The sequence below is a fragment of the Lepus europaeus genome, chromosome 23, assembly GCF_033115175.1.
Source record: "Lepus europaeus isolate LE1 chromosome 23, mLepTim1.pri, whole genome shotgun sequence".
In the NCBI taxonomy this organism is placed as follows: Eukaryota; Metazoa; Chordata; class Mammalia; order Lagomorpha; family Leporidae; genus Lepus; species Lepus europaeus.
Genome location: NC_084849.1, coordinates 29574745 through 29646833, shown reverse-complemented (window position 1 = coordinate 29646833; position 72089 = coordinate 29574745). Strand labels below are relative to the sequence as shown.

Below are 72089 nucleotides of genomic sequence, written 5' to 3'. Positions count from 1 at the left end.
AAAATATATAGCTTTTTTTAGAATATTCTTAGTTTGACTTAACAAAGTATTTGATGAATTAGCTAAAATGAGTGTTAAACTGGAAGATTTTAAAATTGAACTTCTGGAAAGTATAAGAAGATGAATTTATTTATTACTTCAAATATGTGAAGCTTTCCAAACAGGAAATAGATTTATTCAAAAATATATATTATGCATGTTATAGTAATATTTTGAAACACAAAACATAAAATATGAATTGTTATAAAATAGAATATGTTGATTGTATTCTATTATAAAAATATAATATATATGAAAAATATATAATATATATTTTTATATATTATATATTACTTATATATTATATATAATTATACATTATATATTATATATTGCATATATAACATATATATGTTATATTATACATATTATTTATAATTTTGGTTCATGTTTATAAATTTATTAATTTATATATTTATATATTATATACTATATACTATATATTAAATATAATATGTAATATATAATATAATATATATTATACATATTAATTATATATAATATAAGTGATATAATATGTAATATATAATATATTACATATTATATATTATATATAACAATATTATATATTATATTATATATATTGTATTGTATATGATATATAATATAATATATTAATATATTAATAATATATATATATTATTAGCGACTTAAGAAACTTAAAAAATAAGCAAATGCATGGAAAACAAATGACGTATTCCTGAATGGAGAGTGTGTCACAGAAGAAATACAAAAGACAGTAAAAAAATTCTTGCAAATGAATGAAGATGATAACACAACATATAAATCATGTGATACAGAAAAAGTAATGTTTAGGGAAAGGCTCATAGCAATTCATTCCTACACAAATAATTGGAAAAGCATCAAAGCAGTGATGTAACAATGCATCTAAAGAATCTTAAAAACAGCAAACCAAACCCAAAATTGATAAGAGGAAAGAAATAGTGAAATTTAGAGAGGAAATTGACAAAATTGAAAGAAAAATACGAAAGATCAATGATGTGAAGATTTGTTTGAAATAATAAGTGCAACTCTTACACCATTGACCCAAATAACCAAGACAAATAGAGGGCCCACATTCATATAATTAGATATTAAAGGGGAAATGTTACAACAGATGCCACATAAATAAAAAGAATCACCAGGAATTGCTACAAATCGCTATATGCCAACCAATTTAAAGTCTAGAAGAAATGGACAGATTTGGGGCACATGTAATCTATGAAAATTCAATCAGGAAGATATACAAAACCGCAGTAGATTAATAAAACAATTTCAGGTTGAGCCGGTCATAAAGACCATCATGAAAAAAAAGTCTAGGACTCGATTATTTTACTGCTGGATTCTACCAAACATTTAAAGAAGAAACAAATTACATTTCCACTCAAAGAATTGTAAGCAATGGAAAGGGTGAGAATCCCCCAAACTCCTTTTATGCAGACAATATCACCTCAATCTAGCTATACCTCAGAAAGATGGTTCACCTGGGCCAAGTGGGACTTATCCCTGGTATGCTTGGATGGTTCAATCATTCACAAATCAATAAATAAGATATATCACATTAACAAAATGAAGAACAAAAACCACATGGCTATCTCAGTAGATGCAAAATAAGCATTTCATAAAATACAAAATTCTTTTATGAAGAAAATTTTAAGCAATTTGGGTATAGAAGGAATGTTCCTCAATACAATCAAGGTGATTTACAACAAACCCACGACCAGCATTCTATTGAATGGAAAGCATAAACCCTAAAATATGGAACCAGACATGGATGACCACTCTCACCATTGCTATTTAACATAATCCTGGAACTTTTAGCCAGAGCCATTAGACAAGAAAAAAATATCAAAGGGATTCAAATTGGAAAGGAGGAAGTCAAATTATTCCCACTTGCAGAAGACATGATTCTATATATAGGGGATCCAAAAGACTCCACTGAGAGATTATTGGAATTCACAATAGAGTTTGGTAAAGTCACAAGATATAAAATCAACACACAAAAATCAAAGTCTTTGTATAAACACACAAAGCCATGGCTATGAAAGAACTTTTAAGATCAGCCCCATTCCCAATAGCTCCAAAATAATTAAATATATTGGAATGAATTTAGCCAATTATATCAAAGTTCTCTACATTGAAAATTATAAACATTAAAGAAAGTAATTTAAGAAGACAGTAAAAATTGGAAAAATCTTCCACATTCATGTGTTGGAGGAATCAACATTATGAGAATGTCCATAGTATTTTGGGTCTTAGTCCACCCGTGCAAGGATGGACTGGGTCCGAGGAAAGGCAAGTGCGCCGCTCGCCCGTTCCCCAGCCTCCTGGTCCCGGAGACAGTCAGACGCAGCGGGGAGCCAAGTCTAGTTGCAAGGACTCATTTACCTTTTGCATAATAGTACCTTTTATAACACAAAACTGCAGAGTCATTGGGGCAGGGCTAAGGACCAACCAATCACTTACACAGTCACCTTATGGGGGGATTTCTATAGGACTAGCCCTATGTCTATACACTTGTTACTAGTTTTGTTACCTCCCTTGATGTTGCGCAGCCAATTAGTTTTAGTGGTAAACAACTTTGGATTCCGCCCATCTTACTTCCTCTGGGGGCCATCTTACTTGGCTCCAGCTCGGGCGGGGACACCCGGGGGCAGCTGCGCATGCAGAGCCCCTGGGCCTGGCCTGGCCATGCCATGGCCGCGCTCATGCCCCACAGATTCCCCCTTTTTGTTTTTTGTTTTTGTTTTTGTTTTTGTTTTTTGAGGCATTGATGGTTTTTTTCCACCATAGCCTGTTCCTGTGGGTTGTGAGGAATTTTAGTAGAGTGTTGAATCATTTTACATCTTGGCAGCACTTTTAAACATCCCAATTGGTTATTATCTCTGTAAGATGAGAGATATATCTTTTGATATCTCCAGGGGCCCTTTTGAAGATACCAAAAGTTTAGAGAATTTAGAACTTTGATTTTTAAAAAGTTTGTTAAAGGTGCCAAGAGAACTGAGAGTATCTGGTTAGAATAGAATTTTTTAACATCCTAAAATGATAGCCCTTCATTAGACAGGGTGATCTTAACACTTTTAGAGCAGATATAATCATAATGATATTTAGCAATGCTTTTCATCAATTTGAACTTAACAGAGACAGTAGAGTACACAATAGGTTACCTTGACAGAACATGAATTTTATGTTTTTTGTTATTGAATAAACCAGAAATAAACACCTTGAACATAAGAGTTAGTACACAAAATCCTCACATAACTTAGAACTGTTTAACAGAGCTAAAAAGGACCTAACTTTAGAAGTGGCGGAGTAACCCATTAAGCAGACACTGTTAAAAAGAGACGTTGCAGTTTTTGCAAAAACAGATTAAGATTTACGATTGAGACCATTTCCAGATATTTGCCAACATTAGTACACATTTTTTACTTCAACTTTAGGTCAATGTAATTTTGTCATTAGCACGTAACTTAAAGAAAACTCTGTAAACAATTTTAAAGTTGTAAACCTTTTAAAACCTTTTATGACTTGCTCACACCTTCTGAAACTTTATACCTGTAGTTACTTTTACATAGTCTTGAATTGTCATGTATGGACAATCTATGAGAATACATGCTAACAATCTCAAAAAGTCTCTCTTATCGAATTTAAGATGTGAAAAGTACACAATACATAAGACACTGAGTTATTAATGAATACCACACCATTAACTCCTCCTGGACAGCAAACATGGACACTAGTACACTAGTACTTTGAAAAGATGTTCATCATTAAGAGAAACAGGTTTAAAGCATATTAAGGACATGTAAAGCTGAGCAAGTGAGCTACCAAGCAAACCGAAGGGCTTAGGCATTAACTTAATTCTCTGAACCAATCTGTATTGGCTTACTTTAGTTAACAACATAAAGGCTTGTATACACAGAATTTACTCATTTTCGTAAGGCCACTCTAGCTGGAAAGCAAGAACATGAATACAGCACAGGTCTGACATTATTCACAACATTTTAATACACTTTGCATAATTTGAATTGACTCAAACAGTTGTTACTTTAACAAATTTAGAGTCCCATTCTTTGAGAGTTCCAGGGATCCTACTGGAAGTCCCAAAGTTGTTAGACTCCATTTGAGAATTTAAACTGTTAGAGAGTCCAATCGCTCAGCCAAGAACTAGTACATATAACCAAAGCTGTGGGGTAGATCTGATCAGAGTTAGGTAATCACTCAAACATTAAAGACAGACAAATCCAATAAAACACGAAGCCTTTAAGACACGTGCAAACTCTTAGATAAGTTAACTACAGCAGCACAGAAAAGAGCTGGTCGTCAGTGTAGGAGCCCGTTGCTTAGGACAGGGAAACACATCTGAACAGAGCAGCAGAGAATGAGAGACTTCTGTAGTGCTGGAGGAAAAGTTTTATTAACTGCAAATAAAGACTCATTAGGTTGGAAAGGGTTAATGGATGAAGGTTTTTGTTCCTTTAGGTAAGGCCAGTGGTAGCCAAAGGCATTTTTTCTTTCCCCTCCTAGTGAGGACAGCATTGAATTGTAAATGGAGAGGAAAAAAGCAGCCCAAGAACTAGTCTCCCTAGAGTATCTGGCTGTGGCCTGCAAGGGTGCTACAGGCTACACTGACTGGAAGAGAGTGCAGAGAAAAGCCATGGTCCCCCATTTACAGGGAAGACTGCGCACACCGGGGCCTGGCAGGACTGGCTGTGGGGTTGGGTAGGCACGCTGTTTACAAGATGGCGGCGGGCGATTCAAGGGAGGGGAATAACCATAAAGGGGTGGCCACATGCGCGGAATTGGAGGCGCAGTGCATTGAGGCAGTGTTGGGCTTTTAGGGGTTGCCGCCACACCTGAAGGCTCCACCTTAGTTTTAACTGCCTCTGGGGATTTATGAGCCTCCCTCAGGCCAGTGCAGGCCTTCCAATGATCAGCATTTATTCCTTCCCAAACAAGCATTTTAACAAACTGATCCCAAAGGTCCCCAGCCAGCAACTTACGACAGAGACTGTGTTCGACCCTAGCTACAAAATCTGGCAATGACTCTCCCGGCTTTTGTTGCACCCCCGCGATGGAAGATTCGGTGGGCCCCTCATCCAGCTTGTACCAAGCATTAAGTCCTGGCTGCCTCACTTGTACGGAGCAGGTAGCGCAGCTTGCTGGATCCCTAGAGAATCCTTCCCCCATCCCAGCCAGCATAGCGTATGTAAATAGGGATAGCTGGCTGGGCTGCTCGGTTAGCTTCAGCTCTCACCCGGCACTTCTCCTTAAAGAAGGCGCACCACTTTATGAACTGGAAACTCGTGAGGACTGCCTTGGCCACATCCAACCAGCCCTCAGGGACGCATGGGTGATAAGCTATATCTTGTAGCAGGGTTTGGGCCCAGGGGGGAATTTGGCCCGTCTTCCACCACTGCCTTGTGAAGTTCCTTTAAGTCCTTTGCTTTCCTGGGATACCACTCCAGAGTTCTGTTGCCGCCTGGAGCTAAATTAACAGGGTAGGCCTGAGGCAGCAGATTCCCTGGCCCAGAGTTCACTTCCCTATGCTGCTTTATGTCCACTGGATAAGCTTCCGCAAAGGTTGCCTCATTTCTCCTCTCCCCTCCTGGGCAATTATAAGTGCCCAGATCACAAAGCTCCCTCCGTGGCTCTACATAGGGGGAGGCCGCCTCTGCCCTGGGGAGGTATGGGGGTGGTCCCGGCCCTTCTAGGGTGGATGGGCTAGGCGGGACGATTTTTACTTTTGTTTTTACCTCAACAGTTCTTGCCTCCACAGGCTCTCTGCATTCCTGATCAAACTTAGCCCATTTTCTCTCCCCGCCATCTTCCTCTGAGTCTTTAGGCTCTCCCAAGTCTTGCACTTCCTCTTTCTCCCTCCCACCCTCCGAAGCTAGGGTTATAGCGTCTGGGTGGAAGGATGCTTTAAGGGCGGTATCTAAGTGTCTCTCCCTCTTAAGGGTGAGTTTTTCCACCCATGACCAAGTGTTCCAAGAAAAGAGATTAGCCGTCTGAATCCAAAGGGCCAAGGTTATGACAGCTACCCAGACACTCTTTAACATATAGCGTAAGGCCTTTAAGGCCAGGTCCTTTTGGGACGAAACTGCATAAACCATACTAAGGTTTTCACTTACCCTGAGAGACTGCTTAGCCTCGGCCGAAAAGTAACTGTTCCTGCCCCACGTTGGGCGCCAGATGCTGGGTCTTAGTCCACCCGTACAAGGATGGACTGGGTCCGAGGAAAGGTAAGTGCGCAGCTCGCCCGTTCCCCAGCCTCCCGATCCCGGAAACAATCAGACACAGTGGGGAGCCAAGTCTAGTAGCAAGGATTCACTTACTTTTTGCATAATAGTACCTTTATAACACAAAACTGCAGAGTCATTGGGGCAGGGCTAAGGACCAACCAATCACTTACACAGTCACCTTATGGGGGGATTTCTATAGGACTAGCCCTATGTCTATACACTTGTTACTAGTTTTGTTACCTCCCCTGATGTTGAGCAGCCAATTAGTTTTAGTGGTAAACAACTTTAGATTCCGCCCATCTTACTTTCTCTGGGTGCCATCTTACTTGGCTCCACACGGCTCCGTTCCGCACAGCTCGGGCGGGGGCACCCGGGGACAGCTGCGTATGCGGAGCCCCCCGGGCCGGGCCGGGCCTGGCCTGGCCGCACCATGGCCGCGCTCATGCCCCAAAAACATACCCTAATCCACTGTTAGTAGGAATGGAAATTGGTCCAGACACAGTGGAAGACAGTGTGCAGATACCTCTGAAATCTTTATATTGACCTGCCATATGATCCAGCTATCTAACTACTGGGAAATCAAATGCAATCAGCATATGAAAGAGTCATCTGTACTTCCATGTTCATTGCAGCACAATTCACAATAGCTCAGATATGGAATCAACACAGGGGTTCAGTCCATAAACTGATGAAAGGATATAGAAATTAAGGTAAAAATATATAATTTATGCAGTACTACTCAGCTGAATAAAAATGAAATCCTGTCTTGTTCAGCAAGATAGATGCAACTGGAAACCATTATATTTAGTGAAATAATCCAGTCCCAGGAAGACAGATTCTTTTTTTTCCATTATGTTAGGTGACAAATACCATACCCAAAATATAATATATTGGAGTGAAATGGATATTTTGAGATTCAATGATTGTTTACAGTTCTTGTTTCTTGGGTGGTGGAACTGTGTTTATTTTCTTCATGCTATTTGTTGAGCTATTTCACTTAGTGTAGGGTTAGTTTTACAATCATTAAGTAAACTGAAAGTAGTTCTTTGTAAAAGTTTTGAGTGTTAATGGCAGATGGAAGATGAAGAAAAGTTGGAGTATGGGGAAGAGGGAGGGTAGGACAGAAAGTATTACTATGTTCCTAAATCTGTATATATGAAATACATTATACTTCTACAACTTAAATAAATCAAAAAATCAGCCACCTAGGAAAAATGATGCTAAAACTCATGTGGAAACACAAAGCACTCCACATAGATAAGCAATCTTATATAACAAAAACAATGCAACATAATACCAAACATAATACTGGCAGCTGTAATCAAAACAGCCTGGTACTAACAGAAAAATAGACATATAGAGCATTGCAACATATAGAAACCCCATAAATCATTCCATACATCTACAATCAACTGACCATTGAAAAATGAGCAAAAATCTGTAATGACATTATCTTCAACAAATAATGGGAAATTGGATTTCCCCATGGCCAAAGTATGAAACAAGATACTTACCTTACAACTTATGCAAAAATCAACTCAAATTGGATCACAAGTCTAAATTCACAACCTGGTTCCATCAAATTACTAGAGGAAAACATCAGAGAAACAGCAAAATCTTGGCATTTGCAACGATTTCTTGGAAAAGACCCCAGAAACATATGTAATCAAAGCAAAAATAGATAAATGGTATTACATCGAGCTTAAGAGCTTAAGGGAAACCCTCAACAAAGTAAAGAAGCCATTATTAGAATGGTAGAAAATATTTGAAAATTATTCAACTAATAAAAGATTCCCACCAGTATTTATAAATAACTCAATTAACTCAGTAGAAGGAAAAAAAAAAAAACAGTTAACAAATGGGAATTTTTCTGAGGATGAAATTCAAATGGCCAACAGACATGTGAAAACCTGTTCAGAATCACTAGCCATCAGGGAAATGGAAACAAAAACCAATATGAGATTTCACCTGACACTTGTTAGAATGCCTAAAAAGTATCTTTATGCAGTGTTGGTGAGAATGTAAACTAGTACAATCATGGAAGACTGAATAAAGATTCCTTAGAAATCTAAAAATATATCTACCATATGATGATATCCACATATGAAAGAATTATTTGTATAGCCATGCTTATTTCAGCACTATTCACAATAGCTAAGATATGAAATCAACCCTAATAACATAAACTGAAGACTGGATAAAATGTTGTTACACAGACACACACATACACACATAGGAATACTACTCTTTTTTTCTTTTAAAGTTTTAACCTCACATGAGGAATCTTTTTTTTTTTTTTTTTTTTTTTTTGGACAGGCAGAGTGGATAGTGAGAGAGAGAGACAGAGAGAAAGGTCTTCCTTTTTGCTGTTGGTTCACCCTCCAATGGCCGCCGCGGCCAGCACGCTGCGGCCAGCGTGCTGCACTGATCCGAAGGCAGCAGCCAGGTGCTTCTCCTGGTCTCCCATGTGGGTGCAGGGCCCAAGGACTTGGGCCATCCTCCACTGCCTTCCCGGGCCATAGCAGAGAGCTGGCCTGGAAGAGGGGCAACCGGGATAGAATCTGGCGCCCCAACCGGGACTAGAACCTGGTGTGCTGGTGCCTCAAGGCGGAGGATTAGCCTGTTAAGCCCCGGCGCCAGCCTTTTGGTTTGTGTTAAACCCCCTTTCTGATTTAAGCTTACCACTGTGCTGTCATAATCAATTATGATATCAAACATCAAAATATGCTATCATAATCAATTATATTGTCTTAATACAACATTGTACTATCATAATTACATAGCAATGCCATTTTGGTATCACAAGCCATCTGTTCTGTTCCATTACTCTACACATCTGTACTTGTGCTAGAACCAGGCTGTTTTGATTATAAGTACCATGTAATACGTCTTGAAATCAGGTATTGTGATACCTCCAGCTTTGTTTTTGTTGTATAATAAATATTGCCTTAGCTATTCAATGTCTCTTGTGTTTGCATATGAATGTTAGCATTGTTTTTTTTTTTTTCTAGTTCTGCAAAGAATGTGCGCGCCAGCCATGGCAGCCATTTGTGGGGTGAGCCAATGGAAGAAAGACCTTTAGAAAAAACAAATTTTAAAAAAAGAACTGTTATTTTGTAGGACAGAAAATAAAGTGATAAGGAAATATAACATAATCTGTTAAAGTACATTTCACATGGGAAATGAGGATAAATGAATGAAAATAAAACAAACATCTTGGAAATTATCATGCAAATCTCAAAGGAAAGATATTTCTATTTACAGATACTATTAGGAAGTTCAAACATTTATAGTCCTCTGAAATACCAGAAAATTCCCTTTTAAATTGAGTATGGTTGGTCAAGAAGGCTTTGAGAATATGGGAACATGAAATTGATGCAAAAGAACTTAGATAATTTCTATCTTGTTGATGTCACAAAAAAAGCCAGCAAAGATGGCCTAAATGTAGAAGTAGACCTGGCTTGTAATAGGATGTTGATGATATAAAGAGGTCATAATAATCAATGAAAAGAAAACAATAACTTAGACAAAGCACATTTTAGAAATGTATATGTTTTTATATAACTTATATTCTTGTTACTAGAAGTGCCAGTGATCAATAATGCAGCAGCAATAATACATGGCAATATATACAAGAGAATTGGGTGAGCCCACCTCTATTAAATGTGCACTTTACTTGAAAAACTAAAAAAAAAGGAATGAGAATTGATGAAAACATTATACCATTTATATTAAAGAAAAACCTTAAATGAAAGATATTGACACTTAGAGCTACACTGTAAATATATCAACAAACAATGGCTTATTACATTCCCATAAACCATCAAAAAATTAAAAATATATCACCTGGAAAATCAGAATAAAAATATGGTCTTGAAGTGCTGTTGATGAAACATAAAAATAAAAGAGGCCAAGAAAATTAACAAAGTTTTGAGTATGTTGATGACCTTTCAATGTTAAAAAGCCAACAGCACATTGATAGGTTTAGGCCTAAGATAGGCTTTCATTGGGTTACTTATCATATACACAGCTGAAAAGAATAAATTAATAGACAAAACAAAATATGCAAAAGAGATACTTGATAACAATAAAATGTGACAAGCACATATAAGGGATTTTTGTAAATAGTCCATTACATATAAATTAAACATAGAAATAAGAAAAAATAATGTATACAAATAAAACCAAATTATGCCAATAACCAGGAAAGCATAAAAGCCAAAGAAGTTTATAACTAGAGTTACACATCCAAAATTTGTGTAACTGACTTATGATCAGAACAGCATAGTTCAGAGTCCCGTAATAATGCAATTCCTTGGCTGGCGCAGTGGCTTAACAGGCAAATCCTCTGCCTTGCGGCACCGGCACACCAGGTTCTAGTCCCAGTTGGGGCGCTGGATTCTATCCCGGTTGCCCCTCTTCCAGGCCAGCTCTCTGCTATGGCCCGGGAAGGCAGTGGAGGATGGCCCAAGTCCTTGGGCCCTGCACCCACATGGGAGACCAGGAGAAGCACCTGGCTCCTGGCCTCGGATCAGCGTGATGTGCCAGCCGCAGCGGCCATTGGAGGGTGAACCAACAGCAAAAAGGAAGACCTTTCTCTCTGTCTCTCTCTCTCTCACTATCCACTCTGCCTGTCAAAATATAATAATAATAATCATGCAATTCCTTGTCATTACAGGAATGTAAATGAAACATCATATTGTAGCTTGCACTCTGCTTGTCTTTGAAGAACCAAAGTGACTCCATTTTAAAACAATTTTAAAAAGCGAGGGGGCAGAGCCAAGATGGTGGATAGTGAGGACGTGCACCGATAGTCTGGGAAAATATAGGATCATAAAAGTGGAATTACTGTAGCCTCAGGAAAAGACTCAAGAAAAAAACTGCACAGGAAATGCTTCTGGATCTAGTGGATGTGATACAGAGGACCTACAGGGAGCCCACCACGTGGAAGCCCAGCCGCGGGAGTCGAGCCGCAGAATCTCGCCTGCGTGGGAACAGGAGGTAAGATAAAAACCTCAGAAACCCAAGACATTGGTCGTGAAAGGCAGAGGCCTGAGGCCCCACTGGGCAAAGATCACGAATAAATCAGGGGAACCAGCATGGACACTAGCCTCTCTCTCCACTCACCTAACAAAGACAAGCAAAACAAAGAGCAGGCGCCATTTTATATATGTAAAGCACCACCAACGAGTACACAAACTCAGTAACTTTGGGACTATAGCAAAACTTGAGAACACACTGAGGGCTGCATAAACTCTTTGTGTGGTCCCAGGGGTAGATCAAACGAATACTCACAGAGGCCAGATTTCAACTACCCTCAATTCCACTCACCTGTACTGAATAACTGCCCAACTGAGTAAAAAAAAAAAGAGAGAGAGAGAGAGCAATCCAGCAAGGAGCAAGGGAGAGAACAATCTGGGTGAGTCACTTTTTGCACAGCCTTAAACCCGAAGAATCAAGCAGAACTCTCTGGCCACACCCATCACAGCCCCTAAGGATCCATCAAAGCAGACAGCCCACTTAGAGGCATAGTATAACGAGAAAAAAACACCACAGCCCAAAATTAAAAAACCCATAAATTATCTCCAACATGCCAAAAAACAAACATAGAAACAGAGGTAATAAGAGCAAGGGAGACACTATGATGCCCCCAAATGAAGAAGACACCCCAATCCAAGATTATGAAGATGAAGAGCTAGAGAAAATGCAAGCAGCGGATCTCAAAAAATTGGCAAGATCATTAATAAGCTCTCAAAAACAAATTCTTGAACTACAGAAATACTTAATGGACAGGATAGAAAATCTCTCTCGTGAAAATGAAATACTAAGGAGGAATCAAAATCAAATGAAACAACTAGTAGAACATGAAACTGATAGTGACAAAAAACCACAATGAAATGAAGAATTCAATGGATCAAATGACAAACACATTAGAGAGCCTTAAAAACAGCATTTCTGCTGAGATGTGGTACCAGACAGGGATGCCCACTCTCACCACTGCTCTTCAATATAGTTCTGGAAGTCTTAGCCAGAGCTCTTAGGCAAGAAAAAGAAATTAAAGGGATACAAATTGGGAAGGAAGAACTCAAACTATCCCTCTTTGCAGACGATATGATTCTTTATTTAGGGGACCCAAAGAACTCTACTAAGAGACTACTGGAACTCATCGAAGAGTTTGGCAAAGTAGCAGGATATAAAATCAATGCACAAAAATCAACAGCCTTTGTATACACAGGCAATGCCACGGCTGAGGAAGAACTTCTAAGATCAATCCCATTCACAATAGCTACAAAACAATCAAATACCTTGGAATAAACTTAACCAAGGATGTTAAAGATCTCTACGATGAAAACTACAAAACCTTAGAGACAGAAATGGAAGAGGATACCAAAAAATGGAGGAATCTTCCATGCTCATGGATTGGAAGAATCAATATCATCAAAATGTCCATTCTCCCAAAAGCAATTTATACATTCAATGCAATACCAATCAAGATACCAAAGACCTTCTTCTCAGATCTGGAAAAAATGATGCTGAAATTCATATGGAGACACAGAAGACCTCGAATAGCCAAAACAATCTTGTACAACAAAAACAAAGCCGGAGGCATCACAATACCAGATTTCAGGACATACTACAGGGCAGTTGTTATCAAAACAGCATGGTCCTGGTACAGAAACAGATGGATAGACCAATGGAACAGAATAGAAACACTAGAAATCAACCCAAACATCTACAGCCAACTTATATTTGATCAAGGATCCAAAACCAATCCCTGGAGTAAGGACAGTCTATTCAATAAATGGTGCTGGGAAAATTGGATTTCCACGTGTAGAAGCCTGAAGCAAGATCCCTACCTTTCACCTTACACAAAAATTCACTCAACATGGATTAAAGACTTAAATCTACGACCCGAAACCATCAAATTATTACAGAGCATTGGAGAAACCCTGCAAGATATAGGTACATGCAAAGACTTCTTGGAAAAGACCCCAGGAGCACAGGCAGTCAAAACCAAAATTAACATTTGGGATTGCATCAAATTGAGAAGTTTCTGTACTTCAAAAGAATCAGTCAGGAAAGTGAAGAGGCAACTGACAGAATGGGAAAAAATATTTGCAAACTATACAACAGATAAAGGGTTGATAACCAGAATCTACAAAGAAATCAAGAAACTCCACAACAACAAAACAAACAACCCACTTAAGAGATGGGCCAAGGACCTCAATAGATATTTTTCGAAAGAGGAAATCCAAATGGCCAACAGACACATGATAAAATGTTCAAGATCACTAGCAATCAGGGAAATGCAAATCAAAACCACAATGAGGTTTCACCTCACCCCGGTGAGAATGGCCCACATTCAGAAATCAACCAACAACAGATGCTGGAGAGGATGTGGGGGAAAAGGGACACTAACGCACTGTTGGTGGGAATGCAAACTGGTTAAGCCACTATGGAAGTCAGTCTGGAGATTCCTCAGAAACCTGAACATAATCCTACCATACAACCCAGCCATCCCACTCCTTGGAATTTACCCAAAGGAAATTAAATTGGCAAATAAAAAAGCCATCTGCACATTAATGTTTATTGCAGCTCAATTCACAATAGCTAAGACCTGGAACCAACCCAAATGCCCATCAACAGTAGACTGGATAAAGAAATTATGGGACATGCTGAGTGAAATAAGCCAGTCCCAGAGAGACAAATATCATTTGTTTTCCCTGATCGGTGACAACTAACTGAGCACCAAAGGGGAAACCTGTTGAAGTGAAATGGACACTATAAGAAACAATGACCTGATCAGCTCTTGTCCTGACTCTAGATGTACAATGTAATACTTTATCCTTTTTAGTATTTGTTGTTGTTGTTGTTGTTGTTGTTGTTGTTCTAGTACTAGTGGTTGAACTCTGTAATTAACACACAATTATTCTTAGGTGTTTAAATTTTAACTGAAAAGTGATCCATGTTAAATTTAAGAGTGGAAAAAGAGAGTGAGGAGATGTACAATTGGGGACATGCTCAATCAGACTTGCCCCAAATGAGGGAGTTAGAAATGTGCCAGGGGATTCCAATACAATCCCATCAAGGTGTCATGTACCTATGCCATCTCACCAGCCCAGGTGATCAATTTCAGTTCACAACTGATCACACTGATAGATCTGAGCATCAACGGGATCACACAAAGACTAATGTCTGCTAATACTAACTGATAAAACCAAAAATTTGAGAAGGATCTAACATGGGAAGCGAGAGACACAGCAGACTCATAGAATGACAGATGTCCTAAATAGCACTCTGGCTTCAGAATCAGCCCTTAAGGCAATTGGAGCTGGCTGAATAGCCTATGAGTATTTTAGGCATGGAAAGCCAAGACACGCTGGGGAAAAAAAAAAGATGAAGAAGAAGACCTAAATGAAGGATCTCAGTGAGTGTGATCCCAGTGGAAAGAACGGGGCCATCAAAGTAGGAGGTACCTTTCTCTGAAGGGAGGAGAGAACTTACACTTTGACTATGGCCTTGTCGGGATAGGATCAAAGTCGGCGAACCCTAAAGGCTTCCATAGCCCTGGCAACTCATGACTAGAGCCTAGGGAGATTACTGACACCATAAACAAGAGTGTCAAATTGTTAAATCAACATCAAGAGTCATTGTGTACTTACGTCCCATGTGGGATCTGTCCTTAATAGGTTGTCAAAGGTGAAGTAATGATATAGCTAGTACTGAAACAGTATTTTTACACTTTGTGATTATGTGTGGGTGCAAACTGATGAAATCTTTACTTAGTATATACTGAAGCGATCTTCTGTATATAAAGATAATTGAAAATGGAAAAAAAAAAACCTTGGTTTTAAATTGGAAATTACATAGAAAAATAATCTTTTTTAAAAAAAAATATCTTGCAGGATCTCTGTCATTAATGTGATGTACGCTGTTATTTAATGCTATAATTAGTACTCCAACAGTATTTTTTCACTTTGTGTTGCTATGGGAGGACAAACTGTTGAAATCTTTATATATACTAAACTGATTTTCTGTATATAAAGAGAATTGAAAATGAATCTTGATGGGAATGGAAGGGGAGAATGAGTGGGAAAAGGGAGGGTTGTGGGTTGGGGGGAAGTTATGGGGGAGGAGCCATTGTAATCCATAAGCTGTACTTTGGAAACTTATATTCATTAAATAAAAATAAATAAATAAAAAATAAAAAAGAATGTTGAAAACAATTTAAAAAAAATAAAGTCATGGTAAAATGGAACCATATGATATGCTTATTTTGATGCCAAAAAATTAAAAGCCAGAGAAACAAGTGGTATGGCTATAGTTTATGAAAAACATTATGAATTATCATGTATAGATTTCAATTTTTGCAGCAAAATAGACTTATTCTTTATTTCTATTTTTTAATGAAACTTCAAAGTACCCATGTGTACATAATACAAAGTGACAAAACTGTAAGTTATAGGTGGAGTGAGCCCCATATTCAGTCTATTCCACAGCATTTGGGAGCTGTTTTCATATTTATCATTGTGATTTCTCTGATAGCAGAGTCTGTTGTAGATTTTACTAAATTAGCTTTAAAATGTGGCTCCTGGAGGGGTTACAAGATGGCAGAATAGGGAGGTAGCTCACTGATAGTCCAGGAAAAGATAGTTTAATAAAAGTGGAGAGACTGTAGTCTCAGGGAAGAATTAGGGGAAAAAACTGCAGAGGAAACTCTTCCAGAATTAGAGGGACATGGTGGATCTAAGTGTAGGACATGGGTGCCCACAGCTAGGGAGCCCAGCTGCCGAGAGTCTTCTCCTCCACACCAGCACTAGAAAGAGAGGTGAGGCGAAACTGCAGTAGCTCAAGACACTAGTGGAAAAGCAGCAGGAAGAGCCTAGAGGGAATGAGGCTTGAAGTCCAATGGGGGAAAGTACACCAGTCTAACTACAGGCGAGATAAAAATGAAAGGGATTTTATGGACATGATTCTCTCTCCACACACCTTACAAAGGAGAGTGAGACAATAGAGCAGGCATCATTTTGGACATACATAAGAGCTGCGCCAGCTTGAGGCTGTGCCCACCCTCAGCCAAGCAGAAAAACCTGACTCTGGTGGGGAGCAATAACAAGAGACTAAGACCTAGTGAATGTGTGGAGCTTATGATCCAGGACTGTAAAAAAAAAAATTGAGGGTGTGTGAGAGAACTCACAGTGTGGCTTAGATGGGAGTAGTCTTGGTGGAAGATTCCACAAGCTTGGGTGGCCTTGGCTACCTGGTGAGAGACATTGAGGGGAATCTGAGCTTACACTGAGGACTGCACAGATCCTTTGGTCCTTGGGACAAAGCAGATGAATATTATACCCACTGGGGCTAGCACTCAGGCATTGATTGCCACCAAGGAGAACTCAGTTGAGCAGAATTACTTCCCTTCTGAATAACAGAGAGAGAAAATTTACCATGCTAAACCTTGGTGTGTCACCAATGGCACACACTTAACCCTGAAGAACTGAACAGAGCTTTCTGGCCACACCCATCATAGCCTCTAGAGATTCAACAAAAGCAGACTGTCCACTTAATATAGAGTCATAGTATGATGAGAAAAGCAACCACAGCTGAAATAAAAGAAGAAGAAACCAAAGAATATCTCCACAATGCCAAACAACAAACACAAAAACCATGCAAACAAGAACAAGGAAGTCATCATAACACAACCAAAGGAACATGACACTCCAACACAAAATTTTGAAGATGATAATATAGAAGAAATGCAAGATATGGAATTCAAAAAAATTATAAGAACATTTGGAAGTTATCAAAAACAAATGCATGAACTACAGAAATACATACAGGAAAGGACAACATCTAGTGAAAATGAAATCTTATGGAGGAATCAAAATGAAATGAGGAATGTAGTAGAACATGAAATTGAGACACTGAAGAGAAATCAAAATGAAATGAAGAATTCGATATAACAAATAAAAAACAGAATCAGTGAGGCAGAAGAGAGAATATCAGACTTAGAAGACAGAGCACAGGAAAGTATACAGTCAAACCAAAAAAAAAAAAAAGGAGGAAATTAGAAATCTAAAAAATATTGTTGGGAATCTACAGGATACTATTTAAAAAACCAACATTTGGTTTCTAGGCGTTCCTGAAGGCATGGAGAGAGAGAAAGGATTAGAAGGTCCTTTTAGTGAGATACTAGCAGAAAACTTCCCAGGTTTGGAGAAGGAAAGAGACATCCAAGTACAGGAAGCTCATAGAACCCCTAATAAACATGACCAAAAGAGATCCTCACCGTGACACATTGTAATCAAACTCACCACAGTGAAACAAAAGGAAAGATTCTAAAATATGCAAGAGAGAAACATCAGATTACTCTCAGAGGATCTACAATTAGACTCACAGCAGACTTCCCATCAGAAACCCTATAGGCTAGGAGGGAATAGTGAGTTATAGCACAAATATTAAGAGAAAAAAAACTACCCTCCTAGAATATTATATCTTGCAAAGCTCTCATTTGTGTAGGAACATGAAATAAAGACCTTTCAAAACAAACGGAAATTGAAAGAATTTGTTACCATTCACCAACCCAGCAAAAGATGCTTAAAGATGTGTTACACACAGAAATGCAGAAACATGGTCAGCAATATGAAAGAAGGTAAAAGCAGGGCTAGCGCTGTAGCACAGTAGGTTAATCCACCGTCTGCAGAGCCAGCATACCATATGTGCACCAGTTCTAGACCCAGCTGTTTCTTTTGACATCCAGCTCTGCTATGGCCTAGGAAAGCAGTAAAAGATGGCCCAAGTCCTTGGGCCCCAGCTCCCAAGTGGGAGATCTGGAAGATGCTCCTGGCTCCTGCCTTCGGATCTGTGCAGCTCCAGCCATTGCAGCCATTTGGGAGTGAATCAGCAGATGAAAGACCTTTCTCTCTGTCTCTCCCTCTCACTGTCTGTAACTCTAACTCTCAAATAAATAAAAATTGTTTTAAAAAATGTAAAGAAAGAAATTCTCTCAGTAAAAGATCAAAAGAGTTCAAAGTATATGTTAGAAATGCTTTTAAAAAATGGCAGAGCAGGCCGGCGCCATGGCTCAACAGGCTAATCCTCCGCCTTGTGGCGCCGGCACACCAGGTTCTAGTCCTGGTCAGGGCACCAGATTCTGTCCCGGTTGCCCCTCTTCCAGGCCAGCTCTCTGCTGTGGCCAGGGAGTGCAGTGGAGAATGGCCCAAGTGCTTGGGCCCTGCACCCCATGGGAGACCAGGAGAAGCACCTGGCTCCTGCCTTTGGATCAGCGCGGTGTGCCGGCCACAGCGCGCCGGCCACGGCGGCCATTGGAGGGTGAACCAACAGCAAAAGGAAGACCTTTGTCCCTCTCTCTGTCTCTCTCTCTCTCTCTCACTGTCCACTCTGCCTCTCAAAAAAATAAAATAATAAGGCCTTCCCTCTGGCGCAGAGTTGAGAACAGATGAAGTTTATTCACCAATCGGAGTCAGCCTGAGAGGCCACACTGCTCCTTCTCCCACATTTGCTGCGGCTTTTACTCTGCACGTACAATCCCAGGAAGTCTGCGGAGATACCCTGAGCCAGCCACCCACTGCTTCTGTGCCTCTTCATTGCCGCCTGTGGGTCCCACATGCCAGGGACTTCTTCTGCCCCACACTCTCCGCTTTGCTCCCTGAGTGTCCTGAAGCAGGGGGACAGGCTCCCGGGACTTTAGACAATGGTCACAATGGCCAGAACTGCATGGATCTGAAGCCAGGACCTTCTTCCAGGTCTCCCACAGAGGCACAGGGGTCCAAGCACTTGGGCCATCTTCCACTGCTTTCCCAGGCCATAGCAGAGAGCTGGATCAGAAGTGGAGCAGCCAGTTGAAAACCTGGCGGAGCCAAGATGGCGGAAGAGTGAGGGCGTGCATCGACAGCCCAGGAAAAGATAGTTTAACAGAAGTGGAGTTACTGTACCCTCAGGAAGAGACTCAGAAAAAAAAACTGCAGGGGAAACTCTTCCAGATCTAGTGGATGTGACACAGAAGACCTACAGGGAGAGCAAGGTGTCCCACTGCCACGCCGAGCAACGCCACGAGAGTGGAGCCATGAGATTGGAGCTGCAAGAGCAGGTAAACCAGCGAGCCCAGCCACAGAATTTGAGCCCCAGCGCTGGAAGGAAAGGTAACCCAAGACATTGGCCGGGAAGCTTAGAGCATGGTCTGAGGTCCCACGGGGGGAAACTGCACCAGGCTGACTGGAGGAGAGAAAAAAAAGTGAATAAATAAGGGGAACCAGCAGGGTCACTAGCCTCTCTCTCCACTCACCTTACAAAGACAAGCAAGACAAAGAGCAGCCACATTTTACATATGTAAAACAAGCTCCATAACCTAGGCAACCTGGTGATCTGTGTAAATTTCTTCCCAACTGAGTCTAAAAAGAGAGAGAGAGAGAGAGAGCAAGAGAGCAACCCAGAGAACAATCTGAGTAGGTCACCTTGGGCACACCCTTAACCCTGAAGAACCAAACAGAGCTCTCTGCCCACACCTCCAAGATGCCAAACAAATGTAGAAACCAAGGTAACAAGAGCAAGGAAGACACTATAATGCCCCCAAATGAAAAAGACACACACCAATTCTTGATTATGAAGATGATGAGATAGAAGAAATGCAAGAAGTGGATCTCAAAAAATTGGTAAGATCATTAAGAAGCTCTCAAAAACAAATTCTTGAACTACAGAAATCCTTAATGGACAAGATAGAAAGTCTCTCTCATGAAAATGAAATATAAAGGAGGAATCAAAATTAAATGAAACAACTAGTAGAACAAGAAACTGTGATAGTGATGAGAAACCATAATGAAATGAAGAATTCAATAGATCATATGACAAACACATTAGAGAGCCTTAAAAACAGAATGGGTGAAGCAGAAGAGAGAATATCGGAATTAGAAGACAGGGAACAGGAAAGGAAACAGTCAAATCAAAGAAAAGAAGAGGAAATTAGAAATCTAAAAAATATTCTCGGGAATCTACAGGATACTGTTAAAAAACCCAACATTCGGGTCATAGGAGTTCCTGAAGGCATGGAGAGGGAAAAAGGATTAGAAGGTCCTTTTAGTGAGATACTAGCAGAAAATTTCCCAGGTTTGGAGAAGGACAGAGACATCATAGTACAAGAAGCTCATAAAACCCCTAATAAACATGACCAAAAGAGATCCTCACCGTGACACATTGTAATTAAATTCACCACAGTGAAACATAAAGAAAAGATCTTAAACTGTGCAAGAGAGAAATGTCAGACCACCCTCAGAGGATCCCCAATTAGACTCACAGCTGACCTCTCATCAGAAACCCTACAAGCTAGAAGAGAATGGCGAGATATAGCCCAGGTACTAAGAGAGAAAAACTGCCAGCCCAGAATAGTATATCCTGCAAAGCTCTCATTTGTGAATGAAGGTGAAAGAAAGACCTTTCACAGCAAACAAAAATTGAAAGAATTCGTCCCCACTCATCCAGCCCTGCAAAAGATGCTTTAAAGATGTGATACACACAGAAACACAGAAACACGGTCATCAATATGAAAGAAGGTAAAGGAAGGAAACCTCACAGCAAAAGATCACAGGAAACCCAAACATGGTAGGGCAAAGTTACTACTTATTGATAGATTAAACGTTAAAGGCCTGAACAATCTAGTTAAAAGACACCGATTGGCTGATTGGGTTAAGGAACAAAACCCATCTAACTGCTACTTAAAAGAAACACATCTTTCTAACAAAGATGCACACAGACTGAAAGTGAAAGGCTGGAAAAAGATATACCATGCCAACAGAAATGAAAAAAGAGCGGGAGTAGCCATCTTAATATCAGATAAAATAAATTTTACCACAAAAACTATTAGGAGAAACAAAGAGGGGCACTATATAATGATTAAGGGATCCATTCAACAGGAAGATATAACAATTATCAATGTATATGCCCCTAATTACAAGGCACCGGTTTATTTAAAAGACTTGTTAAGGGAATTAAAGGGAGACTTAGACCCCAATACAATAGTTCTGGGGGACTTCAATACTCCACTCTCAGAGATAGATCAACAGGACAGAAGATCAACAAGGACAGTAGGTTTAAACAACACTATAGCTCAAATGGACCTAACAGATATCTACAGAACTTTTCAAACTACTCAGAAAGAATTTACATTCTTCTCAGCAGTACATGGAACCTTCTCTAGGATTGACCACATACTAGGCCATAAAGCAAGTCTCAGCAAATTCAAAAGACTTAGAATCATACCATGCAGCTTCTCAGAACATAAAGGAATGAAGTTGGAAATTAGCAACTCAGGAATCACTAGAGCACGTACAAACACATGGAGACTGAATAACATGCTCCTGAATGAACAATGGGTCATAAAAGAAATTAAAAGAGAAATCAAAAATTTTCTGGAAGTAAATGAGGATAACAGCACATCATACCAAAACCTATGGGATACAGCAAAAGCAGTGTTAAGAGGAAAGTTTATATCAATAGGTGCCTACATCAAGAAATTGGAAAGGCACCAAATAGATGAGCTTTCAGTTCATCTCAATGATCTAGAAAATCAGCAGCAAACCAGACCCAAAGCTAGTAGGAGAAGAGAAATAATTAAAATCAGAGAAGAAATCAACAGGATTGAATCCAAAAAATACATTACAAAAAATCAGCCAAACAAGGAGCTGGTTTTTTGAAAAAATAAACAAAATTGACACCCCGTTGGCCCAACTAACTAAAAAAAGAAGAGAAAAAACCCAAATCAATACAATCAGTGATGAAAAAGGAACGTAACAACAGACACCACAGAAATAAAAAGAATCATCAGAAATTACTACAAGGACTTGTATGCCAGCAAACAGGGAAATCTATCAGAAATGGACAGATTCTTGGACACATACAACCTACCTAAATTGAACCAGGAAGACATAGAAAACCTAAACAGACCCATAACTGACACAGAAATTGAAACAGTAATAAAGGCCCTCCCAACAAAGAAAAGCCCAGGACCAGATGGATTCACGGCTGAATTCTACCAGACATTTAAAGAAGAACTAACTCCAATTCTTCTCAAACTATTCAGAGCAATCGAAAAAGAGGGAACCCTCCCAAAATCTTTCTATGAAGCCAGCATCACCTTCATTCCTAAGCCGGAAAAAATGCAGCCTTGAAAGAGAATTACAGACCAATATCCCTGATGAACATAGATGCAAAAATCCTCAATAAAATTCTGGCCAATAGAATGCAACATCACATTAGAAAGATCATCCACCCAGACCAAGTGGGATTTATCCCTGGTATGCAGGGATGGCTCAATGTTCTCAAAACAATCAACGTGATACACCACATTAACAGACTGCAGAAGAAAAACCATATGATTCTCTCAATAGACGCAGAGAAAGCATTTGATAAAATACAACACCCTTTCATGATGAAAACTCTAAGCAAACTGGGTATGGAAGGAACATTCCTCAATACAATCAAAGCAATATATGAAAAGCCCACAGCCAACATCCTATTGAATGGGGAAAAGTTGGAAGCATTTCCACTGAGATCTGGTACCAGACAGGGATGCCCACTCTCACCACTGCTCTTCAATATAGTTTTGGAAGTTCTAGCCAGAGCTATTAGGCAATAAAAAGAAATTAAAGGGATACAAATTGGGAAGGAAGAACTCAAACTATCCCTCTTTGCAGATGATATGATTCTTTATTTAGGGGACCCAAAGAACTCTACTAAGAGACTATTGGAACTCATCGAAGAGTTTGGCAAAGTAGCAGGATATAAAATCAATGCACAAAAATCAACAGCCTTTGTATACACAAGCAATGCCACAGCTGAGGAAGAACTTCTAAGATCAATCCCATTCCAATAGCTACAAAAACAATTAAATACCTTGGAATAAACTTAGCCAAGGATGTCAAAGATCTCTACGATGAAAACTACAAAACCTTAAAGAAAGAAATAGAAGAGGATACCAAAAAATGGAGGAATCTTCCATGCTCATGGATTGGAAGAATCAACATCATCAAAATGTCTATTCTCCCAAAAGCAATTTATACATTTAATGCAATACCAAACAAAATACCAAAGGCATTCTTCTCAGATCTTGGTGTTAAATTGGAAATTACATAGAAAATTAATCAATTTTTTTAAAAAAATATCATGCAAGATCTCTGTCATTAATGTGCTGTACACTGTTATTTAATGCTATAACTAGTACTCCAACAGTATTTTTTCACTTTGTGTTGCTATGTGAGGGCAAACTGTTGAAATCTTTATATATACTAAACTGATGTTCTGTATATAAAGAGAATTGAAAATGAATATTGATGTGAATGGAAGGGGAGAGTGAGTGGGAAAGGGGAGGGTTGCAGGTGGGAGGGAAGTTATGGGGGGAGGGAAGCCTTTGTAATCCATAAGCTGTACTTTGGAAATTTATATTAATTAAATAAAAGATAAAAAAATAAAAATAAAATAAAATTTTTAAAAAATGGCAGGGTGGCCAGCGCCGTGGCTTAACAGGCTAATCCTCCACCTTGAGGCACCGGCACACCAGATTCTAGTCCCGGTTGGGGTGCCAGATTCTATCCCGGTTTCCCCTCTTCCAGGCCAGCTCTCTACTATCGCCCAGGAAGGCAGTGGAGGATGGCCCAAGTCCTTGGGCCCTGCACCTGCATGGGAGACCAGGAGAAGCACCTGGCTCCTGGCTTCAGATCAGCGAGATGCACTGGCCACAGCGGCCATTGGAGGGTGAACCAGTGGCAAAAAGGAAGACCTTTCTTTCTGTCTCTCTCTCTCACTATCCACTCTGTCTGTAAAAAAAAAATGGCAGGGCAAAGTCATTACTTATGAATAGTCACATTGAATGTAAATGGCCTCAAATCCCCCGTTACAAGGCACAGACTGGCTAAATGGAATAAAAAAAATCTATTTGCTTGCCTATAAGAAACACAACTTTCCAACAAAGATGTATCCAGATTGAAAGAAAAAAGTTGTGGGCTGGCACTGTGGCGCAGTGGGTTAACACCCTCACCTGAAGTGCTGCTTCCCATATGGGCAACAGTTCGAGACCTGGCAGCTCCACTTCCAATCCAGCTCCCTGCTTTGGCCTGGGAAAGCAGTAGAAGAAGACCCAAGTCCCTGGGCACCTGCACCCATGTGGGAGACCTGGAAGAAGCTCTTGGCTCCTGGTTTTGGCTTGGTGCAGCTCCAGCCATTGCAACCAACTGGGGAGTGAACCAGTGGAAGGAAGACCTCTTTCTCTCTGCCTCGCCTCTCTATGTGTAACTCTGATTTGCAAATAAATAAATCTTTAAAAAAGAGAGAGAGATAAAAGTTTAAAAATTGTATTCCATGCATTGGGCCAACGCTGGGACGAGTGGGTTACCATCCTGGACTGAAGTACCAGCATCCCATATTGGCACTGGTTTGAGACCTGGCTGTTCCAATTCAAATCAAGAGATCAGCAATGGCATGGGAAAGCAGTGGAGGATCGCCCAAGTCTTTGGGCCCCTGCACCAGTGTAGGAGACCTGGAAAGGCTCCAAGTTCCTGGCTTCAGATCAGCAAGGCCATGGACATTGCAGATGATTGGGGAGTGAATAATCAGAAGGAAGATCTCTCTCTCTCCCTCTCAGCCTCAAATCTCTCTGTGTAACTCTTTCAAATAAATAAATAAATTTTTTTTTAAAAAAAGATAATCCATGCCAACAGAAACCAAAAAGGAGCTGGTGTAGCCATATTAGAATCGGACAAAATAGACTTTAACACAAAAAAAAATTTATAGACACAAAAAAGGGCACAATATACTAATTAAGAGCTCAGTTAAACAGGAAGATGTAACTATTATAAATGTATATGCACCTAATTACAGGACACCAGGCTATTGAACAGATATGTTAAGGGACTTAAAGGGAGACTTATACTCTAATACAATAGTATTGGGGGACTTCAATACTCCACTTTCAGCAATGGACATATCACCAGACAGAAATCCAACAAGAAAACATATTTAAGTGACACTAGGGACCAAATGGACCTAACAGATATCTACAGAGCATTTCATCCTACAGTTGCAGAATACACATTCTTCTCAGCAGTGCATGGAACCTACTCTAGGACTGACCACATACTAGGCCATAAAGCAAGTCTCAGCAAATTCAAAACAATCAAAATCATACCATGCATCTTCTCAGAACACAAAGGAAAGAAGCTGGAAATTGGCTACTCAGGAATCTCTAGAACATATGCAAACACATGGAGACTGAACAACATGCTCCTGAATCAACAGTGGGTCACAGAATAAATCAAAAGAGAAATCAAAAACCTTCTGGAAGCAAATGAATGTAACAACACAACATATCAAAACCTATGGGATACAGCAAAAGCAGTGTTAAGAGGAAAGTTTATAGCAAAAGGTGCCTAATCAAGAAATTGAAAAGGCAACAAATAAATGAGCTATCAATGCATCTCAAGGATCTAGAAAAATTACAGCAAATCAAATCCAAAACTAGTAGAAGAGAAATAATTAAAATTAGAGAAGAAATCAACAAAATTGGAGGGGCGGAGCCAAGATGGCAGATAGTGAGGACGTGCGCTGTAGTTTGGGAAAATAAAGTTTCATAAAAGTGGAATTACTGTAGCCTCAGGAAAAGATTCAAGAAAAAAACTGCAGAGGAAACGCTTCCAGATCTAGTGGATGTGACACAGAGAACCTACAGGGAGCCCATCGCGTGGAAACCCAACCACGGGAGCCGAGCCACAGAATCTCGCCAGCGCGGGAACAAGCGGGAGGTAAGACAAAGGCGTCAGAAACCTGAGACATTGGGGGGCAAAGGCAGAAACCTCTCTCTTCACTCACGGAGCAAAACAAAGAACAGGCACCATTTTACATATGTAAAGCGCCGCCAAGGAGTTCACAAACTCAGTAACTTGGAACTTTGGTGAAACTTGAGAACACATTGAGGGCTGCATAAACTCTTTGTGTGGTCCCAGGGGTAGATCAAACGAATACTCACAGAGGCCAGATTTCAACTACCCTCAATTCCACTCACCTGTACTGAATAACTGCCCAACTGAGTCAAAAAAAAAAAAAAAAGAGAGAGAGAGAGAGAGCAATCCAGCAAGGAGCAAGGGAGAGAACAATCTGGGTGAGTCACTTTTTGCACAGCCTTAAACCCGAAGAATCAAGCGGAGCTCTCTGGCCACACCCATCACAGCCTCTAAGGATCCATCAAAGCAGACAGCCCACTTAGAGGCATAGTATAACGAGAAAAAAAACACCACAGCCAAAAAAAAAAAAAAACCATAAATTATCTCCAACATGCCAAACAAAAAACATAGAAACAGAGGTAACAAGAACAAGGAAGACACTATGATGCCCCAAAATGAACAAGACACCCCAATCCAAGATTATGAAGATGAAGAGATAGAGGAAATGCAAGAAGCGGATCTCAAAAAATTGATAAGAACATTAAGAAGTTCTCAAAAACAAATTCTTGAACTACAGAAATCCTTAATGGACAGGATAGAAAATCTCTCTCGTGAAAATGAAATGAAACAACTAGTAGAACATGAAACTGATAGTGACAAAAAACAACAATAAAATGAAGAACTCAATAGATCAAATGACAAACACATTAGAGAGCCTTAAAAACAGAATGGGTGAAGCAGAAGAGAGAATATCGGAATTAGAAGACAGAGAACAGGAAAGGAAACAGGCAAATCAAAGAAAAGAAGAGGAAATTAGAAATCTAAAAAATACTGTCAGGAATCTACAGGATACTCTTAAAAAACCCAACATTCGGGTTCTAGGAGTTCCTGAAGGCATGGAGAGGGAAAAAGGATTAGAAGGCCTTTTTAGTGAGATACTAGCAGAAAATTTCCCAGGTTTGGAGAAGGATAGAGACATCCTAGTACAGGAAGCTCATAGAACCCCTAATAAACATGATCAAAAGAGATCCTCACCACGACACGTCGTAATCAAACTCACCACAGTGAAACACAAAGAAAAGATCCTAAAATGTGCAAGAGAGAAACGCCAGATTACTCTCAGAGGATCTCCAATTAGACTCACAGCTGACTTCTCATCAGAAACCCTACAAGCTAGAAGAGAATGGCGAGATATAGCCCAGGAACTAAGAGAGAAAAACTGCCAGCCCAGAATAGTATATCCTGCAAAGCTCTCATTTGTGAATAAAGGTGAAATAAAGACCTTTCACAGCAAACAGAAATTGAAAGAATTTGTCACCACTCGTCCAGCCCTGCAAAAGGTGCTTAAAGATGTGTTACATAGAGAAACACAGAAACACGGTAACCAATATTAAAGAAGATAAAGGAAGGAAACCTCACAGCAAAAGATCACAGGAGTCTCAAACCATATATTAGAAAATATCTTTGGCAAATGACAGGGCAAAGTTACTCCTTCTCAATAGTCACATTGAATGTTAATGGCTTGAACTGTCCAGTTAAAAGACACCGATTGGCTGATTGGGTTAAGGAACAAAACCCATCTTTTTGCTGCTTACAAGAAACTCATCTTTCCAACAATGATTCATACAGACTGAAAGTGAAAGGCTGGAAAAAGATATACCATGCCAACAGAAATGAAAAAAGAGCGGGCATAGCCATCTTAATATCGGACAACATAAACTTTACCACAAAAACTGTTAGGAGAGACAAAGAGGGGCACTATATAATGATTAAGGGATCCATTCAACAGGAAGATATAACGATTATCAATGATTATGCACCTAATTACAGGGCACCAGCTTATTTAAAAGACTTGTTAAGGGACTTAAAGGGAGACTTAGACACCAATACAATAGTTCTGGGGGACTTCAATACTCCATTCTCAGAGATAGACAGATCAACAGAAGATCAACAAGGAGACAGTAGATTTAAATGACACTATAGCCCAAATGGATCTAACAGATATCTACAGAACATTTCATCCTGCATCTAAAGACTTTACATTCTTCTCAGCTGTACATGGAACCTTCTCTAGGATTGACCACATACTAGGCCATAAAGCAAGTCTCAGCAAATTCAAAAGAATTAGAATCATACCATGCAGCTTCTCAGAACATAAAGGAATGTAATTGGAAATTAGCAACTCGGGAATCCCTAGAGCACATGCAAACACATGGAGATTGAACAGCATGCTCCTGAATGAACAATGGGTCATAAAAGAAATTAAAAGAGAAATCAAAAATTTTCTGGAAGTAAATGAGGATAACAGCACATCATACCAAAACCTATGGGATACAGCAAAAGCAGTGTTAAGAGGAAAGTTTATATCAATAGGTGCCTACATCAAGAAATTGGAAAGGCACCAAATAGATGAGCTTTCAAGTCATCTCAAGGATCTAGAAAATCTGCAGCAAACCAAACCCAAACCCAGTAGGAGAAGAGAAATAATTAAAATCAAAGAAGAAATCAACAGGATTGAATCCAAAAAAAATTTACAAAAAATCAGCCAAACAAGGAGCTGGTTTTTTGAAAAAATAAAATTGACACCCCGTTGGCCCAACTAACTAAAAAAAGAAGAGAAAAAACCCAAATCAATACAATCAGTGATGAAAAAGGAACGTAACAACAGACACCACAGAAATAAAAAGAATCATCAGAAATTACTACAAGGACTTGTATGCCAGCAAACAGGGAAATCTATCAGAAATGGACAGATTCTTGGACACATACAACCTACCTAAATTGAGCCAGGAAGACATAGAAAACCTAAACAGACCCATAACTGACACAGAAAATGAAACAGTAATAAAGGCCCTCCCAACAAAGAAAAGCCCAGGGCCAGATGGATTCACTGCTGAGTTCTACCAGACATTTAGAGAAGAACTCCAATTCTTCTCAAAATATTCAAAACAATCAAAAAAGAGGGAAACCTCCCAAATTCTTTCTCATCACCTTCATTCCTAAGCCGGAAAAAGATGCAGCATTGAAAGAGAATTACAGACCAATATCCCTGATGAACATAGATGCAAAAATCCTCAATAACATTCTGGCCAATAGAATGCAACAACACATCAGAAAATCATCCACCCAGACCAAGTGGGATTTATCCCTGGTATGCAGGGATGGTTCAACGTTCGCAAAACAATCAATGTAATACACTACATTAACAGACTGCAGAAGAAAAACCATATGATTCCCTCAATAGATGCAGAGAAAGCATTTGATAAAATACAACACCCTTTCATGATGAAAACTCTAAGCAAACGGGGTATGGAAGGAACATTCCTCAATACAATCAAAGCAATATATTAAACCCCACAGCCAACATCCTATTGAATGGGGAAAAGTTGGAAGCATTTCCGCTGAGATCTGGTACCAGACAGGGATGCCCACTCTCACCACTGCTCTTCAATATAGTTTTGGAAGTTCTAGCCAGAGCTATTAGGCAATAAAAAGAAATTAAAGGGATACAAATTGGGAAGGAAGAACTCAAACTATCCCTCTTTGCAGATGATATGATTCTTTATTTAGGGGACCCAAAGAACTCTAATAAGAGTCTACTGGAACTCATCAAAGAGTTTGGCAAAGTAGCAGGATATAAAATCAATGCACAAAAATCAACAGCCTTTGTATACACAAGCAATGCCACAGCTGAGGAAGAACTTCTAAGATCAATCCCATTCACAATAGCTACAAAAACAATCAAATACCTTGGAATAAACTTAACCAAGGATGTTAAAGATCTCTACGATGAAAACTACAAAACCTTAAAGAAAGAAATAGAAGAGGATACCAAAAAATGGAGAAATCTATGCTCATGGATGAGAAGAATTAATATCATCAAAATGTCTATTCTCCCAAAAGCAATTTATACATTCAATGCAATACCAATCAAAATACCAAAGGCATTCTTCTCAGATCTGGAAAAAATGATGCTGAAATTAATATGCAGACACAGAACCTCGAATAGCTAAAGCAATCTTGTACAACAAAAACAAATCTGGAGGCATCACAATACCAGATTTCAGGACATACTACAGGGCAGTAGTTATCAAAACAGCATGGTCCTGGTACAGAAACAGATGGATAGGCCAATGGAACAGAATAGAAACACCAGAAATCAACCCAAACATCTACAGCCAACTTATATTTGATTAAAGATCCAAAACTAATCCCTGGAATAAGGACAGTCTATTCAATAAATGGTGCTGGAAAAATTGGATTTCCACATGCAGAAGCCTGAAGCAAGATCCCTACCTTTCACATAACACAAAAATTCACTCAACATGGATTAAAGACTTAAATCTACGACCCGAAACCATCAAATTATTACAGAGCATTGGAGAAACCCTGCAAGATATAGGTACAGGCAAAGACTTCTTGGAAAAGACCCCAGGAGCACAGGCAGTCAAAACCAAAATTAACATTTGGGATTGCATCAAATTGAGAAGTTTCTGTACTTCAAAAGAAACAGTCAGGAAAATGAAGAGGCAACCGACAGAATGGGAAAAATTATTTGCAAACTATACTACAGATAACCAGAATCTAAAAAGAAATCAAGAAACTCCACAACAACAGAACAAACAACCCACTTAAGAGATGGGCCAAGGCCTCAATAGACATTTTTCGAAAGAAGAAATCCAAATGGCCAACAGACACATGATAATATGTTCAAGATCACTAGCAATCAGAGAAATGCAAATCAAAACCACAATGAGGTTTCACCTCACCCCGGTGAGAATGGCTCTCTTCAGAAATCTACCAACAATAGATGCTGGAGAGGATGTGGGGGAAAAGGGACACTAACCCACTGTTGGTGGGAAAGCAAACTGGTTAAGCCACTATGGAAGTCAGTCTGCAGATTCCTCAGAAACCTGAACATAACCCTACCATACAACCCAGCCATCCCACTCCTTGGAATTTACCCAAAGGAAATTAATTTGGCTAATAAAAATGCCATCTGCACATTAATGTTTATTGCAACTCAATTCACAATAGCTAAGACCTGGAACCAACCCAAATGCCCATCAACAGTAGATTGGATAAAGAAATTATGGCACATGTACTACATAGAATACTATACAGCAGTAAGGAACAATGAAACCCGGTCATTTGCAACAAGATGGAGGAATCTGGAAAACATCATGCTGAGTGAATTAAGCCAGTCCCAAAGAGACAAATATCATTTGTTTTCCCTGATCGGTGACAACTAACTGAGCACCAAAGGGGAAACCTGTTGAAGTGAAATGGACACTATAAGAAACAATGACCTGATCAGCTCTTGTCCTGACTCTAGATGTACAATGTAATACTTTATCCTTTTTAGTATTTGTTGTTGTTGTTGTTGTTCTAGTACTAGTGGTTGAACTCTGTAATTAACACACAATTATTCTTAGGTGTTTAAATTTTAACTGAAAAGTGATCCCTGTTAAATTTAAGAGTGGAAAAAGAGAGGGAGGAGATGTACAATTGGGTTCATGCTCAATAAGACTTGCCCCAAATGATGGAGTTAGAAATGTGCCAGGGGATTCCAATACAATCCCATCAAGGTGGCATGTACCAATGCCATCTCACTAGTCCAAGTGATCAATTTCAGTTCACATTCGATGGCTCTGATAGGTCTAAGAGTCAAAGGGATCACACAAACAAGACAAGTGTCTGCTAATACTAACTGATAGAATTAAAAAGGGAGAAAAAGTTCCAACATGGGAAGGGGGAGACACAGCAGACTCATCGAATGGCAGACGTCCTAAACAACACTCTGGCCTCAGAATCAGCCCTTAAGACATTCAGATCTGGCTGAAGAGCCCATGAGAGTATTGTAGGCATGGAAAGCCAAGATACCATGGAAAAGAAAAAAAAAGAAGTAGATGACGTAAATGAAAGATCTCTGTGAGTGAGATCCCAGTGGAAAGAACGGGGCCATCAAAGAAGGAGGTACCTTTCTCTGAAGGGAGGAGAGAACTTCCACTTTGACTATGACCCTATCGGAATAAGATCAAAGTCAGCGAACTCTAAAGGCTTCCATAGCTCTGGCAACTCATGACTAGAGCCTAGGGAGATTACTGACGCTATGAACAGGAGTGTCAAATTGTTAAGTCAGCAACAGAAGTCACTGTGTACTTACATCCCATGTGGGATCTGTCCTTAATGTGTTGTCTAATGTGCAGTGATCCTATAACTAGTACTGAAACAGTATTTTTACACTTTGTGTTTCTGCGTGGGTACAAACTGATGAGATCTTTACTAATTATATACTGAATCGATCTTCAGTATATAAAGATAATTGGAAATGAAAAAAAAACCTGGTGTTAAATTGGAAATGGCATAGAATATTAATTTTTTTAAGAAAATATTATGTAGGATCTCTGTCTTTAATGTGCTGTACACTCTTATTTAATGCTATTAGTAGTACTCCAACAGTATTTTTTTTTCACTTTGTGTTGCTATATGGGGGCAAACTGGTGAAATCGTTACCTAATATATACTAAACTGATCTTCTGTATATAAAGAGAATTGAAAATGAATCATGATGTGATTGGAAGGGGAGAGGAAGTGGGAAAGGGGAGGGTTGTGGGTGGGAGGGAAGTTTTGGGAGGGGGAAGCCATTGTAACCCATAAGCTGTACTTTGGAAATGTATATTCATTAAATAAATGTTTAATTAAAAAAAAAGACACACATAAAAAAAAAAGAAATCAACAAAATTGAATCCAAAAAAAAAAAAAACATTACAAAAGATCAGCAAAATGAAGAGCTAGTTTTTTTTTGAAAAAATAAAATTGACACAGCATTGGCACAACACCAAAAAAAGGGAAAGAAAACCCAAATAAATAAAATCAGAAGCCGGCATCATGGCTCAATAGGCTAATCCTCTGCCTGCAGCACCGGCACACTGGGTTCTAGTTCTGGTCGGGGTGCCGGATCTGTCCTGATTGCCACTCTTCCAGGCCAGCTCTCTGCTGTGGCCCGGGAGTGCAGTGGAGAATGGCCCAAGTCCTTGGCCCTGCACCTGCATGGGAGACCAGGAGAAGCACCTGGCTCCTGGCTTCAGATCAGCACAGTGCACCAGCCACAGTGCACCAGCCGCAGAGGCCATTGGAGGGTGAACCAACGGTAAAGAAAGACCTTTCTCTGTCTCTCTCTCTCTCTCTCTCACAGTCAACTCTGCCTTTCAAAAAAATAAATAAATAAAATCAGAGATGAAAAGGGAAATGTAACAGACACCACAGAAATAAAAAAAGTCATCAGAAATTACTACAAAGAGTCCTATCACAACAAACTGGGAAATCTAGCAAAAATGGCATAGATTCCTGGACACATATACAACCTATATAAATTGAACCATGAAGACATAGAAAATATAAACAGACCCACAATCAAGACAGAAATTCAATCAGTAATAAAGGCCCTCCCAATAAAGAAAAGCCCACTGCTGAATTCTACCAGACATTTAAAGTAGAACTAACTCCTTTTCTTCTCAAACTATTCAGAACAATTGAAAGAGAGGGAATCCTCCCAAATTCTTTCAATGAAGCCAGCATCAGCTTAATTCCTAAGCCTGAAAATGATGTAGCAGAGAAGAGAATTAGAGACCAATTTCTGTGATGAACATAGATGCAAAACTCCTCAATAAAATTCTAGCCAATAGATTTCACATTAGAAAGATCATCCACCCAGATGAAGTGAGATTTATCCCTGGTATGCAGAGATGGTTCAACATTCACAAATCTATCAATGCGATACAGCACATCAACAAACTGCAGAAGAAAAATCACATGATTATCTCAATAAATGCAGAGAAAGTATTTGATAAAATACAACACCCTTTCATTATGAAAACTCTAAGTGCATTGGGAATAGAAGGAACATTCCTCAACACAATCAAGGTAATTTATGACAAATCCATGGCCAGCATCATATTGAATGGGGAAAAATTGGATGCATTCCCACTGAGATCCGATACCAGACAGGAACACCCACTCTCACAACTGCTATTCAATATGGTACTGGAACTTTTGGCCAGAGCCAGTAGGCAAGCAAAATAAATTAAAGGGATACAAATTGGGAAGGAAGAAATCAAACTATCCCCATTTGCCAACAATATGACATTTCATTTAGGAGATTCAAAGATCTCAAATAAGAGACTATTATTGGAACTCATAGAAGAGTTTGGTAAAGTAGCAATATACAAAATCAATACACAAAAATAACAGCCTTTGTATGTGCAGACAATGCCACGACTGAGAAAGAAGAACTAAGATCAATCCCATTCACTATAGCTACAAAAAAAAAAAATCAAATGCCTTGGAATAAACTTAACCAAGGATGTCAAAGATCTCTACAGTGAGAATTACAAAATTTTAAAGAAAGAAATAGAAGATACAAAAAAGTGGAAAAATCTTTCATGTTAATTGAATGGAAGAATCATTATCTTGAAAATGCCCACTATTCCAAAAACAATTTACAGATTCAATATGACACTATTCAAAATACTAAAGATATGCTTTTCAGATTTGGAAGAAATGATGCTCAAATTCATATGGAGGCACAGGAGACCCTGTGCTAAAGCAATCTTATACAACAACAGAGCCAGGGCCATCACAATGCCAGAATTCAAGACATACTACAGGGTAGTTAAAATCAAAATATCAGGAAAGTGAAGAGGCAACCTACAGAATGGGAGAAAATATTTGCAAATTATTCAACTGATAAAGGAATAATAACAATCTACAATGAGGTCAAGAAACTCCACAACAAAACAAACAACCCACTTAAGAGATGGGCTAAGGACGTAAACAGACATTTTTCAAAAGAGGAAATTCAAATGTTAAATAGACACATGAAAAAATGTTGAGGATCTCTATCTATCAGGGAAATGCAAATCAAAACCACAATGAGGTTTCACCTCACCTTGGTTATAATTGTTTACATACAGAAATCAACTAACAACTGATGTTGGTGAGGATGTGGGGGGAAAGACACACTAATTCACTGTTGGTGGGAATGCAAACTGTTAAAGCCACTATGGAAGATAGTTTGGAGCTATCTCAGGAATCTGAATATAGCTCTACCACATGACTCATCCATCCCACACCTCAAAATTTACCCAAGAGAAATAAATTGGCAAATAAAAGAGCTGCCTGCAACTCAATGTTTATTGCAGCTCCACTCACAGTAACGAAAACATGCAATCAACCTAAATGTCCATCAACAGAAGACTGGATTAAGAAAACAGGGGATATATACACTATGGAATACTACACAGTGGTTTTAAAAAATTAAATCTGACATTTGCTACAAAATGGAAGAATCTGGAAAACATGCTGAGTGAAATAAGCCAGTCTCAACGGGACAAATATCATATGTTCTCCATGATCTGTGACAAGTAACTGAACACCTAAAAGGAAACCTGTAGAAGTGAAACTGACACTATGAGAAGGAATGACTTGATCAGTCCTTGTCCTATTTTTCGAGGAAGAGCTTACTGTTTTACTCTTTTTAGTATTTTCTTTTTCTACTTAATACCATTGGTTGAATGCTGTAATTAAAACAGAATTATGCTTAAATATTTAAATCTGGGGCCGGCGCAGTGGATCACTTTGTAAATCCTCTGCCTGCAGTGCCGGTATCCTATATGGGCTCTGGGTTCTAGTTCTGGTTGCTCCTTTTCCAGTCCAGCTCTCTGCTGTGGCCTGTGAGGGCAGTGGAGGATGGCCCAAGTGCTTGGGCTTCTGCACCCACATGGGAGACCAGGAAGAAGCACCTGGCTCCTGGCTTTGGAATGGCACAATGCTGGCTGTAGCAACCATTTAGGAGGTGAACCATCGGAAGGAAGACCTTTCTCTCTCTCTCTCTCCCTCTCTGTCTATATCTCTACTTGTCAAATAAATTTTTAAAAAAGTATTTAAATCCAACTGAAAATTGATCTCTGTTAAAAATGAGAGGAAGGAGATGTACAGTTTGGCACACACTCCCTCAGACCTACCCTTAAGGGTAAAGCTAAAAACTTGCCATGGGTCTCCAAATCCCATTAGGTTGGCTGGTACTAATGCCATCTTACTAGTTAAAATGATCATTTTAAATTCATAACTGATCATAAAGATAGGATTAAGTGTCAAAGAAGACCAAGTGTGTGCTAATAATAATAGAATTTAAAAGGAGAGAAACATCGAACATGGGAAGTAGGACACACAGCAGACTCATAGAATGACAGATGCCCAAAACAGCACTCTGGCCTCAGAATCAGCCTTTAAGGCATTTGGATCTCAGTAAAAAGCCCATGAGAGTATTTCAGGCATGGAAAACCAAGACACTGTGGCAAAAAATTACCTAAATTAAAGATCTCTGTGAGATCCTGGTGGAAAGGAGGGGCCAAAAAAGAAGGAGGTACCTTTCTCTGAAGGGAGGAGAGAATTTCCACTTTGATTATGGCCTTTTCTAAATAATATCAAAGTTTTTGAACTCAAGAGGCTTCTATAGCCTTGGCAGCTCATGACAAGAGCCTCAGGTGATCACTGACACCATAAATTAGAGTGTCAATTGTTAAATCAACAGGAATCACTGTGCACTTGCTGCTCAAGTAGGACCTCAGACCTTAATGTGTTGTACAATGAGAATTGACAATAAAACTAGTCTGCAAACAGTACTTTATGCTTTGTATGTCTGTGTGTGCAAACTGTTAAAGTCTTTACTTAGTATAGAGTCGATCTTCTGTATATAAAGATAATTAAAATGAATTCTAATAAAGAATGGGATGAGATAGGAAGTAGGAGGTGGGATGGTTTGAGGGTGGGAGAGTGGGGGAGGAGAAAAGCTATAATCCAAAAGTTGTACTTATGAAATTTATTCAATAAAAGCTATCCATTAAAAAAAGAGCAACTACCACATACCTGTTTCCAGAGTCCACCCACTCTTAAGTGGTGCCTTCTTTCTAGAGAACAAACACCAGCTCAGTCAGTCCTTGGACACACTGGTGTCCTCTAATTGCCAGAGAACACTGAGGGAGGGGGTGATGTGCAATAGGAACATCATGGAGCTCTTCCAGCCCTGCCCCAGTGGTGCGCCCAGGTCAAGATGGTACAGGATCAGCCTCTTCAAGCCCTCACTACCCCAAAATAATCAAAACTTTCTAGCAATACTGTGGTTTTTCCAGGGCATGGGTGTGGAAGACATGTCTGTACAGGTGTGCTGGTACAAATGTTCCAGATGAGCCACTGTTGTCACCTGCTGGACAAGGTGCAAAGTTCCTGTAAGCCTCCACCTCCTACAAGTGATCTTCCACCAGCACTATTTTGTAACAATGTTTAAGTCTGTTCATATCATGCTAAAGTTAATATAATAAATCCTCACTCAAGTCTCATGTAGCTTCCCAAGTACATAACACTCTGTCAAACACTGCAGTGACCAGAACTTGAGAATACCAGACATAGCAAACCTCAGTGTTAATGATACAGACTGGGCTCCTGCTCTGCTCCTGGCCTTATCCTAAGGCCATGGGTGCAGGTCCCAGAGTACTGATACTTAGGGAGAGGTGTGGCAGGCTAAGTGCCATGTACCTGGGATCATCATAGGCAGGATCCAGACAGTCTTCAGGAGGAACAACCCTTTACTGTACTTTACTGTACACAGGCAAGAAGTTAAGGGATGAAACATTGTGGCTTCCCCTGAACAGTGCTAAAATTTATGATCACACTGAAACTGATGCTTATAATAATGGTATAGCCATTGTGTATAAGGGAGGGGAGGGGTGGATCTACAATCTCTGGAGCTCCTGAACCTTCTAGGCTATGGAATCTCCATAACTAGGAGATGCCACCAGTGTCACCAATGCTCTTAGGTTGGTCATGGTCACCTCTGAGTGCTACACAAGCAGTGAGAGCCTGGGGGGGTTTGTGCAGCTTCCTGGCTCCAGCTACCTCTCAAGTACTTAATGCCTTTTCTCTGCTAGGAAAACTTGAGCTGTGTTCCCCTGTGGGGTCCACATGTAAACCTTTTGTTAATGTGTTTAAATCATGCATGTGCATGTTCTATTGCTGAAAGTGGACATCTGTACTCCATGCACAAGGCACATAATTTCTTAGCACTTCAACCCACAGTGTTAGCCTGAGATGCAAGTGGCAGTGGATGATGCCCAGTTTCTTCAACATTCCACTCTGGTCCTTCCTTGGGGAGAGAGCCCAGTCTAAAAATAGATGGAATCAAGTGTTACGTCAGGTGCTAGATGTGCCATGAAAATCAGCAATCTGTAACCCATAAGCTATACTTTGGAAATTTATATTCATTAAATAAAAGTTAAAAAAAAAAAAAAAAAAAAAGAAAATCAGCAATCTACACATCTGCAAAATTTCATGTCCTTGTAAGAGCTACTCCTGAGGAGAGTGCTGAGTTAGATGAAGACCTCAAGCTAGTAGGGGTCAGAGACTCCAAGAAGAAAGCACTGACACCACTCAGGATATTCAGCTGTCACATCCTGATGACACGGTCTTGTGTTCAGTAACTGCAAGAAAGGATGAGTTGGACTCACCACAGGGACATTCTTAGGCCCCGTGGGATGTCAGGTGAAGCCTCTCCATTCTGTCAATTCCTCTGCATCTGCTCTGTTTACTGGAGATGAATCAACAGTTTATCAGGTTGAATTTATGTGCTATTTTCTTCCTCTTCCTGAGACCTCAAAATGACGCCTCTCCTATCTTTTAACTCTTATACTTGCTGTATTGACCCCTGAACCACTGTTGGCCTAGATGAAGGCACATAGTCCTTAAGGGTTACAGATAGAAACTTTTCATGTGCAGAGAAATCCAGGGTTTCCAGTTCCTGCTCCTAGTAGAAATGTGGTTCAAGCCTTCTGATCCAGCTGTTAGTACTAAGTCCCATCCAGCTCAAGCCTGCCACTCTTGTGCCTGTGGTTTCTCTTATGACTTCAAACCTTGCCACAGCACATGACCTGTATTGAGGAACCTGATGGAAAACAACTAGCATTAAACTCTGTTTAAAGAGAAGCCATCAGCTTCCTCATGCAAGTTACTGGAGAACTCCACCCTGAAAGGGAGAGGAGCCTCCTGGCACCCTCAAAAACTGCACAAAAAATCCAACCATTTGGGATGTCCCTGAATCATCAGCTTCAACTGCAAGTTGCTGGAAAGTCTTATTTACTTGTGATAAGTAAAGGAGAAAATGGCAAGGTGTAGTTCCCTAAAGAAACTACTTTCCTGAGCAGTTTTTCAGGACTCTGATAGCAAGGTTCAGGGAGTTTCAGTGTACAGAAAAGGGGTGAGATCTTTGTGATTGCAACCTACATTCAGGATGGAGGAAGAGAGAAGCAGTAGGGCCCTTCTTATTCAAGCCAAACATAGCTTCATACACTGTGTTGGAAGCTTTGGCTCAGAACTACAGCACCTTTCCTTGGTTGACTGATGTTCTGTTCCCTTTGATTACCGTGGTAGCAAGACCAGCCTCCATGGAATAGTCTATGAGAAGTGAACTCTAAGGAGTAAACACTTTTAGAATATCTGTCCCTTTTCCTACATTCCATACCAATGTCTGTATTACACACTCTAGGGTACAATGAATGTACTGTGTAATATAAAAAAATGAATACAGATAACTTAAATTTCAATTTTCTTTATTATTTATTTGTTAAGCAGAGTTAGAGACAAAGGGAGTGGGGAGAAGGAAAGGGGATACACACATAGTGGACTGAGAAGGCCATGCCAAGATGGCACTGGCAAGAGCTTTAGTTATTCAGGAAATGGTGGTGGAACCCACCTAGCAAAGGATCCTGCCTAGCAACAGGCAGTAATTGGTTACGGCATAAACCGACCCTTGCCTGGATTGGCTGCCTCGGCTATATAAGCTGCTGCACTAACTGAAATTATTCTGTGAGCTGTTCACCTCTAGCCCACTTTCACCCAACTCCCAGTGTCTGTCATGATTCCATGCCTCTAGCCCCCATTACACCTCTCCTCTCAGAATGAATCCACAGCAACATAGATACATAGATATAGAAAGATAATCTTCTAGCCACAAGTTTACAACCCAAGTGGTCACAAAGGTCAGATGTGAGCCAACCCAATGCTAGGATAAAGAAACTTTTTCCATGTCTCCCATGTAGTAGCAAGGACCCAAGGACTTGGGACATCTTTTGGGCTATCCCAGGAACATTAGCAGGAAGCTGGAGGGGAAGTAGAATACCCAAGACTTTAACTAGTGCCAATATGGGACACTGGTGCTACATGTCTGCTTGCTAAACACAGACCCCCTAAATCTTTCTGAGGAGTCACACACTTCAGCTAATTTGTGAAAGCAAGGACTCTGTAAGGGCTATTAGGAAAAATTGCAAATTAATCTGGAAATATTACACAGCACATTTATGCAAAGTTATGGAACAAAACAGAGTAATCTCACTCTCAAAATTATGGCAGAATTACTACAGACCTAAAAAACAGACATTAAGGATAAGTCTACTAGGGATGCACATTTGGTACATCACGTAACATGTTGTTTGGATTTATCACATCTCATATTGCAGTGGCTGTGGTTGGATTCTAGTTTAGCAATCAAACTCACCATCCTGATACTATGGGATTCATCAAATTATAGCTCAAGTGACTGGATGCCTGCCACATATGTGGGAGGACTAGACTGAGTTCCTGGCTTCAGGCTTTGATCTGGTTCAGCCCAGGGTGCCGTATGAATTATAAATCAGTGGATGGGAAATCACACACTTTCTCAATCTGTCTCTGCTCTTCAACCAAGTGAAAAAGAACTAATTGAACAATAAATTACTTTAGCCTCGAGAAATACATTCAAAAACAGATGAAGAGGGTAAAAAGCTTAGTAGTATCTCTTACAGGAATATCCAATAGAAATTCATAGGAAAGGGTATTTTTTAAAGTTTTTTTTTTTATTTGAAAGTCAGAGTTACACAGAGGAGAGGCAGAAAGATCTTCCATCCACAGGTTCACTCTCCAGTTGGCCACAACAGCCAGAGCTGTGCTGATCCAAAGCCATGAGTCAGGAGCTTCCACTGGGTCTTCCCACATGGGTGCAGGGGCCCAAGGACTTGGACCAACTTCTACTGCTTTCCAAGGCCATAGCAGAGAACTGGATTTGAAGTGGAGCAGCCAGGACTTGAACTGGTGCCCATATGTGATGCTGCACTTCCTGCAGCAGCTTCACTGCTACAGCAACAGCCCAAAAAGAGTAATGTTTAAACAGGAATTCTCTGCAAAGATTTTCATCCTCAAAGATATACATAATGGAAAATAGAGAAAGGGAACAATGAATGAATGTGGAGTTCTGATTTACAGGAATAAGAATCTAGTTGAAAGATTGATAAAACAGCACATTTTTGTTCAAATACCATTTTAGAAATAATTAACCCCTGCACCTAAAATCTGAACCAAATCACTAGTTCAGTGAAAACATGGATTTAACATCTGCATGTGAACTATTGTTTCTAACACATATAAGAAGCTATAAGTTCTTTGTATAATGTTTGTCATAAAGATCTAACAATTTCTAACTTGAAAAAAATTAACTAATATTCATCTGAACACAAAGGAAACTCATAAATAAAATAAGATCACTTATGACATCGAACCACTGTGGAGGACCTAAAAGACAAAATAAAAAACCAAATTGACAAGGACGGGAAGGATGACCTATATCATGTGGTCTTAGAAATGAAAGCTGCATTCACACTGCCAGACATCAGGGACTTTCTGGATGAGATTCTGTCCATTGGACTGCAGGAGAAGCCTACAAGCTGGTGAGGAAATACAATGAGGCAGCCACAAGGCTGGGCCAACCCTGAAAACTGCATTGTCTACTGAGGTGATGACGGTTTCCAGGTGGTGATGGCTTCCAGCACTATGATGATGGAGGTTCCCTAGAGGTAACCAATGAGGCTTTCAGAACCAAGGTGGAGAAAGTGGTGGAGGAGATGACTACCAAGGAGTTCTCCACCTCACTGCAGGTAATGAATACAACCAGATATGCTGGGTTAACAATAGCCAGTGTAACAAGAACTCCAAAAACTGAGGCTGTTACAACTTGGATCCCTAGAAACTGTCAATATCATGGCAGCTGCAGCTACCACACAGGCACAGCCCTATTCAGACACCCTCAGGGGCAGCAGTAACAGCAAGAACAACAGCATCCTTGGCTGTAGTGCCAATACCAACTACCCTGTCACCAGCAGCCACAGCCTTCCAAAACCATTACAGCCAGGTAACCTACAATCAATATGAATTTCATGATGTGCAATGAGGGTTGAATTATGGCTTTCTGAGTAATTACATATATAAAATTTCTCCTCATGTGAATTCTCCTGTTTGAAGAGGTGTAATTTACATGAAACAGGTTTTCTACATTTGTTATATTCATAAGGTTCTCCCTTTTGTGACTGGGAGGGAAATTCCGTGAATTCTCTGATGTCTGAGGAGTTAAAACTGATAACAAAATGCTTTCCACAATCATTACATTCATGAGTTTTCTCCCTTGTGTGAACTATCTGATAAAGATTTCTGACTTACAGCCAAAGGATTTTGCATAGTCATTACATAGAAGGATACTCCCCTATCTGAGTTTTGACTTCTGGACAAAGGCTTTTTCCACGGTGATTGCATTTATAAGGTTTCTCCCCTGTGTGAATTCTCTGACGTGTTCTGAGGTTTGACTTCTGGCCAAGGCTTTTCCAGTCATTACATTCGTTAGGTTTCTGAACGTGTAAATTCTCTGACATATGATGTGTTGTGACTTACTGGCAAAGGATTTTCCACAGTCATTGCATTCATGAATTTCTCCCCTGTGTGAATTCTTCGATGTTTGAAGAGTTGTGACTTACTAGCAAAGGCTTTTCCAGTCATTACATTCATAATGATACTCCTCTATGTGAATTCTATGATGCCTTTTAAGTCTTGCTTTCTGGCCAAAGGCTTTTCCACAGTCACTACATTCATAAGGTTTCTCCCCTGTGTGAATTCTCTGATGTGTATTGAGTCTTGATTTCTGGACAAAGGCTTTTCCACAGTCATTACATTCATAAGGTTTCTCCCCTGTGTGAATTCTCTGATGAATAGTGAGTCTTCCTTTCTGGCCAAAGGCTTTTCCACAGTCACTACATTTATAAGGTTTCTCCCCTGTGTGAATTCTCTGATGTTTGATGAGATCTGATTTAGCAACAAAGGCTTTTCCACAGTCATTACATTCATGAGGTTTCTCACCTGTGTGAATTCTCTGATGTCTTAAGAGTGGTGACTTACTAGCAAAGGCTTTTCCACAATCATTACATACATAAGGTTTCTCACCAGTGTGAGTTCTCTGATGATCAATGAGTAGTGATTTACGGCCAAAGGCTTTTCCACAGTCACTACATTCATAAGGTTTCTCCCCTGTGTGAATTCTCCGATGACTGAAGAGTTTTGACTTACTAGCAAAGGCTTTTCCACAGTCATTACATTCATAAGGTTTCTCCCCTGTGTGAATTCTCTGATGCATTATCAGGCTTGACTTATAGCCAAAGGCTTTTCCACAGTCATTACACTCATAAGTTTTCTCCCTTGTGTGAATTCTCTGATGTTTTATGAGCTCTGACTTTTGGCCAAAGGCTTTTCCACAGTCACTACTTTCATAAGGATACTCCTTTTTGTGAAATCTCTGATGTGTTATGAGGTTTGATTTCTGGGCAAAGGCTTTCCCACAGTCATTACATTCATAAGGTTTCTCCCCTGTGTGAATTCTCTGATGTATGATGAGTTGTGACTTAACAGCAAAGGCTTTTCCACAGTCATTACATTCATAAGGTTTCTCCCTTGTGTGAATTCTCTGATGTTTTATGAGCTCTGACTTTTGGCCAAAGGCTTTTCCGCAGTGATTACTTTCATAAGCATACATCTCTATGTGAATTCTCTGATGCATATTGAGGTTTGATTTCTGGCTAAAAGCTTTTCCACAGTCATTACATTCATAAGGTTTCTCCCCTGTATGAATTCTCTGATGTATGATGAGTTGTGACTTAACTGCAAAGGCTTTTCCACAGTGATTGCATTCATAAGGTTTCTCACCTGTGTGAATTCTCCGGTGTGTTATGAGGCTTGACTTATGGCGAAAGGTTTTTCCACAGTCACTACATCCATGAGATTTTTCCCCTTTGTGGATTCTCTGATGCGTTATGAGGTTTGTCTTCTGGTCAAAGGCTTTTCCACAGTCATCACATTTATGAGGTCTCACCTCTGTCTCAATTTTCTGATGTATGGTGAGGTATGATTTCTGGAAAGAAGCTTTTCCATGCTCACTATTTCTCATTTTTGGAATATGGCTTGAACTTAAATTAAGTGTTTTTCTTAATTCAACTCTCTTGGGAGTTGATGTCTTATTATTTGTCATTACATCCTGATTCAGATTTTCGTCCTGACTTTCCTGGTTGATCCTAGTCAGGTCATCCCTTTTTATAGAAACTGAAAGGAGAAAAAAAATAACCAGGTCACTGAATCACATATAACTGTTTCATCCAGCATATTCATGTAAAGGGAATGAAGTTACTTGTTATCCAAGTGGCATAAGATTTTAACAAAATCAGTACAAGATCCTAATTTATGACCATTATATTGGTTTTTTTCTCCCTAATACATGGATATATTAATTTGTATCAATACATATCCCAAAGTTCATCATAATCTTGTTTACTACCTGAATTTTTTTTAAAGTATGGCAGAATGGCTTTTGTGGTAACGTGTTACCACAAAACAGTGCAAGTTTCAGCCCTGGCTACTCTGCTTCCAATACATCTGCTTATGTAAACTGGAAGGCAGCAAATGATGGTTCATGTGCTTGGTCCCCTGTAATACGTCAGAGAGAACTAGAGGAACCCCAGGCTTTTGGCTTCAGACTTGTCACACTTAATTATTGTAGGCATCTGCAGAGTGAGCTAGTAGAAAATCTCTCCTCTTACTGACTTTTCACTGTACACAAAGACGAAACAAGTATATGTGATTTTAAAGAGTGGACAAATATTTAGTAAAAATATTTATCCACTGTCTAGCAACCAAGTTTTCCCTGTCCTTTGTTTCCAGTTTATTTTCATAAAATTTGTGTTTTGTGTTTCTCTGATATTGCAAGTATAAATATGGGAAATTTTTATTGGATCATTTACTTGAAGGTGGAAAAGAGTGAAATGCTTCTGTACTCTAAGCAGGAGCACATTTAAGGGACAAGATTTGAATCTATGGCCATCTCATGTTCAAATGGCTTTTGTGGGATTTTTCAAATGAAAAATTGTTTTTTCTGCACTCCGTAACAGCAGCCTCCTATTCCTAAGGAAACCTGACATCTTCAGCTTCTCAGAACTACAACAGGTGCAGAAAAGTCCCAATGTACCATCTTGGGTATATACTCCTTACCAGTTTATGGAATTGTGTCTGCAACCCAGGTGTGTTTACTTTTGTAAAAAAATGTTTTCTAGTTCATTCTGAAATTACCATCCCTGGTTATCTCCGCTCAATTCTTTCTATAAACACTCCTCTATGGTAATTTGAGGTTTTTTGTTTTTTTTTTTTTTTTTTTTTTTTTTTTTTTGACAGGCAGAGTGGACAGTGAGAGAGAGACAGAAAGGTCTTCCTTTTGCCGTTGGTTCACCCTCCAATGGCCGCCGCGGTAGGCGTGCTGCGGCCGGCGCATCGCGCCGATCCGATGGCAGGAGCCAGGTGCTTCTCCTGGTCTCCCATGGGGTGCAGGGCCCAAGGACTTGGGCCATCCTCCACTGCACTCCCTGGCCACAGCAGAGAGCTGGCCTGGAAGAGGGGCAACCAGGACAGGATCAGTGCCCCGACCGGGACTAGAACCCGGTGTGCCGGTGCCGCAAGGCGGAGGATTAGCCTAGTGAGCCGCGGCGCCGGCCGGTAATTTGAGTTTCTAAGGCTCTTGATCAGTTTTCTCCTATTTTCATAGAAGACTTTACTTCCTATGCCTTTCACATCTTTTTTGTTTGTTTGTTTGTTTTTCAATGATACTGAAAAATAAGAAAATTCATACTTCAAGCTCTACTCTTAAACAAATATGAAACAATGAGGTTACTTGACCTTGGGACTCAGAATCCCATGACTTTCTTAATGAGTCTAGAATCACTTATTTTTATGCTTAGCTCCATGATTTTCATGCTTAGTTCCATGATTTCTGATGTCAGCATAGAGGCTTATTCATGACCACCTTGTAGCATTTACTTACTTAAGAATCAGAGAGACAGAGAATGAGACAAAGAGAGAATGAAACAGGGAGTTGTCAGCCACAGGCTCACTTTTAAAATGACAACCTTCCATTTTCTACCAACAACCTACCATTTCCTTATTTATCTGATAGTCACAGAGAAAAAAATAAAAATAAAAGAAGGGACAAGAAAGAGACAGCATTTAGTGGTTCAGTCCTGAGATACTAAAGTATTAAGTTTTCTGCCTGGGCAAAACCATGATTGGAAACTCAATCTGAGAGATAAGTAAGTAACAAATGTCTATAAATTACCCAGTTAATGAGCACCAAAGGAATTAATAACTAGATGAAGAAAAAGGTATGTAAGTGTATAAGAGGACAAATTAGCATTTGAGGAATGTATCTAAACTAGAAAAATGCCTTAGTAACATCAGAAGAGGATTGGAAGGGCTTTTGTTTTTGTTTTGTTTTGTTTTGTTTGAAATCAAAGAATATCTTCACCCAAGAACAAAAGAGTTGGAGAAATACTGGTACCCCTAGATACTCTGTGTCTGAGTGTCTGGTGCACAAAACCAGCTGTCATCAGGAGTAAGACTTGGTAATAATTCATGGAAAGAGCACCAGTCAAGACCTGTTGCACTCTTTCTGCCTTGGCCCCCTGCCCATTATGTGCAAACTGACCTGGAAGGCTCTGATTTAGACATTCTTCCATCATCCATGGCTCTGCACCTTGCTCCAACTTGAAGATCAAATCAGGTTTGCTAATGCATTGTCCTATTAATAGAAACAATGTAAGACTTTGTTAAATCTATCTTGGGTTAACTACAGGAGTACAGCTTGGTCTAGGAGCTATGCAGCAGATGTTCCAATATGAATCCTTTCCTCGATGGCAGGTATTCAGATTATTCATGGACTTAAATTCTATACCTGCCCATTATTAAATTTTATGAAGTGTTCACTTATTTGTCAAATAGCAAGAAAATATTGCCATTCAGCTTGTGATGGATGTCACTCACCCAAGGAGAACAGACTGCTGTAAGTCTCTAGCATCACATCCTTGTACAGGATTTTCTGAGCTTTGTTCATATTCTGCCATTCTTCCCAGGTAAAGTACACAGCGAGGTCTTCAAATGTTATCATCACCTGTGATAGAACATTTTTGGTCAACATATCAATTCTGTCACATAACAACACTGACAGTTGTGTATTTTACATATGGGTATGAGAGAGGAAAGAAGGATATGGTTTCCTTTTTTTTTTTTTTTTTTTTTTTAAGTCAAGAGTTATAGAGAAAAAAGAGGCAGAGAAAAAGGAAGAGGTCTTCCATCCACTGGTTCACTCCCCAGATGACCGCAATGGCCAGAGCTGCACTGATCCGAAGACAGAAGCCAGGAGATTCTTCCAAGTATCCCATGAGGGTGCAGGGGCCCAAGCACTTGGGCCATCTTCTACTGCTTTCCCAGGCCATAGCAGAGATCTGGATCAGAAGTGGAGCCACTGGGTCTCAAACCAGCACCCATTTGGCATCCCAGCACTGCAGGTGGTAGCTTTACCTGCTATGCCACAGCACTGGCCCCAAGGATCTGGTTTCTTTTTAGACTTACTGAGCACTGGGCAGCCACACAGAAGCATTCAAAAGGGAGTCAAATCTATGTTCTAAAGGCTATAAAAAATACCCAAACTAGAGGGAAACAGGAGTTTCAGGTCACAAATGGCCAGAATCTGCCAAGGGGTATTGAACAGCAGGCTAAAAGAGGGACAATATTGACTCATAAATGAGCAATGTTAAGGAGAAGAATCTAGAAGTGTTCGGAGGAAAGACCAGAAACCTTCTGTGATGCTATGATGGGAAAGAACAATGCTGACATCCCATATGCATGCCATTTTGTGTATTAGTGGCTCCACTTCTGAGCCAGCTCCCTGCTACTGCTCCTGGGAAAGCAACAAAAGATGGCACAAGTGTGTGCACCTCTACCACCCACATGGCAGACCCAGATGCAGCTCTTAGATTCTGGCCCACCTCTGGCCATAGTAGCCATTATGGCAAGTGAATCAATGCATGGATGATCTCAAACTATTTATTTCAAATACATAAATAAATCTTCTTTAAAAACTACTTATCTGAAAGGCAGAGTTCCAGAGAGAGAGAGAAATAGAGATCATTCATCTGCTTGTTCAACCCTCAAATAGCTGCCATGTTGAGCTGGTCTAATCTGAAACCAGCAGCCAGGGGTTTCTTCTGGGTCTCCTACATGGGTGTATAAGCTAAAAGACTTGGGACATATTTTCCCAGACACATTACCACGGAGCTGGATTGGAAATGATGCAGCTGGAACATGAACAACTGCCCATATGGGATGCTGCCACTACAGGTGGAGGCTTTAACTGCTATACCACAGCACTGGCCCCAATAAATCTTTTTAAGAATCTAGATAAAGCAGAAAAATGAAAAGGTATAAACTACACTTGTATATATGTATATATTTCTAAAAAGCGCATAATTTGATCCATTTGGAAATCTAAAATTTATTTTAAATGGTATAATTAAAAAAGATAACAAAGATACTGATTCTTATTCTCGACAGCATGAGATATACATCAACTTTCTCTGGTTCTGTATGCATTATTTACAAAGTTTCCTGATGTAATCAGTAGCGTGAACAATAGTCTTACCCTGGATTCCTACTAAATTTAAACAGGGTACTCAATACAAATTTTTGATCAGTTCCAAAATATGTATCAGAAGAAAAATAGTTTACTTGGTATATTTCACTTAACTACAGTATTGCCTAATTTTCAATAGTCAAGTGTAGTCAAAAAATCCAACAGTTTAGCCGGCGCCACGGCTCACTAGGCTAATCCTCCGCCTTGCGGCACCGGCACACCGGGTTCTAGTCCCGGTCGGGGCACCGGTCCTGTCCCGGATGCCCCTCTTCCAGGCCAACTCTCTGCTGTGGCCAGGGAATACAGTGGAGGATGGCCCAAGTCCTTGGGCCCTGCACCCCATGGGAGACCAGGAGAAGCACCTGGCTCCTGCCATCGGATCAGCGCAGTGCGCTGGCCGCAGCGCGCCAACCGCGGCGGCCATTGGAGGGTGAACCAACGGCAAAAGGAAGACCTTTCTCTCTGTCTCTCTCTCTCACTGTCCACTCTGCCTGTCCAAAAAAAAAAAAAAAAAAAAACAAATCCGACAGTTGGAAGAGATAGTCTGAAAGGGTGAGTAATAAAATATAGTTCTTAAGTCAGAACTTGTCTAGAGAAAATAGGAATTCATAGATTCCCAAAATAAATTAGCTAAGATGGCATGATAAATGGAAACTCAATGTCTTCATGTATTGAATTTTATTATATTAAAAATCTACCCAAAATGGAGGTAAATCTATGACTAGATACCATTAAATAATTAGATAACATTGGGGAAACCCTGCAAAACATTCCCAGGGGAAACACTTCTACTCAGCAAAGTGAAGAGGCAACCAACAGAACGAGAGAAATTATTTGCAAACTATGAAACTGATAAAAGATTAATTACCAGAATATATAAAGAGATCAAGAAACTCAACAACAAAAAAACAACCCATTTAAGAAATGAGCAAAGGACTTAAACAGGCATCTTTATTATTTTTTAATATTTTTATTATATTATTTATTATATTATTTTATTTGAAATAGTTATAAAGAGGCAGAGGCAGAGAGAGAGACAGAGAGAGCTCTGGCCAAAATAGCCAGAGCTTCACAGATCCAGATCCAGAAGGCAGGAGATTATTCCAGGTCTCCTACATGGCTGCAGGGACCCGCAGACTTGGGCCATTTTCTGCTATTTTTTTCAAGTCATAGCAGAGAGCTGAATTGGAAGTGTAGCATCAGGACTCAAATTGGTGCCCATATGGGATGCCAACACTGCAAGCAGCAGCCTTACCCATTATGCCATTGTGCCAACACCCAAACTGGCATTTTTCAAAAGGGGAAATCCAAATGGCCAATAGACACATGAAAAAATGTTCAGGATCACGAGCTGTCAGAGAAATGCAAATTAAAACCACAGGGAGGTTTCATATCCCCATTACAATGATTCTCATACAGAAATCAACAAACAAATGCTGGCAAAGATGTGGGAAAAGAGTTATCTGTACTCATATGTTTATTGCAGCTGAATTAATAATAATTAAGATATGGAATGAACACAAATGCCTTTCAACTGAAGATGCGACAAAGAAGTTATGGGATATTGACACCATGGAGTACTACGCAGGGTTAAGAAAAAAAAAAAAAAAAAAACCTGAGTCACTTGAAGCAAAATGGATGAAGCTGGAAAATATACTGAGTGAAATAAGCCAGTCCCAAAAGGACAAATGTAGTATGTTCTTCCTGACCTGTGATAACAAATGGAGCACCTAAATTGTAATCTATAGAAGAGAAATTGACACACTGAGAAGTAATGACTTTGAACAGCCCTTTTCTCAACTGCTGAGGAACAGTTAATTTTTTTCTGTACTATTTGTTGAGCTCTTATCTTGTCTATAAAATTAATTAAAAACCAGATGTTAGTAAAAAATCAGACTGGGAAGAGGAGTGAGAGTGGAATGGTGGGTACAGTGGGAAGAATCAACATGTTCCTAAAGTTCTAATTATGAAATATATCAAAGTTGTATTCCTTAAGTAAAAGTTTTCTGGGGAAAAATTATTACATTACACTTAATTAATAAAAGCTTTTTATTCCAACTTTCACCATTTGGCAAACTCATTTACCTGTTAAATCTGGAAAAAATAAATGGCACCTCATGGTAGATGACTAAAATCTTAATGTTATACGGCATCCATTATGTCTACAATGCCTTATATCTCATATTAACATATCTGATGCCTCTCAATAGGTAAATGACATTTCTTGGCTATTACAAGCAAGAAAAATGTGTTTTGCTCAAAGCTTTTTTAAAAGCTCCTCAGGCTCAGCTTGCTTTCACCTTGAAAAGACATTTCTTCTAGGGTATACATGGGCACCTCATTGAGTTTGGCATCAGACACAATTTTTACAAAGAATTTAACTGCACCGAACTTTTTTAGGAGAACAAGCATACATCCTTACTGAAGGAGACTATTTGATACACTTGTGAAGAACATACAAGGCTAACACCTAATAGATCTTCTTGGGTTATGGTGCAATGCATGGCTCATTTCAAAAATTAATTTTCAATAATACTACAAATCAGCCCATCTTTTATGGGACCCTCTCCAATGAAAGGTATACTAAAATCAGCCTAAATAAATTCTGTAGGTGCTGTCCTTGTGTTCTCTGTGTCTTCTTCATTCTAGGGGCTCACATGCCTTCTAAATTACCTGGGACATATGTAAAATTAGTTCTCAAGGGCCACCCATAAAAGGGACTTTTGGGTTCTATATCCTTGAACTACAAGTTCCCTGCTAATGTGTTTAAAAAGGCAGCATACGATGGCCCAAATGCTTGGGCCACTGAACCCATGTGAGAGACCTGTAAGAAGCTCTGGTCTCCTGACATTAGGGAATTCTCTCAAACTCCTCAATGAGAACAGCATTACCTCCATTCCAAAACCAGAAAAAAATATACAATAAAGAAAGAGAAATATTGAACAATACCACTGATAAACATAGATGTAAAAATCCTCTTCAAAGTACTTGCTAATCGAATCCAACAACACATCAGAAAGATCATTCACACAGACCAAGAAGGATTTATCACTGCTATGAGGGAATGGCTCAATATATGCAAAACAATAAAGGTGATACATCACATTAACAAACTGAATGAAAACCATATAATGATTTCAATAGAGGCATAAAAAGCATTTGATAAAACACAAAATACATTCATTATAAAAACTGTAAACATATTGGGTGTAGAAAGAACATTCCTTAACAAAATCAAGGTGATATATGGCAAATCTTGGAAGCATCTCCCCTAAGAACTAGACCCAGATAAAGTTGCTCACTCTCACCAGACATTCAATATAGTTCTGAAAGTTTTAACCAGAGCAATAATAAAAGAAAAGAAAATAAAAGAAATACAAATTATAAAGGAGAAACTAACAGTATCCCTGTTTGCGGATGACAGGATCTTATATATAGGGAAACCAAGACTCCACAAAGAGACTATTGGAATACATGCATGAATTAGAAAAGAATAAACAAAATTGAAACCAATAAAAGAACACAAAAAAATCAATGAAATGAGAAGCTGGTTTTTCAAAACACTAAACAAAATTGATACATCATTGGCGCAACTAACAAAAAAAAAGAACCAAATCAATAAAATCAGAGATGAAAAAGGAAATGTTAACAACAGTTATAAAAAGAATCATAAGAAATTCTTACAAAGAGTTGTATGCCAACAAACCAGAAAACCAAGAAGAAATGGATAGAGTCCTAGGAAAATAAGATCTACCAAAATTAGTCATGAAGATACAGAACATCTAAACAGGCCAATAAACAAGATGGAAACTGAATCAGTAATAAAGACCCTTCAACAAAGAAAAGTCCAGGCCGGCGTCACAATTCAATAGGCTAATCCTCTGCCTTGGGACACCAGCACACCAGGTTCTAGTCCATGTTGGGGCGCTGGATTCTGTCCCAGTTGCCCCTCTTCCAGGCCAGCTCTCTGCTGTGGCCTAAGATGCAGTGCAGGATGGCCCAAGTGCTTGGGCCCTGCACCCCATGGGAGACCAGGAGAAGCACCTGGCTCCTGCCTTCGGATCAGCGTAGTGTGCTAGCCGCAGCGCACCAGCCACAGAGGCCATTGCAGGGTGAACCAATGGCAAAGGAAGACTTTTCTGTCTGTCTCTCTGTCCACTCTGCCTGTCAAAAAAAAAAAAAAAAAGTCCAGAACCAGATGGCTTCACTGCTGAATTCTACCAGACTTTTTTTTTTAAAGATTTATTTATTTATTTGAAAGTCAGAGTTATACAGAGAGGAGAGGCAGAGAGACAGAGAGAGGTCTTCCATCCGATGGTTCATTCCCCAACTGGCTGCAACAGCTGGAACTGCACTGATCTGAAGTCAGAAGCCAGGAGCTTCCTCCAGGTCTCCCACAAGAGTGCAGGGGCCCAAGGACTTGGGCCATCTTCTACTGCTTTCCCAGGCCACAGCAGAGAGCTGGATCAAAAGTGGAACAGCCAGGTCTCGAACCAGCACCCATATGGGATGCAGGCGCTTCAGGCCAGGGCATTAAACTGCTGCACCACAGTGCCGACCCATCTACCAGATATTTAAAGAAGACTTTTGGAATGAGTTTGGTTAAGTGGCAGGATATAAAGGTAACACAGAAAATCAGTACACAGACTATGCCATGCACAAGAAAGAACTTTAAGATCAGTACCATTCACAATAGCTCCAAAGAAAATCAAATACCTTGGAATAAATTTAACCAAGGAGGTGAAAGAATTCTACAATGAAAACTACACAACATTAAAGAACTAGAAGACATAAAAGAGAGAAAAAATCTCCCATGTTCATGTTTACCCTATATCAATTTAAAAAAAAAACTTAATACTAGAAAAAAATAAGACCTGAAATCAGATTTTTGATTCATCACTAATAAAAGTATTAGTCTTCACTTCTGTATGACCATACTTAGTTATATATTTACTTATTTTATATTCTTTAAGAAGACAGATAAATTTAATATCATCATTCCTAACGAGGCCATCCAGAGTAATGTTTTTAGAACCACCTTCTACTACACTATTAATTTATCATGAATTTATATCCACATCTTCTAAAAAAAGATGCAATGTATCCTAGAGAAGGGAAGTCATATTTTACACGGATTTTAGTCGTGTGTAAATATCACCACTCTCAACAGAACATTGTTGTCCATCCTGAAGCAAATTTGAGAGTGGGCATTTGGCGAAGTTTTTAAGATGCTGCTATGGACATTCACATTCCATAATGAACGGATTTGGGTGCCAACTCCACTCCTGATTCAATTCCAGTTTTCTGTGAAAGCACACTGTGAACACAATCTGGGAATCAAGGGATCAAGTAGGTGGGAGCTTTAGAGATATGTTAGAGACTGGGGTATATTTATTTTTCTAAATTAAATTACTTATTTGAAAGAGAGAGAGGCCGGCACCGCGGCTCAATAGGCTAATCCTCCGCCTTGCGGCGCCAGCACACCAGGTTCTAGTCCTGGTTGTGGTGCCGGATTCAGTCCCAGTTGCTCCTCTTCCAATCCAGCTCTCTGCTGTGGCCCGGGAAGGCAGTGGAGGATGGCTCAAGTCCTTGGGCCCTGCACCCACAAGGGAGACCAGGAAAAGCACCTGGTTCCTGGCTTTGGATCAGCACAGTGCACCGGCTGTAGCGGCCACTTGGGGGGTGAACCAACGGAAGGAAGACCTTTCTCTCTGTCTCTCTCTCTCACTAAACTCTGCCTGTCAAAAAAAAAAAAAAAAGTAATAATATGAGAAATCCTAACACTCATTTCAAATTCTCTGTCCCCTCCAGAGATGGCTGTCTATGATGCAAAACATAGGGCCCTTTTATGGTCATGGACTGAAATGTGCCTCCCTAAAAACTCATACCTTGAAGTGCTCACAACTAATGAGACTCTAAGAGAAAGTGCTTTAAAGCAAATCAAGTGATAGCATATGTGTGAGGCTCATCAGGAGCATGGCATATGGAAAAACGAAGCCTCTTATGCTCTCGATCTTACATTTGCAACCTCCACAGCACTGAGAAGTAAATCTCCATGACTTAAATCATATCCTCTGTGGTATTTTATTAGTAAATCAATACATCCTCATTGCTTCCACCATGTCCTGCAATCACATAGAAGATCCAATTATCAGAGAAATGTAGAAACTAAAAACTATGACTTCAAATGGCCAAAACATCTAGAAACACAAGGAAGAAATAAGCAACTATTATCCTTCTCAAAGACCCAGAAAGACAAGAATGAGTCAAATCCAAGGGCAGTACAGAAAAGTAAATAATAACTATCACAGCAGAAGCAAATAAGGAATAACCTTAAGCAATATTAAAACTGATAAAAATGAAGAGCTGATTCTTCAAATAGGAAAAGGTAATTCTATAGCTAGATTAATAAAAATAGGAAATGATACAAATGAATGAAATCAAAGAGAAGAATAGTATCTATTCAAACAGGAAAATAAGAATTCAAATTTATATTTCAGGTAGTAGATAACACAGGTCTATTAGGAGAAGAGAACTGGAACTGATGAATGAAATCAGTAAAATTGGCAATATAATATAAAAACAAAATCAGTACGACTTTTGTACATAACAGTGAACTCACTGGGAAAAATTATAAGAATATATTTACAAGTACGACAAGAACATAAAATATCTTACAATAAATTCAGCTAAGGATTTGAAAGCCTCCTACAACAAAATCACAAAGCAATGATGAAAGAAATTAAATATATAACAATTGGAAAGCTGTCTAACATTCCAATACTGAAAAAACTTGTATCTTTGAAATTTTTATACTATCCAATACAATATACACATTTGATGCAATTATCATCAAAGCATCAATGAAATCCTTCATAGAGGGCTTAGCACTATGGCACAATGCGTTAAGCTGCCACTTGCAATGCCAGTATCCCATATCAGAACAAGTGTTCAAGTCCTGACAGCTATACTTTTGATCCAGCACCCTATTAATGTGCTTGGAAAAGCACATTAATAGATGATCCAACTTCCTGGGTCCCTGCCAACAATGTGGGAGATCTAGATGGAGCTCCAGATGCTGGATTTGACCTGGCTCAACCCCAGCAATGGTTGGTGTCTGGGAAGTGAACTAGCAGATTCAAGAACTCTTTTACTGTATCTGTCACTCTGCCTTTGAAATAGATAAATCTTCTTAAAAAGAAAATAAATTATTTACAGAAGTAGAGAAAACAAATTCAAATTCATTTGAAACCAGAAAACCCTCAAATGGTCAAAGCAATCTTTAAAAACATAATAAATCTGAAGGAATTACAATATCTGATTTCAAGACAAATTACAGAAACATGAAAGCACTGGCTTATAAACAGACACATAGTTCAGTGTAACAGAATAGACAGCACAGAAATAAGCCCACATTTCCACAGGCAACTCACCTTTAACAAAGGAATCAAAATGCAGTGGAAAAAGAAGAATTTCTTTAGCAAGCAGTAAAGAAACTGATTATCCATATACAGAAGTCTGAAAATATAACCCCACACCTCTTACATTATAGAAAAGTTAACTCATGGTGAGTTAAAAATCTAAATATAAGACCATGAGATTCCAAGATGGCAGAATAGGCAGGGAGCTTACTGCTCTAGTCTAAGGGGAAAAAGTTTAAGAAAAGTGGAGAGTGCAATCTCAAGGAAGAGCTAAGAAGAAAACTGCCACAGCTTGTGTCCACAAACCCAGTAACCAGCTGAGAGGAGGCACCCGAGTGTGGCTGGGAGGACTGACAGGGAATTGCATATCCATGTAAGACTGTGAGGTGCCCCAAGATTCCCAGAACATCACATGTTCTGGGGCTTAGGCTGCCTAAGCATTCAAACAAAAGCGAGAGAGAGAGAGAGAAGAAAAGAAAATAGAGAAAGAGAAAAAGAGAAAGAGAGTGGCCAGCACCATGGCTCACTAGGCTAATCCTCTGCCTGCGGAGCCGGCACCCCAGGTTCTAGTCCCAGTTCGGGCACTGGATTCTGTCCCAGTTGCTCCTCTTCCAGTCCAGCTCTCTGTTGTGGCCCAGGAAGGCAGTGGCAGATGGCCCAAGTGCTTGGGCCCTGCACCCACATGGGAGACCAGGAGGACGCACCAGGCTCCTAGCTTTGATCGGCATAGCATGCCAGCTATAGCAGCCATTTGGGCAGTGAACCAACAGAAGGAAGACCTTTCTCTCTGTCTCTCTCTCACTGTCTAACTCTGCCTGTCAAAGAAAAAAAAAGATATGAAAAAAAAAAAAAAAGACCCATCTATTTGCTGCCTACAAGAAACACATCTCACCAAGAAACCCAGTCAGAAAATTAAAGGATGGAAAAGGTATACATGCTTATGGGAACCAAAAATCAGTAAGTGTAGTCACCCTAATTTCAGACAAAATAGACATTGTCACAAAAACCATTAAAAGGGAAAAACAAGGGCACTAAGATTAAGGGGTCAATTCAACAGGAAGATGTAACTATAATAAATATACATACACCCAATTACTGGACACCTGACTATTTAAAAGAGATGTTATAAAGGGAGACATTATAAAAATAATGTATGAAGGCAGAATGGTGATTCTGCAGATTAAGCTGTTGCTTGCAACGCCAGCATCCCATAACAGAAAGCCTGATATCAGTCCTGGCTACTCTTCTGTTCCAGCTTCCTGGTAATCCAGCTTCCTGATAATGCACCTGAGAAGGCAGCAGAAGATGGCCCAAGTGCTTGGATCCCCACAACCTGTGTTGGAGACCCAGATAGGGTTTCTTGTCCCTGGCTTCATCCTGGGCTACCCTAGATATCACAACCATTTGGGGAATGAACTAGTAATGGGATATTTCTCTCTCCCCGTCTCTACCTTAAAAAATAATTGTTTAGCAATAATGCACATACTAGCTATTAAATACTGCAGAAGAGCATAAAATGAAAACATTACCCCTTCTGTCTATACTAGTTATATTTCCCAGATCATATTACTCTTTTTTTAAAGATTTATTGCAGTTACACACACAGACAAGGAGAAGCAGAGAGAGAGAGAGGTCTTCCATTTGCTGGTTCACTCCCCAATTGACCACAATGACCAGAGCTGCACCAATCTGAAGCCAGGAGACAGGAGCCTCTTCCAGGTCTCCCAAGTGGGTGCAGGGGCTCAAAAACTTGAGCTAACCTCCACTGCTTTCCCAGGCCACAGCAGAGAACTGGATCGCAAGAGAAGCAGCTGGCACTAGAACCAGTGCCCTTTTGGGATGCTGGCACTTCAGACCAGGGCTTTAACATGCTGCACCACAGCACAGGTCCCCCAGAACACATTACTCTTAAAAGTCTCCTATATTGGCCAGCGCCACGGCTCACTAGGCTAATCCTCCGCCTTGCGGCACCGGCACACGGGGTTCTAGTCCTGGTCGGAGCGCCGGATTCTGTCCCGGTTGCCCCTCTTCCAGGCCAGCTCTCTGCTGTGGCCAGGGAGTGCAGTGGAGGATGGCCCAAGTCCTTGGGCCCTGCACCCCATGGGAGACCAGGAGAAGCACCTGGCTCCGGCCATCGGATCAGCGCGGTGCACCGGACGCAGCGCGCCAGCTGCGGCAGCCATTGGAGGGTGAACCAACGGCAAAAAGGAAGACCTTTCTCTCTGTCTCTCTCTCACTATCCACTCTGCCTGTAAAAAAAAAAAAAAAAAGTCTCCTATATTGTCTTCTGAGACATCTATATGCATGTAAACAAGGGTACTTTAAAGTGTCATGAAAAAAGTCTGCTTTGCTGTAATAAATTTTGAAGTCAATGCATACAAGATTTCAAACACATTTATGTACTATGTGTTATAAAAAAGAATTAATTTCAATATTCACACCAAAATAATGTCATCTTTTAGCTTCATTTTCCCTGAGCTTTTTGAAGTGCATTCATAATAGACATATTCAGGGGCTGGCGCTGTGGCTCACTTTGGCTAATCCTCCGCCTGTGGCGATGGCATCCTGTATGGGCGCCAGATTCTAGTCCTGGTTGCTCCTCTTCCAGTCCAGCTCTCTGTTGTGGCCCAGGAGGGCAGTGGAGGATGGCCCAATGCTTGGGCGCTGCACCCCCATGGGAGACCAGGAGGAGGTACCTGGCTGCTGGCTTCGGATCGGCACAGCGCCAGCCATAGTGGCCACTTGGCGGGTGAACCAATGGAAGGAAGACCTTTCTCTCTATCTGTAACTTTACCTATCAAATAAATAAATAAATAATATACATATTCAGGGAGCTGGTATTGTGGTGTAATGGGTTAAAATACCTTCTTTGATGCTGGCATTCCTTATTGGCACTGCTTTTTGTCTGGCTGCTTGACTTCTGATCCAACTCCCTGCTAATGTGCCTGGCAAAGCAGTGGAGATGGCTGAAATCCTTGGTTCCTGTACCCATGAGGAAGATCCAATTAAAGCTCCTGGGTCCTGGCTTTGGCCTATACAAGTCCCAACAATTACATTCATTTGGGGAGTGAACTAGCAGGCAGAAATCTCTTCCAGCCTGTCTCTCTGCCTTATGAATGAAATGAAAATAAGTAAATAAAATTTAAAATGAGATATATATGCATGTGTCTTTTTTTTTCTTTAGAAGGGGACATTTTATGGCTGGCGCCGCAGCTCAATAGGCTAATCCTCCACCTGCGGCTCCAGCACACACTGGGTTCTAGTCCCAGTTGGGGCACCAGATTCTGTCCCGGTTGCTCCTCTTCCAGTCCAGCTCTCTGCTGTGGCCCGGGTGTGCAGTGGAGGATGGCCCAAGTCCTTGGGCCCTGCACCTGCATGAGAGACCAGGAGAAGCACCTGGCTCCTGGCTTCAGATCAGCATGGTGCGCCAGCTGCAGTGGCCATTTGGGGGATGAACCTTTCTCCTCTGTCTCTCTCTCACTGTCCACTCTGCCTGTCAAAAGGGGGGGGGGGGGCATTTTTTCTGTACCTTGCATTACATAAGCAATCTGTCCTTAAATCATTTTTCAGAACAATTACATACTTAACATTTGATTGTATGGGTTTATCAATTCCCTATCAATATACATTTAGGTTGTTTCTGTTTTATTCCCATCATGAACAGTATTACAAACAACTTACAGTCTTTATGCATTTGACCAAATTTATGTAAGGTAAGTTTCTACAATTGAATCATACTAAAGGACATTTGCATTTCAAGTATTTTGTAGAGAGATCTGCCAAATTATCCTCCAAAGAGACTCTACTGCATTACATTCCTACCAATATAAATGCAAGAGCCTGTGTCCCCACACCTTCAACAAGTCTGTGTGATCAGGGTCAGAATTCCTTCAGATGCTTCCAATTTCCCATTTCTTCTGATCTCTATCTTCAAATTTCCCTTCCTGCTTTTTAGCTCTTTGATCACACGTGGCTTTCTTACCAAACTTCTCTCTGAATGTGGCCTTGCGTTTATTTCCTCTATATTTACCCTCTATGCTGCCTTGTTTCACACCTCCAACCCCAGTTTTCCTGCTCACAAACTTCCTGAATAGCCTCCCTGAAGCTCAGCACAAGTAAACACAAAATAGGTACTCTTTCCCTGGTCTCCCAACCTGCCAGCCTCCTCAACCAACAGAGAATGTTAATCAGAGAACATGGAAATAATTCATCAGGGTCACATTATAACAAGAAATGAATTCCTATTGGTGTAGCCATGGGGAAAAGTCATCTAGAAGAATTCTGTATTGTCTTTTGTTAAAATGGAATCTGGAGCTGACACTGTGGCTTAGCAAGTAAAGCTGCCACCTGCAGTGCTGGATTCCATATGGGTGCCTACTTCACTTCTAATCCAGTCCTGGCTAATGAGCCTCAGAAAGAAGCAGAGGATGGCCTAGGTGCTCAGGTCCCTCTTTCCATATGGGAGACGTGGATGTAATCCTAGCTCCTGGCATCAGTTTAGGCCTGCCTGATCATTGTGGTCATTTGGGGCAGTGAATGACCAGAGGAAAGATCTCTTTCTGCCTCTGCCTCTCCTTTTCTGTAACTCTGTCTTTCAAATAAACAAATCCACCTTTAAAAAAGAAAAAGAAATTACAAGTAATTTAAAAATCAATGCAGGGGCCAGTGCTGTGACATAGCAGGTAAAGCTGCCACCTGCAGTGCCAGCATCCCCTATGGGCACTGGTTGGAGCCCCAGGAGCTCCACTTCTGATCCAGCTCTCTGCTGTGGTTTGGGAGAGCAGTGGAAGATGGCCCAAGCACTTGGGCCCCTGCACCCATGTGGGAGATCTGGAAGAAGCTCCAGGATCCTGGCTTTGGTTGGTGCAGCTCTGGCCATTGCATCCAACTGGGGAGTGAATCATCAAATGGAAGATCTCTCTCTCTCTCTCCCTCTCTCTCTCTCTCTCTCTCTCTCTCTAACTCTTTTAAATAAATAAATAAATCTTTTAAAAAAAATAATGGAATCTTTTTTCTATGTTCCATACTAGATAGTATTCCTGTATTTGAGTCGATAGTTCATGATAATTATTCATTATTCCTTCTGTGGAACTGGGAGTAATCAACAATAGAGATGAAAAAAAGGAAAAATCCAAACATCTAAAGGACTAGATTGAAAGTAGGAACAAATAGACAGGAAGGCTGGAGGTGAGAGGGTAAACATTAGGTTAAGAATAAAAGCCGGCCGGCGCCGTGGCTCAACAGGCTAATCCTCCGCCTTGCGGCGCCGGCACACCGGGTTCTAGTCCCGGTCGGGGCACCGATCCTGTCCCGGTTGCCCCTCTTCCAGGCCAGCTCTCTGCTGTGGCCAGGGAGTGCAGTGGAGGATGGCCCAAGTGTCTGGGCTCTGCACCCCATGGGAGACCAGGATAAGCACCTGGCTCCTGCCATCGGAACAGCGCGGTGCGCTGGCCGCAGCGCGCTACCGCGGCGGCCACTGGAGGGTGAACCAACGGCAAAGGAAGACCTTTCTCTCTGTCTCTCTCTCTCTCTGTCCACTCTGCCTGTCAAAAAAAAAAAAAAAAAAAAGAATAAAAGCCAACTTCTTAAATCCTTAAAAACAGAAAGGAAGAAGGGGGAAATAGGTAAGGAAGTATGGTTATGTTCTTAGAATTGTATCCATGAAAAATATGGAATCTGTTCTCTTTATATTAATAAAAATAAAACTGTTTAAAAATTAAAAGTTTTTTTTGTCTTTTACTGTGTCACTACTGCCTCATCCCAGCACTCTAAAAACAGAATCCCAAGGCAGGCATCAGTTGCAGGTTGGGGCACAGTGGAAGGGCCAGTGACAGCCCTATTTCTCTAACAGCAACCTCTGCATCCCAACTTCAGATCCAGCCAAGGTCTACCAACTACCCAGAATCAACTTCATAAAATAAACCTGTGACGGGGAACACTTGGAGAAAAATCAATGACCTCACTGTCTCCTTGCCCATGACACATCTTAGGAATTAGCATGCTGCTAAAGAAAGTGAGATTATGGCCAAGCTATGTATAAAGAACACAAGAATGAAAAGTTGGGAGGCATTTTTGTGGTTTATGAGCACTCACATTGAACTACAGATGATGGAAGGAGATGGATCCCAGAATGGGAGCTAAAGTAGCCAGCCCAGACAGCAGAGGTCAACCAGCCTTTAGGTTGAGATTTATGAGTATTTGCAAACTGTAAAATGAGTTCTACATACAGTAACAGTAATTTTTCCCCCTTAGGACACAAGGAACAACATTTTTCCCCCAATTTTTATGCATTTGTTTTTTCATTTCATTTGATAGTCAGGGAGAGAAGGAGAGGGAGAAGGAGAGAGATTTCCATTGCTGGTACATCCCAAATGCGCACAACAGCCGGGAATGCACCAGCCTGCAGCCAGGACTCTGGAACTCCATCCAGGCCTGGGTGAGTTCAACTGATCCTGAAGACACACAGTCCTCAGTGATACCTACTTTTATATAGATACATCTTAGCATAAAATAACACCCCTTCTTGAATGGTTGTGAGATCTCATCACAGATGAGAAGACGTTGTTCCAAAGGCTGATGTGAATCAACAGGTTTCCTGCCTACCTAAGAATCAGCCTGGTCACTAGGGAGACCAAGAAAAGAGGCCCAAGCAAAGCCACTTGGGACCTGTGCAGAGTCCATCTCTGGAGTGAGCAAGGAGGCAACGCCAGTCATGGGCAGTTCTGGGCCCCCTTGACCCTGGAGTGGGTGCACAAACTTGCCAACTCACATTTAGGCTGAGGGAACAGACCAGCATCCTGGCCAAAGATTGTGTCACCCATTTAGGAATCTGGACACAGGAGTGGCCTAAAAAGAACCACCACAAAGAGATGTACAAAACAGGAGTTAGCCAGAGTGCTAAGGGGGTAATAAAGGCACAGATTCTAGCCCAAGATAGCAGACAATGCCAACTTTCTTTTTTGTTGAAAGTTCCCTTCTTTTATTTTAAAGACTTTGGGAAACATATCTGTTGACATTTTGTGTGTAAAATACACATGGATTATTCATAACTGGACTATAAATATCATTATTTCTCTGAGCAATGACCATCAGGAACTACCTCAAGAAGGGACAATCAAAGGGGATTACTTCAGTCCCATTCATAGAGAATTATGCATCCTATAGGAACCTCTTTTTACAAGCAACTTCTCTTATATTCCATTTAAGAACAATGGAATTTTTTTATTTCATAATAGATAATATTACTGTCTTTGAATCAATAGTTTATTATTATTATTATTATTATTATTATTATTTTGCAAGGGGAAGTAATTCATTCCAGAAGAGTTTTTTTTTTTTTTTTCTTTTTTTGACAGGCAGAGTTAGTGAGAGAGACAGAGAGAAAGGTCTTCCTTTCGTTGGTTCACCCCCCAAATGGCTGCTACAGCCCACGTGCTGCACCAATCCGAAGCCAGGAGCCAGGTGCTTCCTCCTGGTCTCCCATGTGGGTGCAGGGCCCAAGCACTTGGGCCATCCGCCACTGCCTTCCTGGGCCACAGCAGAGAGCTGGACTGGAAGAGGAGCAACTGGTACTAGAACCCAGAGTGCCAGTGCCTCAGGCGGAGGATTAGCCTAGTGAGCCGTGGCACCGGCCCTTTTTTTTATATAGAGCCCAACACCTGTGATGCCAGATGGATGCACAAACAAGCCTACTGAAGTCATCTACTAGGAGACAGGACACTTAACTCAAATTGCTATATTTCACTCTACACACACACACACAAAAAATGAAAACTGAAATACAGAGCTCCAATACTTTAAGCAAAGGGCACATGTGCATTATTCCAGGTCTGCACCCCCTTTGACTGTGCTCACAGGTGGACTATTTGCACAGGAATGTGGAGTGTGAGTCAGGAGTAACTGCAGCAGTGAAAGTGGTCAGTGTTTCCATAAAACTGATTTCAATGACCTCAGATGCAATCATCAAACTTCTGCTCCTAGCAAAAGACACACACACAGCCATATTCAACCCTTTCCCTACAAAATTCTGTTGCACGCTGTTTATTTAGGATTGTCTTTTCACATTTAATTACACCAGTTCTCTACTGCTTATAGAAATAGCAATGTAATAAAACTGAAAAGTGAGTCAACTATATCAAAAATTTTAGAAATTAACTTTAAATTTAAAAAAAATTTAAAAGCCTAAAAGATAGAAGTTTAATTTTGGCAATCTGCGCAAATGACCTATGTCTTGTCTGTGCTTTTGAATACTTCCCGATCTCCCTTCTGGCCTTCCCCTCACCTCCTTTCTGCATCACTGCCCCTCATGCCACTGAAGCACACTCCCTTTGGAGCAGTCTACAGGACTGCTGCAGAAATGTTACTTATTTCAAAATGGCTCAGAAAGACAGGGCTGAACGCCATCTAATGGCAATACACAGGCCTTCTAATATCCCTTAAATATGTTGCCAGCATATGTGGGGCCAGCACTGTGACACTGGATTCCACATGGGCTGTGGTTCATGTCCTAGCTACCCTACTTCCAATCCAGCTCCCTAGTCATGTGCCTGGAAAAGCACCAGAGAATAGCTCAAGTACTTGTGTCTCTGCTCCTTCATGGGAAACTTGAATGAATCTCCAGCTCTGACAGTTGTGGCCACTGAAGAAGTGAACCAGTAGATGGAAGATCTTCTCTCTGAATGTGTGTGTGTGTATGGAGGAGGGTGTCTTTCCCTCTCTCCGATTCTCTTTTCAAATAAATAAACTTCTTTTAAAAATAAAACTTTCAGGTGAACCAATGGAAGGAAGACTTTTCTCTCTGTCTCTTTCTCACTGTGTAACTTTGCCTGCAAAAAACAAACAAACAAACAAACAAAAAAAACCACTTTTTGCAAAAAATTAAAAAAAAAATAAGTTAACATAAAGATTCTGACTCAAGTTAACATATGATGGAGCCAAGAAAGCTACTCCTAACTTTGTCAAGTGCCTCCTCCATCTCTTCCTACAGAAAAACCATTTCTCTTGCTTTCCAAGCACTCAAAACCAAAAGAACCAATGCTACTCAGTATAACTCTGTTTAAGGCTGCTCCAGCATTGAAGGAAAGAAAAGGAGCAAGGGGCACAAATCCAGGGCGATTTCAAGGTGAAAGTCTCCTCCTCACTTTGAACCTTAGCTTCTAGTGAGAGATGGTCACAAAGGCAATTTCATATATTTCGGTAGGCTCCCTGTGTGTACACCAGAAGGAGAAACACAGAGCGCTCCACAAGGGTGAAACACATTAAACAAAATTTCCCCACCCTGCTGATCACAATCTCAAGAACATCACAGTCAAAACTCCATTTCACTTTGAGAAATAGACTACATCAATTTTTCTCCACCAAGAGAAAGGCTCCATCTCCATGCAGATGGCACCACCACACAGTGCAAACCAGGCAAATGGCAGAGCTATGGCTTTGATGCTCTGAAGGGAATGAATAACATGTATGAATTGTGACTTGACTAAAAAGCTTAACCTTGCTCTAGGAGTGATACAGGTTTGGGCTAAAAAGATGAAACAGAGACCAGCTGACACTGTTTGGTGAGAACAGAATATTGGTCTCCACTAGATACTTTGTAGCATATTATCTTTGAGAGGATTACACTTTCTATTTATATTTAAAGAAATAAAAAGTTTGAATAAGTTCCACCCTAACACATGGTAGCTTCAGACACTGTTCACATTACAGCTAATCTTGGTCACTTATCCCCCATTCAACAAACGACAACCAAACTAAAATAGAATAGTCCAACACAATGCTGACACCTGTTCAACAGGCATCTCCCAGATCTTGACACACAAGCCAAAAGAAAGGGAATTGTGGGACTGGTATTTTTCCATGGAGAGTTAAGCCACTACCACCTCAACTGCTGGCATCCCATGTGAGTGCCAGTTTAAGACTTATTTATTTATTTTAAAAATGGAGTTATACAGAGAGAAGGAGAGACAAAGAAGGGACAGATTTGTGGTATAGCAGGTAAAGCCATCACCTAAAATGTTGGCATCCCATATAGGCACCAGTTCATGTCCTACCTGCTCTACTTCTGATCCAGCTCTCCACAAATGGCCTTGGAATAGAAGCAGAAGATGGCCCAAGTACTTGGGCCCCTGCCATCCATGTGCAATACATGGATGAAACTCCTGGATCCTGGTGTGGCCCTGACTAGGGCCTGGCCCAGCACTGGCAATTGCAACCATCTGGGGAGTGAATCAGCTGATGGAAGATCTTCCTCTCTCTTTCTCTCTGTAACTCTGACTTTCAAATAAATAAATACATCCTGAAAGAGAGAGAGAGAAATCTTCAACCTGTTAGTTTAGTCCCTAGCTGGCCACATTAGCCAGGGCTGAGTCAGGTGGAAGTCAGGAGCCAGGTGCCTCATCCAAGTCTCCAACATTGGTAGAAGGGATTCAAACTCTTGGGCCATCCTCTGCTGCTTTTCCCAGACCATTAGTACAAGCGGGATCATAAGTGGAGCAACTGGGACATGAACCATCACCCACTTGGGATGCCAGAATTACAGGCAGTGGATTTAACCTATAGTGTAAAATGCTGGCCGCATGAGTGCCAGTTTGAGTCACAGCTGCTCCACTTCTGATCTGCCTCCCTGTTAATGCACCTGGGGAAGCAGCAGAAGATAGTCCAAGTACTAGAGCCATCCATGGATCATGCATCACATAAAAGACGTGGATGGAGTCCTAGGCTCCAGGTATCAACGTGCCCAGCCCTGCTCACTGTGGCCATTTGAGGAGTGAAGCAGCAGATACAAGATCCTCAGCCTTCTGTCTTTCTCTGTAAATCTGCCTTTAAAGTACAAATTTTAAAACTTACTAAAAAAAAGCAGGGGGGAAGGAGAGGATGAAAAAGGAGCCACATCCAAACAACAGAGCCAGGCTACAGTTGTGCTGTCCCTCAGCAGCCTTCTGCTCCAAGTGGGAAGCCTCCAGCTTACAGACATTGACATAAAAGACACACTCACAGCATATTTCAAAATAACAGAGGAGAGGTTTTCAAGGCAGGTTGATTTTAGGATGCCTTTTAGTGAAAAATTATGCTGAGTGTAAGCAGAAGCTTTTTGGTGCAGCCAAGTTATCCCAGTGCCTAATTCAAGGAGTCAGCCTGTGCTGACAGGGGAGAGAGCTGAATCGTCTCCATTGCTCATCTCAGCATCATAAACAGAAGGAAAAAAGTGTACTCGTGTCTGTGGTTATAAACATGATGGAAGCACAAGAATTTCAGAAGGGGGAGAGCAAAGCTCAGATACAGTTTTCTTAAGAAAATAAAATGAAGTAAGTCTCAGAACATAATGTGGGTTGGAAAACACCATCAGTTCATCAGCTCTCACCAGGATCCAGGAAAACTGCCTTGTCTACCCTCAGACCAAATATTTCAAAACGCATTTTATGATTAAATGAATGCAGAAGATCACTACACTCAGCAATCTGAGTCTCCAAGTGCCAAAAAAAAGTCTTAGTTTCCACTATGGGCAGGGGTAGCCCAACCAGGCACTGAGAACATGAGAAAAGCTTTTCCACAACAAAGAATGTGAAATATGAAGCAGTCACACAGGCAAACAGTTTCAGGTGCTAAATGTGAGCCCCAGGATAAGCACACAGCAAACCTGTTAGGTCCCAAGAGAAGTCAGCTTGTTAGTCCTGCAGTCACAAGGAAAACACAACTACTTAAAATGCTTCATGGTGACTGAAAACACTTTGCCCTTCTCTGAAGAACAGCCTGATGTGGACAAGGGCTGAGAGTTAGGAAAATAGAATCACATGCAGTCTACTGGATGTGAATTAATGGAAAAACCTGAAAATAATCCCAAGACTAGAGAAGTATAACAAGAAAAGCAATGAATGAGGGATGGATGAGTGTCTTCAGCCCCTTTCCTCCATCAAATTCCTTAGAAACCTACATTTGCTAATGTAGTGTCATTCACTCCACTGCCAAAGGGTTGGAATGAACGCATGACAAGTTGTCCACCTTGAAGGTGACCAATCAGTCTCTTTCAATGCCCACTGTCACACAATAAATAGTCTTCCTAAGAAGGCAGGCCAAGTAGCATGTTAGATCAAGGCAGTGACTATTGCTGGGAAATCACCCCCTTTGCAGACCAGCAGAAACAGCAAAGAGAAAGAGGGGGGAAAAAGTGCAGAGGAAAATATGGAAACTCCACGTGGTACAGACTCCATCTTTCTGGCTTACAGATGCTCAGCCAAGAGCCACCACAGGCTTTAACCACTCGGCAGCAGCAACACTCCATGGTCACTCAGAAAAGTCAGACAGCTTCTTGTTGTCTATACATAGCTGACTTGGGTCTGTACACATTCTGGGTGAAATGCACCCAAGTTAAGCAAAGAAACAGACTTATAAAACCTTCAAATATACTATTTCATGGCAAATGAACTTTGCAAAGCCAAGTCACCCAATAGAGTAGGTGGAGGAATCTATATTTTAAAGCAGCACCACTCATGGCAGGCCTCATATACATACAAACAACAGTTTTGAGCTATGCAATTTCTTCACATGTGCATTGTCTCTTCTCTCTACATAATGTGCATACAGAAAAGAACATCTGTACATACGAGTTGGTACAAATTGTATACATGGATACCTCATGCACACTGCATGCACAAACATGCATCTCCATATGCAACCTAACACTGTCTCCAGAAACAGAGTCTATGTGAGCTAATAGCAGCAACACTATTTTTGATGCACATGCCTATCTCATCACACAGGATTCCCACTTCTGTTTTCTAAGAAGGAATAAAGCCATTTCAACAACATGCCTGGCATCTCTGGCAGTGTGTAGAAACATAACCGATGTCTGGAATGTGTTGTCTAGAAGTGTCTGTCTTTCACAGGATTGGTAATTATAGCTATTCATTCACTCTTAAACAGATTTGTAAGTTGCCTTGGATTTGCCATTAACATTTTGCAGGGGTGGGAATGTTTTTTCTGCCAAGGCCATTTGGAGATTTACAACATCATTCATGGACTATACAAAATTACTGAATTAAAAATTAGCATGCTGTAGATTGATTATCCAATCCAACATGCAGTTGCCTTGGCAGGTCCAGAACAAATGATTTCATGGACCCTAAATGGACCACAGGCTGGATGTTCCCCATCCCTGATTTAGAGTAAAACTAAGGTTCTGACTTCTTACTCTTCACTTACTGGTCCCGTCAGAGCTGATGTGCAATAAAGGCTCCTAGAACTGCAGTTAGAAGAAACTTCTTTCCACTTCCCTTGTAACTTTAGGTTGTGCATTTGCATAGCCACTGATTCCACTCAAAATGTCTATTGATGGGCTAGTATTGCAGCGCAATGTGTTAAGCTACCTCCCACAATGCCAACATCTCAAATGAGTATGAGTTCCAGTCTCAGCTGCTCCACTTCCAATCGAGTTCCCTAATATGCCTGGGAAAGGCAAAAGATAGCCCAAAAGTTGGGTCCCTGCCACCCACATGGGAGTCCCAAACAGTGTTTGAGGCTCTATCTACAAGTCACTTTCTAGTTTTACTTCCTAGATGGCTGCATTATTCTAAATGAGTTTTATAAATTAGTAATCAAAATTATTTATGTGAAAACTTCATTACACTAAAAGTCAGCAATAGTTTTCAAGGCCACATCTTCTACTCCATTATATGGACAACTCTGTGGAGGGAGAGGGGTACTTCTTTTTTTTCCTCTTCTTAGCCTCCTCACGTTAATGACTTCCATGGATGTTTCCACAGACCACAGTCATTATGAAAATATGTCAAAAGTGTCATGGGCGTAAACACAGAACCCAAAATAAGACAAGGCCCTCTTAATTAAAACCGTGTAGACTGTAAGATAGTCAGCTTGGTGGGGCACTGGGTGACTGTAAAGAACTGGGCAGAGAGTGTTATTTTTTTGCATGTATGCTTTTATAGTTCTCCACTTTATGCAAATCCAGATTAAACTAACTCCACGTTATTGACACACACAGATCTGCATTAACTTCAGTTCACTTCTGATTTTGCAAAGGGATCAGTGGCAGATAACAGTTGACATCCTTGCTAACAGGAGAACAAAGAGAGCCTGAAGACAGAAATCATAAAGCAGCCAAATAAATCATCAACTATGCTTCCATGGCCTCAAACTCCAGACTGAAAAAAGTCTGTTAACTTAACGAAGAGGGATCAATCCACAAAGCTACTGCACGCCCTTCACGCTGCTCCCATCGGGAAAAAGCCAAACACACAGGACCACAGCTGCCAGATGCATTCGCCAGGGACCCCACAGGGCCAATCAATAAGAAGCAGGATGGGGTCCCTGGAGCAGATCCTAGCCTGATCCTCCTTCCCCAGCCCCCTGCTGCCCCCGGCTCCAGGCTTTAGGCTTCCAAGCCCCGCCCCGCCAGAAGCACCCCGGGGACACAGCCAGAGGCTCAGCCTGAAGTGGGAACTGAGCTTATTTAAATGTAGAGAACTGGAATGTCTGTCTTCCTTCGCTGTCCTCTCGCCGGCCCTGCTTGTGCAATTTCCCCCACCGGTGCCTTCTCTTGTAACCACTAAATAAAGCACATTCAGGAAAATTGGAGCAAAGTAGCCGGCCGGACGGGCTGGGCGCTGGGGGCTGGGAAGCGGCAGTGGGAGACAGGGCAGCCAGGGCCCCAGCCCTAGCCTTGCCAGGAAAAGCTGCCAGGATCGCTAAGAAACCAGGGAGCCCGGTCTGGGAGCCGCCAGCCACCTCACACCAAACCCCTGCCCCGCAAACACATTCCCTCCATACTTGCCGTGCAAAGCCCCGGAGCAGGTCACACGTGGAGTGAAGCGGTGTGTGGGGGCAGGAAAAGGCCCCGGCACGTGGGACCCACAGGCGGCAGAAGCTGAAGCACAGACGCAGCGGGTGGCAGGCTGGGGCTTTGTGCGCTCAAACTGCCCGGTTGGTGACTGCCGGCACGAGACGCAGCGAACGCCGGAGAAGCAGCAGCGCGGCCAGGTAGAGCTGACTCAGAGCGCCGAACGCACTTCCGGGGGCCCAAACTTGGAGCATGCGCACTCGGAGCACGTAGTACGTCAGCTCACCTAGCACTCTGGGAAATGGAGTCCAGGCCGGGGCTTTCCCAAAGAGACCAGATGGGCCTCCCCAAGGGCTTCTGTCTGCAGCAGATGGAGACAGACAGGAGAACAGGGCATCTGCTTTTGTTTACATCCCTCCTTCCCTTCCTTCCCACCCCAAAAATCTCAAAGATCAGTTGGCGCTCCGTCTTTCCTGAACCAAAATCTTAAACAGTGACACCCACCGCTGCTAACTGACACCCAAATCCTTGCTCCTTCAGAAACTCTGTCTCCTTCCAGAAAAATCTTACTTGCTGCTGGTTCATGGAAACGACTCTTAAGTAATAAATGACTATGAATACAGTTTAACTTTTAGCAGAGGTGCAGAGGGCATAGTTTAACATCCAGATTTGAGAAAATAATTTTAATTTGTGTTTTATTGACGCTTATAGTTCCTTGCAAATCATTCCACAGCATTCTTAAGTCACCAA

At 40.7% G+C, this 72089-nt stretch overlaps 1 protein-coding gene across 1 annotated transcript; it reads right to left on the bottom strand.

Annotated features, from left to right (window-relative positions):
* Window positions 1–39893: 39893 nt before the first annotated feature.
* Window positions 39894–71558, bottom strand: LOC133751980 (zinc finger protein 260-like). Its single transcript, XM_062182261.1, is given in 5 exon segments — window positions 39894–43127; window positions 43129–44722; window positions 47148–47240; window positions 47483–47609; window positions 71334–71558. Coding segments are annotated over 4 exon segments (1962 nt in total). The 5' UTR covers window positions 47607–47609; window positions 71334–71558; the 3' UTR covers window positions 39894–42976.
* Window positions 71559–72089: the final 531 nt, after the last annotated feature.